Here is a 72,089-nt window from a genome sequence, read left to right on the forward strand (position 1 = left end):
GTGCTCTGCAGGAGGTGTTGTGTGTCCCTCTGCAATTTGAAGGGGAGATGCATGTTGACATTATGTTGACATGAATGTTGGTGCATTGTTCTTGTTTACATGTAGACTGTATGACAATGTACATTGTGACTGTTTTGGAGGTGCAGGATTTAGATGCGGGAAAGTGTACATTTGGACTGCATAACGGATGTGAGGTTGTGCACATACATTTCCATTTCACAGTTTCCAGCTCTGTGAGATGTAGCAGGCCTGTATATGTGCATTTGCGGAGCTAGTTGTGTCCTCTGTTCTGCAGTGTCGGGTTGAGCATTGTACCACATTGTCGTCACTGTGGGTGTGCTGTTCTTGCTATGTGTGTGTGCTGGAGTGTGCCACGGGGATCAGGGACATGATCCAGGGTCATTGTGGGTGTGCAGTGTGCTACACTTCATAGTGCATGTGTGCCATTGTCCCCATCTACCCTGTCCCCCCAGTCCCTGGTTGTTACCAGTTGATGTTGGGTCAAGTCCTCCCGAGCTGTGTCCACACTCCTGACTCCTTGCACCGTCTCCACACTGTTGACTGTGGCCTCCATTTCTTCCAGTTCCTCCTGTGGCGCAGGACTCCGACCTCATGCCAGCACCTCTTGGCCTCCTCCATTGGCCTCCTCGACACTCCGACCGCACTCCCGGTGTTCTAATTGTGGGTCAGTTGATGGTAGTGTTCTGACACCTCTGTGACGCTGATCTGGAATTGCTGAGGACTGCACCCCGTCTTCCTCTTATTCTTCTCTTTGGCCTTCCCCACCCCTGTTGTACCTTGCTGGTGGTATGTGGGGGTTGTGGGGTTTGTGTTGGCCTCTGCGCTTGGCCAGGGTGTATCCATGTTGCTACGCACTTTGGATTGTTTCTGGTGCGTTGTTTTTGTAGCTTTTATAGTGCATTTTCCCGCCAGACGCGTGGGATTTGCAGGCCTGTCGCTGGTTTTCGCTGCTTTTTGTACCGCATTGGCCTTGTCGCAAGATTTTTTGCTTTTGTGTTTTGCATTTTTGCAGCATGGCATTGATTTTAACACGGTCATTTGACGCGTTATCTGGAGACTATCAAATGGCTTTTGCCGTGTTGAGAATGCTTAGCTAACACGGTGTTATTTTCCAGTAATAGACTGCGATGTTGGAAGTTGGGGTAAGTTACTTTTGCGATGATTATCACACGTTCTTGAGAATATGTCCCTATCCTATATCTCACAATAGGGAAGGGGTCTATGGGTGTGGGTGCTGCCAGGAATGGGAATAAACATCTCTGAAAAGTTACGAAGTTTCAAAATCAGAATTGCTGGTTTTGAGCCTCAAAAGGGGTCTAAAATGGAAAAGGAGGAACATCAGGCATCGGGAAGCAGAGTAGAACAACATAGAGTTTTAATTCTGGGTTGAGGGTGGAATTTACAGGGCAACAGGCGCAAAGCCAGTATTTTACAGTACCTACTTAGTGCCAGTGACTAAGCAGGTGTTTGCAAATATTTCTGGTTATTTCTGCACTTCGTTTTTGTACATTTTGATCACACAGCAAAGTGTTCCAACATTTTGTTGATTTTCTTCTTCTTGGTTCCCAGTCCCTTCATCTCTTCTTTCTACTACAACCCTTGACATTCCTTCTGGCTCGCATGCATTCGTGTTTCCTCCCACTTCTCTTTCCTATTACTCTCCTTACCTTTCACTTGAGTCTCTCCTCTTTGGTGTCTCCATGGGCCTGTTACTGCCTACTCCTCTCCGCAGCCTGTCTGACTCCTCTGTTTATTCTGCTATGTAGCTGTACCCTTTTAGAACCAAGTCTAGTTACAGTTCAACCTTGCCAAGTGAGAGGAAAGCTACTTTTTTGCTTTATTCATACATCTACACTTCGTGAGTTTGTTTGTCAGAAGAGGTTGTAAATGTTTGTCTTCTATTGCTTTGTGCGCAAGAATACAAGTTGTGGTTCTGTAAAGATCTGAGTCCACTGATGGCGCAAGTCTGAACAGGTTTTTCCAGTGCATCACCCTTTCCCAATTTTTCCTTGGTTCCTTATTGAAATATTAACATCCATTATCTTGATTGCAACAGGTGGAAGATTGGAACTATCAGTAATATCCTTTGGGGAAATTCTTCCCTTCAAAGCAATCCTGACAAGTTACAAACTTCACACTGAATATTGCAAAGATTTGTAAACTTAATAAAATATGCTTTGCAGATGACAATTCTTTTGAAGGATATTTCTGTGAGAATTACAGAATGAAAAGTGTAATTTTTCTGACATTTTATTTTTCAAAATAGTTTTCTTGCGATTTAGATATTGCAGCTAATTTGGAAGTCTCCTAAGCTTGATAAGATGTAAAGAAAATTTAATTTTGGAATTTTGCCTATCCCTAACACTGGTTTTTTGGTCTTTTATGTTATTATGTTATGTCTATATCTGGGTGTGGCCAAGATGGCGGTGAGAGTGGTCGCACTGCTCTGAGTTCACCTCTGAGAGCCCGCCAGCGGAATCCTGACTTCACCTCATCTGGCTGATTTCCTCTTGCTGGAATGGCAGGGGAAAGCTCTCCGCACTGTTTCCCGAGCAAACCGGCGCAATTGGATATCCTGAAGGGCCGCTGTGAGGCCCGAATCCTTCGTGCACGGTGCGCTGCCTGGGAGGCCCGGCAGCCCCACATGGAGACACGGCGACTTGGCACAGGCCGCTGCCCAATCGGCCTGTGTGTGAGCTGCAGCCCTTGCTGGGGATAGGGGAGTCTGACTGCTTCTGACTTCACGGCAACACCACTGGGGACCCAGACCGTGTTGCACTTGACCCGAACTAAGGAGCACACTAGAGATAATGCTCTGAGGTGCAGGTACGCTTGACCACTTTACCTGCACCCATAATAGACTGCCTTGAGGCAGGGGGGCCCTTGAAGCAGCGCGAACCCGTCGGTCTATAGAGACCCCCACCTTGGGACAGCGGGGTGCAATTCAGACCTCAGCCTTCTCCTTCGTTGCACGGGCGATCCGCCTGGTCTACACATCCCCCAACACAGTGTTTGCCGCCCACACTACTTTGAGAACTGCAGGGGTGTTGGAGTGGTGGCACCCTAGAACAATCTCATGTCCCAAGAGAGGTGGGAGAGGGGAGCAGGTGAGAAAAGGCCCATAATCTTGCAAGGCCTCGGGCCTCTTAGCCTGCTACTGGTAGCAACTATGAGTGGGACCCCCTGAAGAACGTCTGCCACCGCAGACACCGGGGACGCGTAGGGCACCCCTTAAACAGTTAACTGTGTACTCCCGCCTGGGCTGACGGCGACACATCACACTCATGTATCTGCACCCCCATGTGAGCCAGCCTGGACATGCTCCTCACACGTGGGCTGGTACTAATGCCTGGTTACTCTCAACATATATTATTGGGGGCACACGGATTTGCTGCGCGGCTTCTCGTCTGGGAACTGGCCCTCTATAATTGGCCCCCTGGGGACGACGCGATGGGTAAGCCCAGAGCAGAGAAATCCCAGATGCAACCCCCGGAAGTGGAATCGGCGCCCTCAGGCACAAATAATGCAGATCACAGCCCTTGGAGACCATAATGATCATTCACACAGATTTGATCAGATGCTGGCAGCGATTCTGGACATTAAAACTACCCTAGGCACGAATATTGACTCCCTGAGCATAAACATGGTATACCTCTGGGAGGTACATGAATCAATAGGAGGGAGTAGGGAAAAATGTGATCCAACCAATTTCCTTGGTATGTCATCTCATAAATCAATTAAGGAGGGGGGATCAATGATTAGGATTCACACACTATCAATTTTCATGATCTAAAAGATCGACATGTTTCAGCCCTCTGTTGCCTTTGTAGGTCGGTGGGGCTTTCTTCAGGACCATGTGAGATATGTGTGGTAAAGTGACGTACTAGTCCTCTACTTCATGGAGGTAAATTGTGCCTCAGCACGCTGCTTGGTGCGCTCCCACGGGTACCAGGGAGTCTGGGGGAGGGGGCGCCTTCTGTAGCTCGTTGCCTCCCACACTACTTGTGCTGACTCTGCCGTTCCTGTTCCCTTTTAGATCACGAAAATTGATAGCGTGTGAATCCTAATCATTCTCCTCACGCATATCTGCTATTTTCACCCCTAACTCGAATCCAGGACAATAAATTGTACCATCTGGCTATCCGAGTTATTTTAAATCTCACAATCACCACTTATCACTGGTCACTCCTGCTTTTAACCAAGGGAAAGTACCTCCTGGTGGAGGTTTCATACCAACTAACCCTATGATTATGCAGTCACATGATTAAAATGAGCGGAGAACCAAGATATACTGCTATTACGATCAATATATCACGTGCATGAGGGTTTTTAACCAAGGGACATATAACCCACCTGTGTACCAAGGTTAGCAGGACAAGCGATCCCCCCTCTTTAATTGATTTATGAGATACCTCTGGGAGGACCATAAGAAGTTAAAGGGCCGGGTGGAAGAGTCCTAATCCACACTGGCATCATTGTGCCCCACGGTGACCGCAACGGCCTCCCAGCTGCAATCCCTCCAACAACAGGTGGACTATCTAAAAGCATGCATGAAGGACTAGGAAGGGCGCTCATGCCAGAACAACGTGCCCATTGTGGGCCTCCCTGAATGAGCAGAGGGCCCAAATATGGAATTCTACCTGAAGCAGTGGCTTTCTCTAGACATCCTGCAGGGTAAGATTTCAAACTTCTTTTCAATAGAATGAAGCACAGGATACTGCCCCCGCCCCTGCCTGGGAGCCTTAGTCCAGACCGGTGGTGGGAAGGCTGTTCAACTACAGTGATAGGGACCACATACTGCAGGTCACCCGCACCCGAGGCCCTTGGCAGGTCGACAACTCCACAGTCCATATTTGCCCGGACTACACGCTCTCAGTGCAGCACCGTCACTCCTCCTACCGGGAGGTCAAAAAATGCCTCAGGGACCATTACATCAAATACTCTCTGCAATACCAGTATTTTGCAGCACACCCGAGGAGACGTGGCCCTGGATTGACCAGCAAGGCCTTGCACATGGGCCTCGCACACGATTGACGGACAATCCTCAGACCTGGAACTAGTGGATCCCCGTAGGGGCTGTGGTAAAGGTCGGGTACATCATCCAACTAAGGCACAGCTGGCCCAGGAACGTGCACAGGGCATTTAAACGGCGGAACACATAGGTAGCCATGCATCATCTCCAAGACTGGATTCGGATTTGGACACAACTATGGACCAGACGTTACTCGTCATGGTCTCACAGCTTGAGGCACTATCAGGAAGCGCCCCGGCCCTCACCCCGCAGACACATTGGGTTGAACATTACAGAACCCTACGAAGGCTTTCACTGCACAGACTGGACGATCTGAACGTGCACGTTCGGTACCAGGCTTTGCACCCAGGCACTGTCTACTAGTTCCGCTGTGCCCTCCTCAGTGAGTGATAAGTAGCTGACATAGCACTATATTAGTTCCTATTTGTTATATTTTATATTTTGTTGTATATTTGACCTGCATTTCACTGCGAATGGCCCATTGCCCATTGGCAAGCAGACCTGGTGTAGGATGTTGGAGAATCTTTCATAACGTATTGATCTCTTTATTTACCTGTGTGATGCGGGAAGTGTGGGTTGTTTGTATATTTGTAACTCTATGCATGGGGGGTGGGATGCAGGCTGGGGGGACTGGATGCTTGGGCCGGCTCTGTATTGGATTACCCTTTCACAACTAGGTAAATGGTGGCTGGAGATTATGTTTTGTTGACCTGGAATGTGAGGGGCTTGGCGGGCTGTGCTAAACGTCACAAAGTGTATCAAAATTTGCGCAGTCACGTTTGTGCTATTACAAGAGACACATCTAACTGCTGACACTTGCATCACTCAGTAAGTGCTGGAAGGGTACGATCCTGGGCACTACGTACTCAGGGTATGCCAGGGGCACGCTCATTTGGGTAGCACCGGGGACAGATCACACACTCTAGAATAGATGCGCAGGGTCGTTTTGTCCCTGTGGAAGGCCTACTGAACGGGTCCCAAGTGGCATTGGTGTCTCTGTATGCCCCGAACTCAGGCTGATCCTTCTTCTTGCAAACACTCACGCCATCCTTACTCACGGATCCCACGGTTCCCATATACTGGGGCGGTGATTTTAATAGGGTACAAGACCTTGACCTGGACCGCTCCTGTCCCCATTCCCGGGAGCACAAACCATCAAGCTGGCACCACATATGACGGGGTGGGTGTCAAACATGCAGGTGATGATGTATGGTGCAGCAAACATCCCCTGATGAGCACTTACTCGCACAACTCGGCATTACATGACTTATATACCCATATAGACATCCTATTCTTCTTGGATAATGCCCTACACAGTATACTGCACTCAGACTATTTGACACATGAGCTCTCAGATCATAACCCGCTACAACCGAGCTTGTCTTGGGGTAGGAGGTGACCTGAGATCTTGAAGTGGCAACTGCCATGTGCTGCGCTTGCTGACCCATACTACTGTCCTACGCTTTCAGACTCCATTGATTCGTATTTCTTGATTAATGCTGGCACTGCTGTGTCAGCAGGGGTGGAATGGGACCCCTTTATGGCTGTCCTTCGTGGACACACCATCAAAACCACGTATGGCACCCAAAAGTTGCTGACCACTGCGCTCCACACCCATGACTCAGAGATACAGAGATGCGAGCCACACATCCCCACTGACCCTCGGTCTGTCCCTCTCGAACCCAGGCCCGGTAGAGAGACAAAATATCGAAATTAAAATATCGATATACAATAATATCGATGTTTTAATTTCAATGGTATAGAATATCGATGTGCAATAATATCGATAGACAGAATATCGATATTAAGGTAAGTAATATCGAAGTTAGTAATATCGATATCAAATATATCGATGTTACTAATATCGAAATTTTGTTTAGTGTTGTGTATTTTTATATGTATTTTATATGTTTGTTAAACATGTTTTTTAATGTATGTTTAGACATTAGTAATTTTGTTTACATTTTGCGTTTTAGTATCAGAGCGGGTTGTGGGTTTATAGGGGAATAGGGTGGGAAGTAATTTAATGATAATTAATTAATTAATATTTTTTTATATGTTTGATTCATAAATAATTATTCATAAATAATTAATTGGTAACTAATTAATATTAATTAGTTAATTAAATTAATTTGAGTTAATGTAGTAATATTTATTAATTTTTGTTATTGTTAATTAATAAATAATTGGTAATTAAAAATTATAAAGTGATTAAATGACAATAAAAAAATGTATGTGATTTTATGTGTAGTGGGTTGTGTGTTTATAGGGGAATAGGGTGTGACATAATTAAATTAAATTAATTAAATAGATTGAATTTATTTATTGGTATCTTTTAATTAATTGGTAATTAATTAATTGGTAATTTTTTTTATTTCATGATATTAATTCTAAATAATGTATTATTAAATATTGTTTATTCTTGTAAGTATCTTGTTAATTAATTATTAATTGGTAATTAATTAATAATTAGTAATTAATATGTGTTAATTAGTTAATTTATAATTACATCAATGTAATAATATTAATTGTTATTAATTGAGTAATTGATATTTATATTAATTGTGTTTTTTGAATGTGTAGTGGGTTGTGTGCTAAAGGGGGACTAGTGTGGGAAGTAATTTTTACCCTCATGCTATCCAACGCTTTCCCTACTGTTGCACCCTCTGGAGTGGGAATATCAATTTGTACCCCTACGCTATCCAACGCTTTCCCTACTGTTGCACCCTCTGGAGTGGGAATAGTAATTTTTACCCCTACACTATCCAATGCTTTCCCTACTGTTGCACCCTTTGGAGCGGGAATAGTAATTTTTACCCCTACGCTATCCAACGCTTTCCCTACTGTTGCACTCTCTGGAGTGGGAATAGTAAATGTTACCTCTACGATATCCAACTCTTTATCTACTGTTGCACCCTCTGGAGTGGGAATAGTAATTTTTACCCCTACGCTATCCAACGCTTTTCCTACTGTTGCAATATGTGGAGTAAGTATATATTAGTTTATATGTAGAGTTTTTAATGTATTTTAAATGTGTATGTATTAGGTATTATTTTTTAAATATGTTTTAATGTTTATATTTAGAATTTGTTAAATTATTTGTAGTTTTAAATAATTTTTATATTATTATTAATACATTTAAAAAAACGATATTTTTAACTTCGATATTTTTGTACTACGATATTTTTTTTCAATATTTTTGTACTTACCTTAATGTAGATAGTAGTCCGATATTTTTGATGTCGATATTTTTGTGTCGATATTTTTGTATGTCTATATTCTGTCTGTCAATATTATGTTATAGATCCCCAGGGCCCCCTTGCATGCAAGAGCGCAATGGACGATCTCTGCACACTGGACTACAAGACATATTTAGCGTGCAGATACAAGGATGGAGACAAGGCAGGCAAGCTGCTCGCCTGGCTACTAAAGTCCGATACTTCCATACCTCTCATTACTGCCATATGGACATCTACTTGGACTCTTGTGAACACGCAGGAAGCCATTAATCAGTCCTTTTATGAATATAACACAGAGCTGTACGCCGCCCAGCCATGCACGACCCTACTTCCATTCAGGTCTTCATTACAGAGCTTCAACTCCCTCAGATCACACCACCACACTACGAGTCCCTAGAAGACTCCATCGCGGTAGGTGAGATTACCGATTCAATTGGACAGATGGCGACTGGTAAGACACCAGGGACAGACGGCTGGCCGTCAGAGTTTTACTCTACCTGCTCCGCACAACTAACACCTCGGCTAGCCAGTATGTACCCCGAAGCCTTTGAGAAGGGTGCATTGCTGCCCACTCTGGGGGAGGCGACACTGGTGATCCTGCCGAAACCAGGCCGTGACCCGTCTTTTTTTATAGCGCGGGGCACATGCCAAGGCTGCCCCCTGTTACCGATACTCTTTGTCTTGGCCATGGAGCCATTGGCATGTAGACTGCGACAACGGGTCACGAGCTGGGGCCTGCATCTTGATCACCGGTTGCGCATAGTGTCGCTGTACGCGGATGACACCTTAATCTATCTGCGCAGCCGGATTGAGGTACTACAATTAATAATGGACCTCTTAAATGAACATGCACAAGTCTCCGGACTCCAAGTCAACTGGTTTAAATCGGTGGTGTTTCAATGACGTCTATGTCGCCAACACAGAGACGAATGATATAAACGGTAAAATATGGTTGTTTGTATAATTATGTCTCCTACTTAATTGCATACAGTACCGATGTTTATAACAACTAGAATATGTGGGATTCAGTACATAATGTGGGACCGAGCATATAAGAATTGAAATGTTGTACAATCAGCCAACACCGATTGTTAATTTGACTAATGCCCCGTGTTTACATAGTGAAGACACCCGCCCCTTTACACAGAGTGGATTCAGTACATAATGTGGGACCGAGCATATAAGAATTGAAATGCTGTACAATCAGCCAACATCGATCGTTAATATGACCAATGCCCCGTGTTTACATAGTGAAGACATCCGCCCCCCTACACAGAGTGCGCGCGCACTGCACGCATCGTGTTAAATACGCGATGACGCACAATACCCGGAACCAATTTGTTATCAAACAGACGACCGGGGATACGCGACCGTGCTAACCTTGTTCTGCGAGCAGGTAGGCTCTTAGATACTTTCCTACACAGAAACCCTCACAATGACTTAGCGCATCTTTAATCGTAAGTCCCTCTGTTATCAGGCATCTTCCTGTTTTCTGCTGCGACTGTATTGAAAGTCAACTCTTTAACCAAGATTACCACGCTACCTATTCACAGTGGTAAGTGGCGTTTTCCATTACCAATGCCTAAGTTGGAGCTAGTACGTGTATCAACAACAATTGATTGTTCTATCTTGTTTCTCGACAGTGCCCGGCTGGGTATACTGTAAGTCATTTTCAATTACTTCATCACGCATGGGTTGCGTTAATTAGAGACACCACGAAGTAACATCCGTCCCCTTTTGTCCACATACAATTAATAATTATTGCGACTACACATATTAATATTACTTTCACCTTTCCCCCAGATGTCCCGCACTGTTTAGTCCTGACGAGACCTCCATCAAGCAGGTCGAAACGCCGTCGACGCCATAGGGAAAGAACCCTTTAAGCACAGTGGTCTATGATTGTAGATAGTCACTGATAGTAATTGCTTTATTATTGTGCTTGGTCATTCCCCTTGTAAATATCCATAACAAAAAACTTTACAGATCACTTATTGTTGTATGTTCTGTTTTTGCTCACAAAATCACTGGGGACACACTGCACTTTTTTGTATATATATTCTTTTGTATATATGTCGCTGTCATAAATATAAAATTCATTTTCTTAAGTTGAAATATAAGAAGTAATTTCTTATAAATTGGTATATGTGTGCTTCTTTCCTTGCCAGACCCTTCTCTGCTACAAATTAATAGTGCTAATTTAAGCTGTCATATATTATATATTGTGTAAATAATTATGCCACAGGAACCATTGTTCTTTGGATAAAGCCAACACAGAGACAGGCAGCACCAAGCACACCATTGACATGGGCATTTGATACTTTTAAATACTTGGGGGGGTCACTATTGATGGCAACCTAGGTCAGGCCACTACCAGGGCCCGCTCAGCACTCCGTTCTGGTTAGACCTCCCCTTGTCTTCCATGGGAAGGGTGGCTATTTCCAAGATGCCCGGAAATTTTTCAAGGAGCTGGAATCCTTTTTAGTTTCCCTGATATGGGGGAACTCTAGGGCCAGGGTGGCTCTCCGCAAACTACGCCTGCCACTATCGGATGGTGACTTAGGAGCCCCCAAACTATAAGAGATACTGTGCCACAGCACAACTGCAATGGCCAATGAGATGGCTGGCTAAGAGTAACCTCACCGAGTTGGCCACAGTGGCCCTGCCCAGGGACCCCCCGGTGCTGCTGGAGTGGTTGCCAGGCAAAACTACTTTGACCCAAGGTAACATTCTAATGTCAGCGGTTAGGCAGAGATGGTCCAGATACCTGCTGCCTAAGGACCGGACCGCGCCATATGCCACTGGCCTGTCCCTTGGGGTACTCACGGGTATGTTCACCTGTCATGGATGCCTGGAACTGTGCTCCTGGAGGGAGAGGGGAGTTAGACACATAGGGAGACATGTATGTAGACTCACAGCTACAAACATTCTAGGAGCTAGTTGATGCCTACGGGATACCGCAGGGCTCCTTCCTGCTTACTAACCTACTTACACACCGCTCTATACAAGCGTGGTGTAATGGCCGCTCTGAACCTTCCACACCACACCTTTTGCAAACGCTGCTCATGCATGGACGGGGTAGACATGCTGTAACGGTCATTTACACCTCTCTTATACTGGACGATCCACCCGCACTGACAACATTCCGTGAGTACTGGGAGGCCGAGCTGTCCACCACCGTCTGTGATAAGCATGCAATGTCTCAACCACTCAAAAACGATCGCGATCAACGCCAGAATGAAGTATACCTAATGTAATTACTTACATCATATGTATCTCACACCCCATAGTTTGGCACATATGTATCCACTACTGTTGATGTATGTCCCGGGTGCAGGGACCAGGGAGCCACATTCACACACATGGTATGGACCTGTACCGGCATCCGGGTATTCAGGACTAATATAGCTGCTACACTCACGGACACAGCGGACACCCAGGTGGAGGCAGAGCCTATTCCTTTCTTACTGGGCATTACGAATCACAGCGCTTCTTGTAAAGGTCTGAATACCTAGCCTTGGGCCTTGCCAAACGTAGAATAGCAATGGTATGGAAAGCCACTGGGTCCCAACATATACTCATCGATTTTTGACCTCCGCAGGGCACTGGTGTCGGAACATTCGAACCAGCTGGCAGGAACAGAGCGAGCATCATTGCCCCCGCTACTGAATCCCACTCAATGGCAAGGCTACCTGGCATTGATTGAGGCCAAATTGTCCACAACACACCCTCCCTCACGTAAAGAATGGGATCTTTGGCTTCTTTAGATTCACAGGACCCTCATTGACCCATATACATACATGCCCTTGGCTACTGGACAAGCTGGCCCTCTGCATCCTTCTCTTTCTTTGTGCTTCCTCGCCTCTGCTTCCGCCCCCCTCCCGCTGCAGCCCCCCCTGCCCCTACTCTTGGCGCATTTACCACCAGCGGACCACCGCACCCAATCTGCTGCACAGGTGTCACCAACTGAAATACAACAAATTTATTGGAAGGTTCCACTAGGGGAACCAACTGAAATACTACACCGACAGGCACATTTTTACCTGTATCTACACACAGAGATCGTTCTTTAGTTCTTTTTGTTCAGGTTATTTTATTTTGTTATTCATATACGATTTGGTGAAGGAATTGCTCTGTGTAATAATGGCAGGTTTTCCTCTGGCTCCTATGACCTTTGTGACTGCTTGTAAATGTTCTATGCTACAGTAAAGTGTGGCGGCACGAAAAAAAAAGTGAACTTTCCTACTTACTGAATGCGCTTCCTTCAGCTTCCGGCCTCCACCCTACAAATTGTTGTCATTTCGCAATGTCATAGTTGGATTATTTTGTCATGCAGATGCAATTGATGCTATTATGTCAAAATCAATAAAAATCATTTACAAAGAAAAAAGTTATGTCTGTATGTGTCACAATTGTTCAATCAAGATGAGATTGTTTGACTTGTAAATAATTGATACACTAAGGAATAGTCCAGCGCTTAATGCCCCGGTTACTTACTGGTAATCTTCATTACTCTGAGTCCTAGTCTTCCTTGCCACAGTAATTACTAATGAGCATCCTGCTCCCACAGAAACTCCAAGCAAAAGTTAACATACTAGTCTCCCTATCCCTCCAACATGGCCCCCAGTGGCAACCACCAATCACATAAAAGGATACAAGATCCACATCACGACTTCTAAACCAAAGATGTATACATGAAGCCACAACAAAGGGCCAGGAGGGAAGGGAAACCATACTGTGGCGAGGAAGACTAGGACTCGGAGTAATGAAGATTACTGGTAAGTAACCGGGGCATTACCTCCTGGTCCGTCTTCCACGCACCAGTAATTACTAATGAGCAGATACGAAAGCAATATCAGCTTCATGAGTAGGAATACAGCCCACACACGGAAGGCAGCACAACAAAAAACGTCAGTGACAACAAAGGAGAGATACACCTCAAGAAACCACTGAGTACAGAACCAAAGAGGCAATGGCAACAGAAGCACCAACCTCAAGCCGGTAATGAGAAAGAAGGCATGAGGGGAAGACCAAGTGGTCGACCCGCAAAACACCCATGGAATCAACCGGAAAGGCAGACCAAGAAACCGCAAAAAAAACAGAAGAACGCCCCCTAATCAAATGAGAGGGAACCACCGACTGAAACAGACACCAAAAGGAGAGCCACCCAAATCCACCGGTTGAGAGCGGAAGAGATGGCAACAGAGCCCTACGGATCAACCAAAATGACAAACAAGAGACCACCACAGAAAAAGCAGCCGTGTGAGACCAAGAATACATCAAGGCACGCTACACAATCAAAAATGTGCAAAGGAGTCAACTGGAAGCATCACCCCTGCCAACAGACCAATAAGAGCACAAGCAGGCACACAAGAAGGGAGAGCATGCAAGAGCGCTGAAACCTTCCAAACGTCAAAAACAGCAAGTCCCCGTACTCCAACTGATCAAGGGAACCCCGTGTAATGCACCAACACCAACGGAAGGTCTCACAGGGAGGAGATAACCCAGGACAAGGGGGTAGAAGGGCCAGAGACGCGAAAGACGAGCCACCAAAAGGCCCCACAGTCACAAAAGTGAGACCAAGAAAAAGCTCCAAAGGTAGCCCACCCAAACATGGAGGGTAGAAAGGGCCAAACTCAACGAACACGACCCCCCCCAAAAAAAATAGCCAGGACCCCATCAGGAGCCAAACCATAGTGCAGACCCCAATAGCAAAGGAGACTCAATGCGTAGCAAAAGACAACAAATCAGAGGGGCGCCCCCACAGTGGAACAAGACCCGCAACTCCAAATGAGCAATCATTCAGAAACAGGGAACACTGCACAAGAGCCAACCCAGAAGGAACACGGACCGAAACACCGGAAGATGAACCAGAGGGTCCAACAAATGGATATGAAAGGAACGGCAACGTCCAACATGGACACAACGCCGCCACCAACAACAGAGGAAACCACAGGGGCGAAGCCAACCCGGAACCACCAGAGGCACCAAAGCCCCAACACACCCAAACCCCAGCACAAGTGCCGGAATCAGGGGAACCAGAGGAAGGCAGACAACAGGCCCCTCGGCCACCGGAAGGACACCGCATCCGTCTCCAAGCCCACGGACAGGCATAAAAGAGGAGAAACAACAGAACGTGCCAAGGACCGAAGAAGCAAACAAGTCCACCATCCGACATTCAAAACACCACAACAATGGCAGGAATATCATCTGGAAGAGACAAAAAGACCCACGGAGGGAAGATCCCACACAGACAGCCCACCAACACATTCCCTCGGACCAGGAGAGAAACCGCAGACAGTGAGGCCAGCCATGACCCCAGGCTGGAAAAATGGAGTTGACAGAGGAAACTGAGGGAACGAACAACGTAACCCTCCCTACAGAGAGAATCAGAACATGACAAAATGAGAGTCCGCCCAGACACCAACATGGCTAACCGCCAGCAATGCTGGTAAACGTCAAGCGACCCAACAGAACAGCCTTCAGCCGCCTGCAACGGAGAACAAGAAAGCAGAGCCGCCGACCACAAGGCTGCATCAAAGAGTCATCCAGAAAAGCCCCCCCAGGCCACAGACAGACACTCGCAGTGACCGTCCGAGAGGGAACAAACAAAACGGACGACATTGGAACAGATGACCGACATCCAGCCACCAACACAGAACCACCCTCACCAGGGCAGGCACAGGAAGTCCCAGGTCGAAATCCAGACCATTGAGGCGTCAATGAGAAAAACACGAGAACTCATCATAAGAGACAAAGCGAGAGTAGTCCAAGGCACCACCAGCAAGTAGGCGGACAGAATACCTGGACCCCCCAACCAAAGTCAAACTGGAGGGCAAGTCCCCGACACCAGGGACCGAAAAACAGACTTCGGAGGCAAAGTCAGTGTATGATGCCTGAACACAAAACCCAACAGCATCCCAAGTGAGCCCCAATGTACATCCGATCTAGAGAAGGAATCAGGAAGCAAGAGAATCAGTGACCCATGAGGACCAGGCAACTCTCACGGACATGGAGTATTGCCTCAGAGAAAAAAGAAGCAGATTCAGCCAAACAACCAGGTAAGGAAGAACACAATCCCCCTCCCAAGAAGAAGCCCAACCAGAGGTGCCAGAACCGCAGCAAAGACACAAGGGGAGGAACACAGGCCAAAGGGCAAACTAATACGAGGGGTCAAAAGGACAAGGGCATGGAGAGAAGCATCCTGCAAACCGAAGGAATCCAGAAGCCCAATGAATGAGCAGAGGTAGGAACACCTCTAAGGACACCAACTGGAATTTGACAGAACAAAAACATCAATCCAACCAAGGCAGATCCATCACTGGACATAGATCTCTGTGAGACATCCCACCAGAAAGAGAACAAAGAAAACCCCCTGCCCCCGCTGACCCACAGGCAATGGAACAATAGCGCCCTATCCTACAAGGCAGTGCACACACCGAACAGTGTCTACAATCACAGAGCGACCGAGGGTAAGGGGTGACCCGAAACATTCTGGGGGAGACAGCAGGAAAACTAGGAGAAAATCCGTCAACACCACCAGGAGAGCCCAGTGTACCAACACAGTCCGCATCCAGTTGACCACAAAGAGAGATAGCCGACCTCCCACAGGACCCACACCTGGAGCAACCCGCGGTAGTAGAAGAAGAGGAAGAGGTGGCAGGGAACCAGGAAAAGTCAGAGGAAGAAGTACCCCGGCCCTGCCCAAGACCACGAAACTTCAGAGGAGCCAGGCTACGACGAGCAGGAGCAAGTGCAGAACCACTCATCAGACCACCAAGGGAGCACCAAAAGGTGAACACCAGAAAGAGAAATGCACAGAATCAAAACTCATAGCGCAGAATCGACCCTCCCAGAACGGAACCACAACAGGCGACAGCCCTCAGCACCTGGCACCACCAGGTGTCCGCTCAACCACGCACAACCCCTAACTCCTGAGAGCAAACGAGATCAGGAGCAGCATAGGCAGAAAGGGCTTAGGCACAAGGAGTCAGAGGAAACGAAAGAAAGAAACCACCCCCAACAGCTCATCAGGGCGAGAGTGGGAAAACGTCCACACCCAGGCCAACATCCACCTCAACAGAGGCAGGAAACCGAACCGTAAAGTCCAGCAAAGGATTCGACTCAGAAATCAGGGGAAATAATACCAATAATATGTTTCCATCCAGCCTCTTACAAACTCAACCAAGAGGAGTATAGAGGAAACGATACAGGCTCCGTATGTCAAATTGTGCAAAGAAATGAAAGACCTCCACACCAGAAACCAGGGGAAATCCACCATGGACTCGGGAAACAACAGGAAGGAACGGATGCGTCGAAGAATAACCCCAAGATCCGACCCCAGCATAAAATGACCATTCAGATCCACAACTTCCTCCCTCTCCGTGCCACGGGAGGGACCTGGAACACAGCAGGCCCTCATGGGAGGGGCAAGTGAGTCCCGAACATGCAAGGCAGCCGCCACCGCAGGAACCATCATCTGCTGAATCAAAGCAAGGAAGGGACTGAGTCCAGAGAACCAGAAGAACCCTCCATGGCCAGGAAGAAGAATGACCAGCTACATCACTACAGCAAGTAGGAGCACCCAAAAGTGTACCATCACCATGGACGCCAGAGAAAAGAGCCCCAGTCCGGGAGCAGCACGCTGCAGGCATGTCACAGTATGATCCCAAGAAGCACAGCAATTAAAGGAGGATGATAATGAAGAGCGTCAAAATGATTCGACATCAAACAGCTCTGTGATATACAAAGCAGAAGTCCAAACTGTGATGAAACCCGGGATAGAACCAGGGACCAACAAACCCACAGTCAAAACCCCTCCCATGCGAGCAAAACAGGGAGGCCTGAAAGCAAGGAACATCAAGTCCGCTAAATCAGGACACAGTAACATATAAAAATGAGAGGGGCAGGTAGGAGAAGAGAACACGTACGTGACCCACCAGCGTGACCTGGAGGGAAGCTAACAACATACTAAGTATGCAGAAGCACAAGTGGAGGGAAACACCAAACCCTAGAAGCACCCGCGAGGCAAGCGCTACATAAACACATGCAGTATCAGATGCGGAAACAAACCGCGATTGAATGCAGCCACCCCACTTGCACACCTTAAAAAATGACCAACAGCAGGAAACCAAATGCCGTGGCCACAAACAGGAAGGCGTGCAGAGAAACGCACAGTGGACTTACCAAAATGTACCACCTGGGGAAACCTTTACAGATTAGGCAGGATTCAAACCCTGGTCTGTGAGGGCATGCACCCCGGAAAACACGCCGGGACTGCTAGAGCAGGACTCGGCAACACGAGTAAACAATTTCAAGACGCTGAGTCAGGAAAGGCAAGACTCGGTGTCAGAAGCAGAAACAGAACCGGCACGTAAAGCAAGACCCCGCTAGTGCGCTAAAGCAGGACGGTGGAAAATGCATAAATTGCCCAACAAGGAGGGATAAAAACAGAACAAAATGACACTGCATCCCCCCAAAACGGAGCTCAAGAGTCCGCTAAAGCAGGACCGCTGCCCCCAACTCACCTGTAGAACAGGAACATGAACAGCACTCGGAGTAGTGCAGAAACAATAAAACAGGTTGTGATGTGGATCTTGTATCCTTTTATGTAATTGATAGTTGCCACTGGGGGCCATGTTGGAGGGATAGGGAGACTAGTATGTTAACTTTTGCTTGGAGTATCTGTATGAGCAGGATGCTCATTAGTAATTACTGTGGCGAGGAGGTAATGAGTAGCTTGAATAGACTGCTGTTGACAACCTTGTCAAAATGCTCAAGAGCCCAAATTGATATTCCTCTTAAGTGGCTTGCCATGTAAAGCTCTACAAATGCCCTCCAGAAACCTTCACTCTATAGTTTCTCAGTTTGTTCGTCTTTAAGGATTGCTTTGCTAAATTGTGAGAAATTAAGAAGGTCTGTCAGCAGAACTGGTTTGGGTGTCACCTGGAAACTATCCATACTTTCTGTCCTCCCAGATGAGAAAGATTAGGAAACTTGATCTTGCTGATTTCCATGAAGCGAGAGTATTAATATCTCGCCATGACTTCCCAATTATTGTATATTACAAATTTGCATCACCAAACCTATGCAAATGAAAGCTTAGTAGGAATCTGAATGTTAAGTAGATGTAATGCATGTCGTATTTCACAGACTTTCACCTTTTGGTTAATGACCTAGACTTCACAGATATTTCAATATGTCAGGCCTGGCATGTTTTACAGAGTAGGAAGTGAGAAAGTAAAAAATAGTTTTGATTTAAGGTCTTTCAAAACACTAGCTTTATAATAAGTGCATAGATATACCAGAAGTGAAACTGATGCCTTCTTTTGGTATAAGGAGCAGTTGGAATTGGTGGGATGGATATACCTCAGACTCTTACGAGCTAAACAGACAAGGTATTAAGGAGGCATATGAAATGTCAGCTATTTGTCCTATATGGGTTGTAATACAATCTTACCAAGATGAAGAGTATTAATAGATAGAGAGCACAGCTGACCCCGGTAAGGTAACATCAAAGAATATGATGACCATGTATTCTTCATGTTTCTCTATTTAAGGTGGTTCTGGATGAAGGTGGTAAGCTGGTAACATTTACTGATGACATTTTGCCTTTGAATCTGGAAATAGCCCTCTCTTTTCATTGTTGGGATCCTAGATAGAAAGGAGCCACTAGTACAGGATGTGGGGCATTTACTGGTCTATCTGAATAATCTGGCCAGGGTAATGTCTTCCAGAGGGGCATTTAAGGATTTCAGTAGGCCTTGGGCCAAACATATTTTGGGTACCCCCTGATCGTTGCAGATTTTTACTTATGATCCAGTTTCAGCTCTTTCATGTCCTCTTTGGCCAAATATGGAACATTGCAATTCGATGTATTACATTGCGTGCTTCTACAACGCGGTCGTTATAACGACCGCGTGGTTGGTATGCAATACATTTACATCGCAAGTCATTAGATCTAAAAGAACTTTTTTAATGAATGCTGCATGAAGCAAGCACAACATTTCTCTGAAAAGGTCTTTAATAGACCCGCACACAACACACACGTTAAACATAAATTAAAGAAAAACGGTATTTAAAACAATTAAAGAATTATTGAAGGTCATCCCATCAAGACCCTCTGCAGAACATAGCTGACTATAAGGGGGCCCCCTGAATATCTGGGGCCCTGGGCCAGGACCCAGTTTGCCCATGCCTTAAAACCAGTGGCATAATAAACCGTGAGTGGGCCCCCATGAAATATATGCTGAAGGGCACCCTCGCACTTACATCAGTGGGTGCTGAGGGGGCCCCCTCTAGCAGGGCAGTAAGTCTGTCTTCACTTCCAGAGGCTGGAAATATGCAACTCATATCCATCAGGTAGTGATAGCAAGGATTACCACCAGTTCACTATCCTGTTAGGTGAATAGAGAAATAGGGTGCAGTATGAAATTAGATTATTATTTGGGGTGGTTGACTGCCCACCTCAAGGAATATTCACAACCCTTGTGAGGGTGAACCTTGAAAGCCACTAAATTAACCTAAGCTCAACCCCCTGGTAGCTATGGAAGAACGGCTTATTTTAAAGCACTGTGTAGAGTATTTTTGTAGTACCAAAACAGTAATAAAGACAAACTGCAAAACAATAAAAATCTCAAACTGAATCAGAAAAATAAAATAATTAATATGCAAAATGATAACAACATGTCAAAACTGCAATGAGAAGAACCAGAGAAATGATTTTTTTAGGTTTTAAGTAGAAATAGCGACATAAAGCACAAAGCGCCAATGACAGTCAATGGTCCTGGTAGAAACTGCAATGGAGTGAGGATTCACCAAACATGTTTATCCTGGTCAAAGACGTTACATTCTGACTAAGGGCCTGATTTTGACTTTGGCAGTAAGGGTTTACTCTGTTTCCCTGACGGAGTCCCTGTGGTACTGTAATTCTGGACCCCTCCGTTTCACCAGCCTCGGGGTCCAACACTCGTGTTATAAAATACCGTCGTATCATGACGAATTTGGTATCTACGAACCGGTAATGATTAGGACATCATCCCCATGCATTTGCGTCATGATTAAGCAATGCTAACACCCTCAAATCTTGATTTGCGTCTCGAACCCGCAGACTCCATTTTGTAAACGGCATCCATCTTATGGCTTGCCCTCATATAAGTCAATTGATTAAAGCCGAGCTTGATCTAAAAAAACACGTCATTTGTAGCTGACTCCCCCATGACCTGGCCGAGCTGACTCCACTGCCTCCAGCCAAGCCTGCTTGGGCAGCTCCTCGCCAAGTGGCCGAGCCCGATATCATCAAAGCACAATATGTCAACATGTCATAAACCCTTCACTGCATACAAACCCTGTTTTCCATACACACACACACCTGTCCATGATTCTTGTTTATGACCCGTTTTATGATGGGAGGGGGCTCGACCTTATTGGCATTTCATCGATATCTGATGGGAGTTCTGGATCTGGCGGGGTAATCCATCACAAACTGGACATCTAAAATATGTGCTGACCAGCATGACTTCGCTCTTTGTATTATTGTGGAAATATTTGTATTGCCATATCGTAAACTTAAGAATTCTTGCCTGCAGCTGTTATTTATGTATATAAGGAGAAGCCTGGTTCTGTAAAAACGAACAGTCTCCTGAGAACTTACGGCCCATGTTGTCGTACTTCTAGGACGCATGTTACTTGGTTGCAGCCAATAAACTCGATCTTTGACTTCATCTAGAAGACTCCGAGTTTCTGTAAGTCCAGAACAGGGAGAACCTAGAGGTCTTCGGGTGTGGTCCCCTGGCACCACCGGGTCTCTAAAAACCCGGCACCTCAGTTGGCGCCCAACTCGAGGCGATATCAAGCGGTGACGGTCCAAGCCAGATGTTCGTGAGGAGCTTCGTGTGAAAATTCCGGAGGACGGCCAGCCACTTCAGCGACCCCTGCATGTCGACGTGGTTCCGAAGGTCTTTGCTGCGAGGTTCCCCGCGTCCCGACGGCTACGAAGGACTGCTGCCCTGACTATCGCCCTGTTTTGGACCCAGTGATCCTTGGTAGAGCGAAACGATAGACGAGTCTTCTAGTGACGTCACCGATCTTCAATATTCAGTTAAGTATAAGTGAAGCGTCTCCCAGTTCTTAGTTTGGTTCTTAGTTTTGGTATCCCAGAGATACGGTTTGTATTATTGGTACTTGCAAGCACCAAAACCGAGGGGTTCGTGTATTCACGATAATATCATAATTAGATAATCCCTTGAAGTTTGAAGCTAGACTAGTGAGCAAAGATGCCTGGTCTCAGCAGACTTGGAAACTTGTTTTGTCTTGGTTGTAGTAAGGACTCCCGATTAGAGGATTCGTGTCCGGTTCCTCCGATTGGAACTCCAACATATAAGTTATATATAAAGCATGGAGTAGGTCCTATTATGTATAAGAGGTATGGATAAAATACACCCGCAAGGATGGTGTTTTAAAATGGCCCCAATATGATAGTTTTGACTCAGAAATATTAGACAACCTCGAGGTCAAATTGTTCAAGAAGAAAGCCCGGCCGGCGATGTTTGACTCTTTTCGCTTATGGCGCAAAGAAGCCAAACAGAAAGAAATAAAACTAGCAAAGAAAAATAAAAGAGGTATGTCGATGGTGCAAGCTGCCATCGCATACAGAGATAATGAGGAATTGAACAAATGCTCAGAAGCAAGAAACTAGCGATAGATAAATGCTACCCGATGTTACCACATGGGGGACAAGACTCAAAGGGAACATCCGAGAAAGATCCATTAATGTCCCATTTATTGAACTCACCACCCCCATATACATCGAGTATTGTTGGCCCCCAAGGCGTATTGTTAAACCACGCCCTAGCGCACGAAAAGCAGCTCTCGCACAAGCACCAGCTCCTCTTCAGCTGGTTCCTACTTCTCCGGCGCAGCCTTCTCAAGGGCCGCCGCCTTTGCTACATACTCTTTCTACTTCTACAACCTTGCCTACTGCTCCAACTATTCATTACGATACTACGTCTGCTTACTGCCTCAACTTCCTCTGCTGTCGCTTCGACTTCCTCTTTACATCAGCCTGTCTTCTCTGGCGCATCTGTTTCACCGCAAGCTTCTCCTTCTGTCAGGCAGAGAGTGGCAAGAACTGTCACTGGTCTATTCTCGCCCTTCTTTGGGTCGCCTAAAACGACCCCTAAACCAGAACGTAGACAGTTGCGCAGTCAACTACCCGACTACGAGGAAAGAGAAGTACTGAATGAGTTAGCACGCAAATGGGTTACTGACACTGTAAGATATGATCTTCAGTCTGTTATGGAAGTTTTCCGTCAGTGGGACCCATCCACTCAAAGATACGTATTTGAGGAGATGTGTGTGTACCTCTGGGAAGATGTACGAGACAATGACCCAAAACGCAGAATGCAGGAACTAGCCCGCATGCGATTCAAATTTTACGAAGGCATGATTATAGGCACAGATGTTGAGAAAGCAATGGATTTGTTGTTATCTTATAGGAGCACAGGAAATAGCTCTAGATCGTTTGATGAGGACGATGTGCATGGTAGGAAAAAGGCGCGACAGTACCCCATGAGAGAGGTTCCTCCGGTATGGAGGGAAGGCGATGCGAACGCGCAACCGCCTGTTCCACCGCATTTCCAGCGTGTATGGGTACATGTCCCCTGGAAAAGATCCGAAGTTTTAGCACTCAAACAGACACTACCTGATCCACGTAAAAATCCCGCAGGGTATTACAAGGAATTATCACAGACTGCCAGCTCATGTATAATGAATTTAGCAGATATAGACATGTTGTTTGGGAACGTGGTTCCGCATCCCTTATGGAGTAAAATTCGTCATGTAGATCACGATCAGGAACTAGGTGACTCATTGGCTAATATCACTGCTACTGATGCTAGACAAGTTGGTGGTTCTAAACCCGAGCCTTTAATAGCAGATCTTCCAGGTAGGATTATTGCGTGCATGAAAACGTTGATGCCTGAATTACGCGTAAATTGGGACAAGCTATCTGCGTGCAAACAAAAGAAAGATGAGAACGTGTCATACTTTTTCACGAGGTTTGAGGAGACTTTCACCGATCACAGTGGTCAGGATATGGCTACCGAGGGTGGCCAAAGATTGTTTGTAGACAAATTTGTACATAATTTGCTTCCTGAATTATGCAATAAATTGAAAGATTCAGAGAGTGCTTGGGCTGTTTCCACGTCAGCACAGATTTTAGCCACAGCCCAGTACTATGAAAATAGGCGCAAAGACGAGCTAGATAAGACAGAGAAGAAGACTGAGGAACTAAAGACTAAAGTTCTTCCCCAGCAAGCATACCCGCCTCGCACCCCTAGTCAGCCAAATTATCAGCAACCACAGCAGTATTCGAGAAACGCACAAGGAAACGAGTTTTCCCACCAGCGTTCTCCATATGGCCCGAATCAATGTGCATATTGCAAAGAAGAGGGTCATTACAAAAGTAATTGCCAAGCTCTTGCACGACGTTTAAGTGGTGTCTCTGGCGCAAGAGGTAGAGGTGTTCAACAGGTTCCTAGAGGTAGGGGCCGTGGAAATTTCTCCCAGAACACCACTTCTTTTCCGCCTCAGAATTCTATGAATAGCTTTGACCAACAGAACAATACATCTTCTAGGTCAGCTCAGTACTATGCAGATGACTATTACGCAGAGACTGAGAATGAGGGTAATAATTGCTAGGACAGCCATGGACAAAGAGAGGGAGTTGTTTCAGTTCCAGTAGATCAGAATGGACCTTATGTAGAGGTAATTACATCCGGAGTGTCGGAGCCATTTCTGCTGGATACTGGTGCTACAAAAAGTTCGATTATGCACTCAAAACTTCCTGGCGCACCTTTGTCTGGCGAAATGAATGTTTCAGTAGGTTTTTCTGGCGCCCCTGTTAGAAACCCAATCTCCAGTCCCATGCCCCTTTCTGTTGGCCCATGCGAATTAGAAGCACCCCTCATTCTTACCACAGGTTGTGGCGAAAATTTGTTAGGTTTGGATTTACTGAAGAGACTATATGCGACCTTGTACTGTTCTCCTTCAGGAGTACAGCTTACGCTTGGTAAAAGAGTGATTTCCCCGATGTATGTGTCAAAAGAAAGAATTCCGACTGAGTTATCATCTCTTCCAGATGTACTTTGGGCGAATGGTTCTAATGATGTGGGTCATTTGGAGATAGCACCGTATGTCATAACATTGAAAACTGACGTCAGGTTGCCACGTATTCCCCAGTATAAAATGTCAAAAGAATGTGAAAAGGCTTTGCTAGAAATAATATACGATCTGATTGAGAAAGACGTCATTGAAGAAACCACAGGCAACATTTGCAACAGTCCTGTCTTGCCTGTCTTAAAGCGTACCGATCCTTCACAGCCCCCTGTGTACCGATTCGTGATCGACCTAAGGGAAGTGAATAAGATCATTGTACCGCAGTTTCCAGTCGTCCCCGACATTACTGCCTTATTGACAATGGTTCCAGCCTCAGCCAATTGGTTTTCGGTGATTGACCTGAAGAATGCTTTCTTCAGCATCCCGATTGCCGAGGAGAGCAGAGATATCTTCGGCTTCAATCTAGGAGGACGAAGTTTCCGCTTCAGACGCGCTCCTCAGGGCTACTGCGAGAGTCCATCAATATTCAGTCAGGCTCTGAAAACGCAACTCGATACGATTGTTCTACCTGGTGGCGCGACTCTGATACAGTATGTAGACGACTTACTGATCGCTGCAGATACTGAAGAGATTTGCAAACAAGCCACGTTGTCATTGTTGCGTCATTTATGTGACATGAAGCACAAAGCCTCGCTTTCCAAACTACAATTTTGCCGACAAGAAGTAACCTACTTAGGTCACATCTTATCGAAGGAGGGAAGGAGACTGACCCCAGAAAGAATACAGGCGATTGCAGAACTGAGTGTCCCAAGGACACAAAGAGAAGTGCGTGCCTTCTTGGGCATTACATCATACTGTAGACAATGGATACCGAATTTCTCACTGCTGGCTAAACCCTTGCTGGCATTAATGCGTAAAGACACACCCAATCCTTTGCCTTGGTCTGAAGATTGTCAGGCGAGTTTCCATGAGTTGCGTGAAGCATTATGTTCGGCTCCTGTGTTAGGCAATCCCGACTACAGCAAGCCATTTACATTATACGTCCATGAGAAGGAAGGTTGTGCATTATCAGTCCTGACAAAGCACTTTGGGGACAAACAACGCCCATGTGCATACTTCTCCGCGACTCTAGATCCCGTAGCTAAGGCATTACCGAGTTGTTTGAGGGCCACTGCTGCAGCGGCTGTCTGTATTCGACAGTCGGCTGGGTTAGTCATGAATAATACTCTGACCGTTATGGTCCCACATGCAGTAGATATCCTACTGAACAGGACGAAAACACAGCACCTAACTAGTGCTCGACTGTCCAGCTATGAATTGACCCTGTTGGCAAGCCACATTCAAATAAAGAGGTGTGATACTCTCAACCCAGCTACGTTACTACCCATTCCACCAGCAGAGACAGATAAAATCGACAAACATGACTGCTGCTTTAGGACAGAGGAAGAGACAAAAGGGAGAGTAGACTTGCAGGATACTCCTTTCCCTGAATGTAATGATAATTTATGGGTTGATGGTTCATTTTTCAAGTTGCCGAATGGTGACACGACTGCAGCATATGCCGTGACAACATTACATACGATTGTAGAGACAGCTCGCATCCCCCAGAATTCTGCACAAGCGGCAGAACTAATCGCACTCACAAGAGCATGCGTGTTGGCGAAAGGAAAATGAGTGAATGTGTACACTGATAGTCAGTACGACTTTGGCGTCGCCCACAGTTTCGGAAGATTGTGGCGTGAACGAGGGTTCTTGACGTCACATGGTGCAAAAATACAACATGGCCAGCTAGTACACGACCTTCTCGAGTCACTGACCTTGCCCCTACAGGTTGCGATTGTTAAGTGTAGCGCGCATAGGAAGATCCGTGATGATGTTGGTCGAGGGAATGCATTTGCCGATGAGGTCGCGAAAGAGACTGCAAGGAACACAATGAGTCGGATGTATGTTGTAGGTCCTGCTAGATGGACCCTTGATGTGGGTATGTGTGAGGACACCATCGAAAGCGTGAAATCTATACAATCTGACGCGACTGAGAAAGAGGTGAATGAATGGAGAGAAAGCAAGGGTAGGTTAGACGCGAATGGTTGTTGGGTCGAACTGTCAGAACATCAGCGATGGTTGTTACCTAACGCCTATGTGCTCGCAGTGGTGACGATGGCCCATGGAATGGCACACATCAGTGTGAAAGGAATATGTAAGCTGTTGGCCCCAGTATGGCAGAATAGTGGTATCCCAAGATGTGCAGAGAATCTGGTCAGAAACTGTATGGTGTGTTTGAAGCACACTCCCGGTAGGGGAACCCCAACCCCAGCTGGTCATTTTGCACCTCCAACGTATCCGTTCGAGGTCTTGCAACTCGACTTCATTCACATGGAGAGGTGCTGTGGTAAATAAATATTTACCGTCGGAATTTCTATGCGGTAAAGTTCAATAAATAACTCACTCGGAAATGAGAGGCAGAGTCCGTGGTATCTGAGTTATAAGGGTTTTATTCCATAAAATGGAATGGTTCGAACCATGGTATCATGTTCCTTTCACCGCTAAGGTTCAGGAAGGGATAGACAATACTTTATTAACAGAGTACAATATATATAGTCAATGCATATAGTGGTGATGGATACAGAAGGCGTAACAGCTGAGAGAAACGAGATAAGAACACATGTGCGTAACAGAAGGCGTGCAGGAGGGTGTACACAGAGGTGTGTGCTAGAAACGTCACATGAAAGTGTCACAAGTGGGTGGATACTTAGAGGAATCTTGCAATGTCAGCAGAAATCTGTAGCAAGGATGCGCGCGCAGCGGCATGACGTGTGACTGACGTGAGGCTGGAGGGTGCAGGGGACTTGACATTTAGCACTAGAGGAAGAGACAGAAGTCTGGCATGTCAGATCGACTCGTTCCTAAATCATATCTGATATCTTGTGTTTGGGGAACTATATTATCTAGGAGGAAAGGTCTCTTGGGCAGAGGCTACTCTATACTGACTATTAATGCGTGCACATGTGGCTACGTGTCTGCGTGTAATGCGAGGGGCCATGGGCCTACCATGGCAACGGGAGCAATGAATTACTTGCATGGAGACAGAAAGGCCGGCCCCTTTGCTCTGCAGCCGGGGAATTTTTTATCTATTCTGCTAGACTGGAATGTGTTTCGAGGAGCTGAGCTCGGCTATACTGATAACTTGAAGGCAAAATACTGTCTTTGGCAGGCAAGCAGGCCGAGCTGGGCACCGTTCGCCACGCAGGGAGTAGGACAGAGGTCAGGGATGTATCCCACGTTGCAGCTTTCAGGAGGCAGAGAGCAGAAAGGGCTTGATGGCAGAAATCAGGGCCTAGCTCTGCAGGGCTAGGAAAACGTGAAAGTGCACCATGAAAAGACGGTGGCAAGGCATACTTAGGAACTGAATTATCAATCCATTCATGGTGGATCTGAAAGAGGACATGTTACCGTTGGACGCAAATGTATTTGCGTCTTCATAGCTGGTCGAGGAGGGAAGTTACATGCACTTTAAGCACGTACATGTAGACGGTGGGGTACACGTTAGGGGACATTTCTTGACCATAAAAATTCAAATTACCTCATTCCCTCCTTGTCCCCTACGGACCCTTCATGATATATCGATCTTCATTAATCCATCTATCTGTTCATATAACATCATTTGCTCATCCTTTCTCAGGCGGGATGTAGAGCGTGAACTTGAACGGGGAATGCAGGCTGTGGCACACAAGCCACATATCGCTGGCCCACATTGAATGCAGAGACAACAACTGAATACTATGGCCAATATAATCCCTAGGAAAGAAAGTAGCTTCCATCCCCAGGCTGTTATCGTACTCCAGAACCAACCGGACCAAGTCCAGGTGCCTGGATTCTGATGAATCTGATTAGCGATCTTATGAAGACGGGATATGGCTCTATATACTGACGGTGCATTTTCTGGAATGAAAACACAGCAACTCGATCCGATGACTCTACAAGCCCCGCCCCTATCGGCCAGGATGACGTCAAGGACGAGACGATTCTGAAGAACAACAAGTCTTATAGCAGACTGTTCCTCCGTTAGGTTACCTAGGGCGGAAGTAGTTTCATTCACTACTGCTTCAAGGGTTCTGGTCAATTTTCGTATCAATTTACTATTCGAGACAGGTCCTAAAAAGAAAAAGAATCCTCTATTGAAATCTGTATATTGTTCCCATGCTGTTTCAGTCGGATCGACAATTGGGAGTTCTCGCTTGTGTCTAGTATGTATAAGCTGAGGATTTCTATGGTAATCAGGAGGAGCTAGAAAAACAGGGGGCAGTAGGAATGCAATGTAACAAGTACCATCCCAATCTAGAGGTAGACGTATGTATGCGGTATGACCACAAATGAAATAGGAATGACGGGAATCTTTGAATGTGGACTTGCCCTTATCACTGAATTCGATCACAGTAGTACATTCACTATGACCTAAGTGTATTGAACCATTCTTTCTGACACATAATTCGCCTTTAACGGGTAACACTGACATAGAGGGCAAGTCTGGTTCGGTTTCAGACTGGACATTCAGAATCATGAGGTTAAGTGTATAATTACCTAATCCATATACTTCGTTTTCTAGATCGGTCCCTGTCCTTTGTGGGAGACCCTCCTTGTCTGGGAAACATGCTTGATGCATGACTGTGTTCAGATTTCCCCATACCCAATTGCCTTGGTAAACTATGGAATCAGTGTCTACAGAATTAATTAAGCTGAACCAGGCACCACAGGAACCATTATGCGTAAACGGATACGGGAAGAGGGGCAGAGCTCCTTTGTATTTCTGATAGGGAGGGAGTCGGCCACATATCCAACAATTTGTAGCATTGCTGGTCTGATGGGAATGGTGTAACATACTGATGAATGTATTGTTGCGCAGCGCAAGTCTATAAGACAATTCGTGTGGAGGCAGTTCACTGAACGTGTGCTGTGCAGTGTTATTAAGAGTAGAGTGTGCAATAGGAAAAAACATATGCAATAATACACTTATGCCAATAACCATAAGACTCAGAAAAAACATAATCAATAACGTAATGATGAAATAGCTCCGGAGAGATTTACAATGTTTCTGTTTCTTGATCTGTTTCTGTCTATCTCTCTCTCTATTGGGGTCTAACTTGTACATGTCAGGAACCTGTCTAACCGCTTCACCTAGGGGAGGACTTAAACAATTAAACTGTCTGACTTACTAGACCTCAATTTTGTTTTGTACTCCTGAGACGGAGTTTTCTCTAACAGGGGGAGTTTAGAGTCACTGGAATCTGGGCAGTCCTTAGAGGGGGAGGAAGAGTCTGGCAACAGTCCGTGAAACTTTTTTATATGGCTTGTGTGGAGCCAGCCCTTCCTCCCTTCCAACTTCACTGCGGTTCTTGTAGTTAGTAGCACCAACTTTGGCTGCTTCCATCTGGGCTCCAGCGGGCTTTTCCTGTCGAAATTTCGGACGATGACATTGTCCCCTGGACGGACGTCGTGTTGTTTTATTTGGGTGTTGTCCGGAAAAGCTGCGGCAACCTGTGAACGACAAGATTGTAGTGCAGACATCAAGGAGGCAAGGTAATCTGTCAACATGTTACTATCAACATCGGTTATTTTCCTCGGCAAAGGCGTCCCCCACATATTCGGTGGCCTACCAAAGACCACCTCATACGGGGATAGCCCTGTTCTAGAGTGTGCGACCATTCTCATATAAAACAATGCAACTGGCAAGGCGACTATCCAGTCTACCCCTTTCTCGGCACAAATCTTAGCAAGACGTGTTTTCAGTGTCTGATTGTGTCTCTCTACGAGACCTGCTGCCTCGGGATGTCGGACGCAGTGGAACTTCCACTGATATCCTAGCAGGAGTGATACCTGCTTCATTAGCTCGGACGAGAATGGCTGACCGTTATCTGAGTACACGACACGAGGCAAACCGTACCGTGGGAAGAATTCACGAACCAACTGTTTGGCAGTGGTCGGAGCAGTGTAATCTGGGACTGGATATGCTTCTGTCCAACGGGAAAGTGCACATACAACTACGAGGACATATTTGAATCCTCGACATCGTTCCATCTGGATATAATCCATCTGGAGGACTTCAAAAGGGTGATCGGGAGGATGAAATCCACCTTGCTCTACAGGAATGCTTTTGCCTGGGTTGAACTGACAACAGATCATGCAAGTACGCACTTTCTGTTTTGCTGCTGCTCGTAAATGTTTATTGTACCAGAGATTCTGTAAACTGTCTAACATGGCTTTTTCTCCTAAGTGTGCTAGACTGTGTGCGGTGTTAATCATAACTTGAACCATAGAGTCGGGGAGAAACCATGTGGCTTTTCCCTTCGTCATCCATCCCTGGTCTGTCTGGATCCCTCCTAGTTCAGTCCATTTCTTTATTTCGTCTGGAGTAGCATGTGTCTGTATGTCAATTACATCTAGTGCGGGATCCTTAACTGTCATGCAATGTGTCGGTGTCGGAACTATTGTCTTTGTCATATCAGCTGCATGTGTGTGAGTCAGAGCTGTGTGTTTCGCGGTTCGATCGGCCAGGTCGTTACCCTGGGAAATAATATCTGTAACTTTAGTATGTGCTTTGCACTTCATGATAGCTATGGCTGATGGCAAATGTATTGCTTCTAACAATGCTTGAATGAGGGGACCATGCTGGATCTTGGCTCCGTGAGAGGTCAAGAAACTTCTTTCTTGCCAGAGTACACCGAAGTCGTGTACGACTCCAAATGCATAACGTGAATCTGTGTATATGTTAACGTTCCTGTTCTTGGCTACTATACAGGCTCGAGTCAGAGCAATGAGCTCTGCAGCTTGAGCAGACAGTGTATCAATACAGTGTGTTTCTTTGACTTTAGTTTCAGTGGTCACTGCATATGCGGCCACTAATTCTCCTGTGCTTGTTCTCATGCATGAACCATCCACGTAAAGTGTCAGGTCTGGGTTAGTCAGTGCAACATCTGTCAAGTCTCGTCGGGGCTTTGTTACTGCATTAATGATCTCTATACAGTCATGTGGAGCTGGATCTGTTGTGTTCGAGGGTAACAATGTGGCAGGATTGAGTATATTGCAGCGTCTGATTTCTATGTGGGGCTGGAACAATGTCAATTCATAACCTGTCAGTCGTGCTATAGTCAAGTGTTGAGTCTGTGTTCTGTTTAAAAGAACTTCCACAGAGTGTGGAACTTGTACTGTCAATTGGTGTCCTAACACTATGGAATCACTTTGTCGGATTGCTAGGGCTGTCGCTGCAACTGATTTTAAGCACGCAGGCAAAGCCTGGGCTACTGGGTCTAATGTACTCGAAAAATAAGCACACGGCTTATGTGAACCTGCTTGGTCTTGTGTGAGGACAGATAATGCTGTGCCATCACGTTCTGTAACGAAAAGTGTAAAAGGTTTGCTGTAACATGGTGTTGCTAAAACTGGTGCTTGACATAATGCTTTCTTTAATTCATCAAAAGCCTGTGTGTGTTCCTGAGTCTAAGGGAGGACAGTCGAAGTCGCTGCCTCCTGTGTTGTCAACTGTATAAGTGGCTTGGCTAGAAATGCGTACTGGGGAATCCATTGTCTGCAGTAAGAGGTGAGGCCAATGAAGGCCCGCACTTCCTTTTGTGTCTTGGGTTGCGGTAAGTGTGCAATTAACTGAATGCGGTCAGGTGTTAGCTGTCTCCCCCTCTTGGACAGCAAGTGCCCAAGGTACACCACTTGCTGAACACAGAATTGTAGCTTTGAAGGGGACACCTTGTGTCCCTTGTCAGCCAGAAAATACAAAACTGTCAGTGATGCTTGCACACATTCTGGTTCACTCCGGGCGGTGATCAACAGATCATCGACGTACTGGAGTAGGGCAGTGTTAACTGGCATGTGAATACTGTCAAGTTGTCTTTTCAAAGCTTGGCTGTAGATGCTGGGGCTTTCTGTGAATCCTTGAGGTGCGCGTGCAAATTTGAAGCTACGGCCATTTAAACAGAATCCGAAAAGATATTGGCTTTCAGGATCAATGGGGACACTAAAGAAGGCGTTCTTGAGATCAATTACAGTAAAGAACGTCGCCTCTGAATCAATAGCAGTCAATAATGATGAGATGTCTGGGATCACAGGATACTGTGGTACGATGCATTTATTTAATTCTCGTAAATCAATCACCAACCGATAAACTGGAGGTGCATTCGGGTCAGTACGTTTAAGAATCGGGATGATAGGGGAATTACAGACATTTGAGTCGGTTTCTACAACCACTCCTTGTGCAATGAGCTCTTCAATGATTTCCAGTAAAGCCACTACAGCATCGGGTGGTAACTTGTATTGTCGGATTCGGGGTAATACAACTCCTGGCTTGAGTGTAACTCGGTATGGCGTAATGTGCATACAACCTACATCAGTTGGGCCTTGCACCCACAAATGTTCTGGTACATTTTTCAATCTGACATCAAAATCTCGTAATACATAGTGACCCTTAAAGTCACGCAAAACAGTCTAACTCCTTCCGGAGAACAACATATCACTGCTCCTAGAGCTTTTAGTGTCTTGATACCCAGCAAGTTTTCTGGACATGATTTCGTGAGCAATAAGTCTGTAGTACGTGACAATGGACCAACTGCTAGGGGAACAGGTTTCGATACTTCATTAACAATAGGCTGTCCTGAAAATCCAAGGGAAACATTCTGTGAGCCTGAGAGGGGTGCCCCTGGAACCTCGTCGTGACTTATTGTTGTTCGACTTGCCCCTGTGTCAATCAAAAACTTTCTATCTTTTCCTAATACTTGACTATGTACATAAGGACCCTCTTGATCTACAGGAACTTCAATGAGAGGCAAGCCAACCTCCCTCTCTAGGCTGTTTCATGAGTATCGCTGATAATCGGGGTAATCAGACTGTGCATACTGGTACATCTGCTGTGAAACTTGCTGTGTCGCGGCAATGGGCTGTGGATGTGGTACCGCTACTGTCTGTACTGTCTGTTGTGGAGCAGGCATAGGCTGTACGTTCTGTGGAATATGTTGCTGGACCTGATGTTGGACCTGATCCTGTCTAGGCTGACGTGGTCTCTCTTTAGTTTTTCCTGTTGCTATATTGTGTTTCAGAACTGTACATTCATTCACATAGTGACCTGGCTGTTTACAATAGTTGCATGTCCCTTTAACGGGAGCCGCCGTATTATTAGACTGTGTCATACCCCTTTTCTGACCGTCAGCTGGAACTGACTGAGCAACCAACATTTTCATTTTCGTATCTTTCATACGTCTCTGTTCGTGATCTTGTTCTTCCCTAATTCTATTCTGGTGATACTGTAACATTTGTAACATTTGGGAAGGCGTATTTGCTTGCCATGTGCTTTCGACTTTCAAAACACGGTTCTTAACTTGAGGCAGGGAATTCTCGACTAATTTTGATACAAAGAGGTGTGGGTATGACTCGCTACTTGTTTTCAGGCCACTGTTAATAATAAAACATTTCTCGAATCTAGAATAAAAATCACTAGTATCTTCATCGTGTTTCTGCTTACAGGCTGAGATTGCGTCCCAGTCTTCCTTTTTAGTCGCTAACAGTCTAGGCAAAACCTGTACTAATAAACCTGGTAATGCTTTAGCTTTATCCCCAAGGCCTAACCCTGGGGTACGACCATTTTCTTCGACTTCTAATGCAGCCCAATCAATCTTTTTGTCTCCCACCTCCCATTCCTTCTCCTTTAGTTTCTCGTAAATTCCTGCAGGCAACAGTACTTTTAACATTTTCATAATATCCGAATACGTGTAATCGCCCATGAGTAACATATCTTTAATTTCTCGGTGAAAACCTGCAGGGTCTTTATCATGACTGGGCACTATTTTCTTCATTTCCAATAATTCCATTTTAGTTATGGGTGTGTATACGAATACACGTTCTAGTGTGTTATCGTCTTTTCTGACCGGATGTACTTCCCGTAAGGGATTCTGTCTGTCGAAGTAAAACATTTTTCTTTCTGGGGGTGGTGGCGCTGAAATAAACTGTGGTTTCAGGAAGGCACTATATTTGTGTCGATGTTCTAGAATTTCTTTAATTAAATCAGTACCTAGGCCTCTCCATCTATTCGAGAGCAGTTCTATTAATATATCCGGTAAGGGACCTGGATCAGAATGTTGGCTTTTGAACAACGTAATGAGATGCTGAATCATGTATATACCAGCTAATTTCTGTTCATCAGGGGAGAGGTTCAAAAATGTCTGTGCTACTGCATCATCATTATATGTACTAGAATTGTCAGCCCATTGTACTGCGGACCGGGCTAGTTCTTGTTCATCCATGGAATTGAGTACATGGTACCCCATTCGATCTTGAAGTATTTTATCGGTAGCCTGAAACATATGTTCAGGAGAACTCGGATTTGATATAGCAGAGAGAAAAAGTCTTTTGCTTTCTGGACGTATTGTTTTCTTAAGGGATCTTCCCTTACCTACATATGCTATCATGTCTCTAGTTGCTAATTGCGACGTTTCTGCTGTGGTCTCTGGTTGTTCTTCCTCCTCTGAGGTTTTCCCGTCATCTGACTCTAGTTGCTCTTCAGATACTCGGCGGGCATGTATTTCTATTATTTCTTTACGGATCTTTCTAACCATAGTATGTACACTGTTCTCCTTATCATGTTTACCATCCGCAATATTCTGGCTCCATCTATTCAGTCTATTCATCTCACTTTGTGGAAAACCTGCCTGATCTTGTTCTCTTATTAAACAATTAACCAAAAATCGCATTATTAAACCTTTGTTCTCAACTTTCTGACGTGACATGGCTTCAGCAACACACTCCGGTCCTTCTCCTGTTCTAATAAAATAATACAATTTGTCTAGATGTTCTTGCATTTCTGGTAGTAACATCAAATAATCTGTAACGCGTCTCAAACGTAGGGACGCTAACAACATGGGTCCTGTCGTACCAGGCACTGTGTCATATCTGCAGTCTGTAAGTTCTCTTCTAAGTTGTTCGGCCGGTGCACCTTTAGGTGTCCGAGCCTTTGCTAACTCTCTCATTGTCACTCGGCGTAACGGTGGGGGTGTTTGATAACCTCCTGTAGCACCTCCTGAAGCGGAGGCTTGAGCATAACCTGGCTGTAGGGTCGGTACCTGCTGTAGCTGGGTTGGATCCTGGACCACGCCAGTCCCAAAAGGATTAGATGGATGCAGTTGTTGAATACCAGGGGGAACAACGGGAGCGGGTGCGGGTAGCGAACCTGGAGGGATCTGCTGTTGCGGACCTGGGGGCTGATGATCAGGGGGCGGGTTACCGTCAGCAGGTGGTACACGGGCAGGTACATTGGCATATGCGGGAGCTACATCATCCAAGTAGGACGAAATAAAAATGTCTGCTGCGGTCTTGTGACGTAATTTAGTCGGAACCAATGGAGCGGGCAGATCTTTTGGTATTTCCGGAGTGGCCTTAGGTAAACCCTCGGCCAAAAGAGGATACATACCATTCACAAGAGTGTTTCGTTGTCGGTCTACTTGTTCTGCTTTAACTCGTATTCCTTCTTCAACTAGTTCGTTTTCTCGAGCTTTATCTGAATCTTCTCTACGTTTTTCTGCTTTTCTGAATTCTTTCTCTGTACGTCTATGCGATTCTTTACGCCACAATTCTATGGCGTCTTTCTGAGATTGTCTGGCTTTCTTTTTCCATAGCGCTTCTTCTACTCTCATGATGCAATCTGCATCCCATGTCCCTGTAACGGGCCATCTATATTTCTCGTCTAGGTTCTTAGTATAATCGACCCATAAATCTATATATAATATGGCATCTAAGCCGTGTTTGTGATACATAAAATTTCCAGGAGTGTCCCTAGGTGGGACAGGAATCGCTTCCTCTAGTATCCCTTTCCTAGTTCCTAACTGTCTTAACTTTGAGAACAATGGCATCTTGATACTTTGGCACTTGACACTTGCTCGAACTTGAACACAATTTTTACACAGAAACACAGTAATGTAGATCAAACAGTCACTCATACCACGACATTAATCACATAGAAACATTTTGAACACATATTGACTATACATGAATTCTATAACGAAAACAAAATCGAACCGTTGAAGACACAAATTATACTGCTAAACAGTACAGATACACTGCTAAAACAGTGCAGACCGGGTCTGTGTACCCAAACCCGTCTTGACCGGATACATAGTAATGCACCCGTCTAGATGCGTCCCCAGCAACGGTACTCACCGGGAAGCACGGAACGGAAGGCCTCGGAAACTCGTCTGGACTGGACCGGACTGGACTCGACTCGACTCGTGACGTCACAGGTACGTCGGAACTGGTGGGCCTCTAGACACCTCGGACCTTGCTCTCTCGGCTGGGCTCTGGTCGGGATCCTCCGCACTCCTCACCGCCTCGTCTGGATGCTGATCGCAGTCTCCGTCACCTCCGTAGGCCTGAGGGAGATACAGGAAATCCTGCGGGTACGCGTAATTGTCCGTCACGGCTGTGGCAGGGGGCAAAGCCTGCGACGCACCTACCGGCGCGTGGGGTGGGGGAGGGGTACCTGTTCGGGCGCCAAATTAATGTGGTAAATAAATATTTACCGTCGGAATTTCTATGCGGTAAAGTTCAATAAATAACTCACTCGGAAATGAGAGGCAGAGTCCGTGGTATCTGAGTTATAAGGGTTTTATTCCATAAAATGGAATGGTTCGAACCATGGTATCATGTTCCTTTCACCGCTAAGGTTCAGGAAGGGATAGACAATACTTTATTAACAGAGTACAATATATATAGTCAATGCATATAGTGGTGATGGATACAGAAGGCGTAACAGCTGAGAGAAACGAGATAAGAACACATGTGCGTAACAGAAGGCGTGCACGAGGGCGTACACAGAGGTGTGTGCTAGAAACGTCACATGAAAGTGTCACAAGTGGGTGGATACTTAGAGGAATCTTGCAATGTCAGCAGAAATCTGTAGCAAGGATGCGCGCGCAGCGGCATGACGTGTGACTGACGTGAGGCTGGAGGGTACAGGGGACTTGACATTTAGCACTAGAGGAAGAGACAGAAGTCTGGCATGTCAGATCGACTCGTTCCTAAATCATATCTGATATCTTGTGTTTGGGGAACTATATTATCTAGGAGGAAAGGTCTCTTGGGCAGAGGCTACTCTATACTGACTATTAATGTGTGCACATGTGGCTACGTGTCTGCGTGTAATGCGAGGGGCCATGGGCCTACCATGGTAACGGGAGCAATGAATTACTTGCATGGAGACAGAAAGGCCGGGCCCTTTGCTCTGCAGCCGGGGAATTGTTTATCTATTCTGCTAGACTGGAATGTGTTTCGAGGAGCTGAGCTCGGCTATACTGATAACTTGAAGGCAAAATACTGTCTTTGGCAGGCAAGCAGGCCGAGCTGGGCACCGTTCGCCACGCAGGGAGTAGGACAGAGGTCAGGGATGTATCTCACGTTGCAGCTTTCAGGAGGCAGAGAGCAGAAAGGGCTTGATGGCAGAAATCAGGGCCTAGCTCTGCAGGGCTAGGAAAACGTGAAAGTGCACCATGAAAAGACGGTGGCAAGGCATACTTAGGAACTGAATTATCAATCCATTCATGGTGGATCTGAAAGAGGACATGTTACCGTTGGACGCAAATGTATTTGCGTCTTCATAGCTGGTCGAGGAGGGAAGTTACATGCACTTTAAGCACGTACATGGAGACGGCGGGGTACACGTTAGGGGACATTTCTTGACCATAAAAATTCAAATTACCTCAGTGCAATAACCTGAAATACGTCCTTGTTGTCGTTTGCGCCTTCTCCAGGTGGATAGAAGCATACCCCCTTAAGGACAACACTGCATTGTCAACTGCCAAAGCCCTTGTCAATGAATTTTTCCCTAGATTCGGCATGCCTAGGATTGTCTGGAGTGATAACGGAAGTGAATTTGTGGGATGAGTGATGAAGAGAGTGTGTGAGTGTCTAGGCATCCGCCAGAAGTTCCACGCTGCAAACTACCCCCAATCGTCAGGATTAGTAGAGTGCTATAATGGCACGTTAAAATTGAAACTGGCCAAGATCCAAGCCAGCACAGGCCTCAAGTGGCCCGACGCCCTGCCTATAGCACTCCTGTCTACCAGGATGATCGTCCATTCTAGATTAGGACTTAGCCCTTACGAAATAGTGTTTGGCCGCCCAGCTAACATCTGGGGTGTGCCAAGGCCTAAAAGGATAAGTGAGATCGAGCACCCTGTACTGTTTGACTATTTGCACAAATTGACAACTAAACTGCATGCTTTACATCAACAGGTCCACAGCTCCTCTCCACCTGCGTCTGACGATCCAGGCCACACTATCGAACCCGGCTCCTGGATCCTGATTCGGAATTTCAGACGTACCAAGAACGAGGAGCCTCGCTGGACCGGACCTTTCCAGGTTTTACTATCGACCCGCTCTGCAGTACGTGTCCACGGAAAGAAACATTGGGTGCACGGCGCCCATTGCAAAAGGGTCCCGTTGCCCCTTCCATACGACCGATGGGTCCAGCAAGGAGTCGCTGACTCTGAGACCGAGTCTGTACCACGTTTTGTCCCCTTCAGCGATGCACGATTAAAAGGAACTAATACCGACAAAGAGAGTGATTGTATTCTGCAAGGAACTGCACCGTCGCTGCAGTTGGACACTACAAAACCTGAAACACTGTTTGAAGATCACACCGTGCCTGAAAAGGAACAATATAATCTAAGGTCAAGACCAAAGAACTGACATACTCGAACTAGTGCGATCTTCCCTTTTTCCATGAACTATTTTTGATTCCACAGCTCTCTCTCCCAGGGAACTAGCTAATTTTTGATTTTCGAACCGCCATCCGGTTCTGCTGCTAAGGCCGCGGTTGAAGTCTGAGGAGTGCAGCCGGTGACGCCTAGGTCAACGGTTCTGGTCAGTCTGAGGGAATCACCCCGGACTGGACGGAGCGCACATCTTGGCAGAAGCAACCACCCACCGTGGGCAGCAACCAGAGGATGGAGTTTCCAGGGGTTGAGAGACCTGCTAGACACATGACTTTTGAAAAGAAAATATGTACTATAATGGCAAAGAGACGTTTTCTAGTGTTAAGCATCCTAATGTTGTGTAGTATAATAATGTTTTTGACTAGCTTTGCTCTGTCCATTTTTCGAGTTCCATTCATACACAACAAACAACTCGCACCTTCTCCCACTGATCCGACACACTCCTTCCATCCCCTACCTGAACACGAGTCTGCCAGAAGACTCGAATTTGTAAATAATTCCTTTGTCTTACTCCTACACCAGCACCAATCTGTTATGAACAACACGAACTGTTGGATATGTGGACTCATGCCGCACACAACCGATAAGGGTATCCCTTACTTCGTCCTGCCCTTCAGTTATTACGGTTCTTTGTGGGCTTTCCAGACCATATTCCTGTTTTCCCTTGAACCATACGTTCGGGGAGAGAACTCAATCAACAAGGCATTAATAGCAGGAATCAAGAACATGAGTCGAGATATTGACACGATCAGAGCCACTCCCAAAGATGAATTTACCCCATACAGTAGGTGGAACATCACCAAATATGGAATTTCATTAAGTGAGAGCCAGAAATCAAAGAAATCATCCTCAGTCTGGGTAGTACCCCACCGTGGTCACTTATGTCTGCAAGGCATTGGCAGGGATCCCGAAGCACAATTGGGGAAGAGCATATGCACGGAAACATACGTGTTTGCCTCCCGAACTTCCCCTCCATTCTTGGCGGCTAAGGGTACATACTTCATCTGCCACGACAAGGCATACACTTGGTTGCCTGCCGACTTCTCGGGCACATGCTTCATCTCGTTTCTGCTGCCACCCACCTACACAGCCGGGGCAGATTACCATCGGACAAGGGCAGTTAGGGGTGTCGTGAGTCAAGACGACACTGCGGGTCAAGAATTTGGAGACTTCGCAAAGGGTTTTCTGCCATTTTGGGGGCCTATGGTGAACAGCAGGAACATTCGACAATTGACGAGGATAGTTGAGTCCGCCGTGACTGAAACGGCCGGTGCCCTTAGCAACCTGACAGCTGAGCTTCAGTCGGATCGACTTATGACCCTTCAAAACCGGGTTGCCCTAGATGTCATACTTGCAGACCGTGGTGGTGTATGTAGAGTGATCCAATGTAGTTGCTGCATTTTCATCCCCGATAATGCTCCGACAGTGTACCAGGCCATCTCCAAATTACACAAAATCTCCGATTCCCTTCACACAGAGAAAGGGGATTGGTCTCTGCTAGGGTGGTTCTGGGAACTGATCTCTGCCTGGGGATGGAAAACTCTGATCTTCATTGGGATGATCTTAGCCGTTCTGTTTATGTTCTGCCTGTTTGTACAGTGCGCTCCTGCAATATGTGGCCTCTGCGCCACTTCATGTGTAAGGAAGTCTGTGTCAAGGGACGAACTGAGCAACAGAATGATGCTACAGCAGCATCTCCGTGAATTCATCAATACCGATTTGGACTCTGACTAGCGTGAGTTATTGCCTTATATAAGGGCAAAAGGAGGGTCTGTGGTACTGTAATTCTGGACCCCTCCATTTCACCAGCCTCGGGGTCCAACACTCGTGTTATAAAATACCGTATTATCATGACGAATTTGGTATCTACGAACCGGTAATGATTAGGACATCATCCCCATGCATTTGCATCATGATTAAGCAATGCTAACACCCTCAAATCTTGATTTGTGTCTCGAACCCGCAGACTCCATTTTGTAAACGGCATCCATCTTATGGCTTGCCCTCATATAAGTCAATTGATTAAAGCCGAGCTTGATCTAAAAGGGCACGTCCTTTGTAGCTGACTCCCCCATGACCTGGCCGAGCTGACTCCACTGCCTCCAGCCAAGCCTTCTTGGGCAGCTCCTCGCCCAGTGGCCGAGCCCGATATCATCAAAGCACAACATGTCAACATGTCATAAACCCTTCACTGCATACAAACCCTGTTTTCCATACACACACACACCTGTCCATGATTCTTGTTTATGACCCGTTTTATGATGGGAGGGGGCTCGACCTTATTGGCATTTCATCGATATCTGATGGGAGTTCTGGATCTGGCGGGGTAATCCATCACAAACTGGACATCTAAAATATGTGCTGACCAGCATGACTTCGCTCTTTGTAATATTGTGGAAATATTTGTATTGCCATATAGTAAACTTAAGAATTCTTGCCTGCAGCTGTTATTTATGTATATAAGGAGAAGCCTGGTTCTGTAAAAACGAACAGTCTCCTGAGAACTTACGGCCCGTGTTGTCGTACTTCTAGGACGCATGTTACTTGGTTGCAGCCAATAAACTCGATCTTTGACTTCATCTAGAAGACTCCGAGTTTCTGTAAGTCCAGAACAGGGAGAACCTAGAGGTCTTCGGGTGTGGTCCCCTGGCACCACTGGGTCTCTAAAAACCCGGCACCTCATCCCTCCCTGCCAAATTTTGAGATATTCGCTGACCTAGCGAACATCTCTAAAACTGGCAGGACATGCCCTCATGGTGGTTCCTGTCAATGAACTGCAAGTTTGATGGATGGCTCTGTCAACATGATGGAGCCGCACCACAAGCTTTCAATGTTTTTTTTATTTTCCAGAACAAGCACCCAAAGTGGGGTTTTGATTTGGAAAATAAAAAAAACAACACACATCCCCACCATGGGAGTTTTCTACCATGGTGAGGGGCCCATTTGGCAGTTTTCACTGACCCTTATTGCCCGGCTTAACTTGACGGTGACAGACAGTGAAAGCTAGCCATGTGTTTGCCACTCTAAATCAGGTGAATGGACACATATCTGAACCTCTGAAGGCCCTAACTCTGTTGGGCCATCAGAGGTGTATGTCAGCAGTGCAGTCTCCGCTGTTGACATAATGAAGGTCCACCCAACTCTAAAAGAGGCGGGCGGAACTTCAGTTTGGCAGAGAGATTACTCTGTTACCATACTCTCTAAATTGGACCCTTACTCTTAATATTAAGATTTACAGGGTGTCAGGCAGAAGCCAACAGCAGGGTCCAGTCCAGCTCCAGTTGCCACTAGTTTTGCTTGTTATCCTTGTTTTTTTTTGTTATGCTATGCTATGTTTTGCTATCCTATGCTTTGATTTGTTATGCTATGCTGTGTTCTGTTATGCTATGCTATGTTTTGCTATGCTATGCTTTGTTATGCTATGCTATGTTTTGTTATGCTATGCTATGCTATGTTTTGTTGTGTTTTACTATGGTTTAATTTGCTATGCTATGTTTTGTTATGATATGTTATGTTATGTTTTGCTGTGCTTGGTATGCTATGTTTTGGTATGCTATTATATATTTTGTTTTGCTATGCTATGTTTTGTTGTGTTTTGCTATGTTTTGTTATGCTATGTGTTGCTGTGTTTTGTTATGCTGTTTTGTTATGTTATGCTATGTTTTGTTATGCTATGCTATGTTTTGTTTTGCTATCCTATGCTTTGTTTTGTTATGCTATGCTATGTTTAGTTTTGCTATCCTGTGCGTTGTTTTGTTATGCTATGCTATGTTTTGTTGTGTTTTGTTTTGCTATGCTATGTTCTGTTGTGTTTTGCTATGCTATGCTTTGTTATGCTATGCTATGTTTTGTTATGATATGTTATGTTTTGTTGTGTTTTATTATGCTATGCTTTGTTTTGCTATGCTATGTTTTGTTATGCTATGCTATGTTTTTTTATGCTATGCTTTGCTTTGTTATGCTATGTTTTGTTATGCTATGCTATGCTAAGCTTTGTTTTGTTATGCTATGCTATGTTGTGTTTTGTTATGCTATGCTATGTTTTCTTGTGTTTTGTTATGGTATGCTATGTTTTGCTATGCTTTGCTATGTTTTGTTATGTATGCTATGTTTTGTTGTTTTTTGTTCTGCTGTGCTATGTTTTGTTGTGTTTTGTTATGCTATGCTATGTTTTGTTTTGTTTTGCTATGTTTTGTTATGCTATGTTTTGTTATGCTATGCTTTGTTTTGTTATGTTGTGCTATGTTTTGTTATGTTATGCTATGTTTTGTTTTACTATCCTATGCTTTGTTTTGTTATGCTATGCCATGTTTTGCTATCCTATGCTTTTTTTTGTTATGCTATGCTGTGTTTTTTTATGCTATGCAATGATTTGTTATGCTATACTGATGAGGGTGTGTGAGGGTGAGTGAGGGTGAAGGGGTTGTGAGGATGAGGGTGTGTGAGGGTGAGGGTGTGTGAGGGTGAGAGGGTTGAGAGGGCGAGGGTGTGTGAGGGCGATGGTGTGAGGGTGAGTGAGGGTATGTGAGGGTGAGGGGGTGTGAGGTTGAGGGTGTGAGGGTGAGGGGATGTAAGGGGGTGTGAGGGTGAGGGGGTGAGGGGGTGTGAGGGTGAGGGGGTGTGAGGGGGTGTGAGGGTGAGAGGGTGTGTGAGGGTGTGTGAGGGTGATGGGGTTGAGGGGGTGTGAGGATGAGGGTGTGTGAGGGTGCGGGATGGTGATGGGGTGTGAGGATGAGGGGGTGTGAGGGTGAGGGGGTGTGAGGGTGAGTGAGGGTGTTTGAGGGTGAGAGGGTTGTGAGGGTGAGAGGATTAGGGGGTGAGGGTGTGGGGGTGAGTGAGGGGGTGTGAGGGTGAGGGGGTGTAAGGGGGTATGAGGGTGAGGGGGTGTGAGGGTGAGGGTAAGTGAGGGTGTGTGAGGGTGTGAGGGTGAGGGGGTGTGAGGGTGAGGGGATGTTAGGGGGAGGGGGAGTGAGGTTGAGGGGGTGTGAGGGTGAGCGTGTGCGAGGGGGAGGGTGTGGGGTTGTGAGGGTGAGGGTGTGGGGTTGTGAGGCTGTGGGGGTGTGAGGGTGTGGGGGTGTGAGGGTGAGGGGGTGTGAGGGTGATGGGGTGTGAGGGTGAGGGAGGGTGAGGGTGACAGGGGTGAGGGTGACGTGGGTGAAGGTGATGGGGTGAGGGTGAGGGTGTGTGAGGGTGAGGGTGTGAGGGTGAGGGAGAGTCTGGGTGAGGGTTGTGAGTGGTAGAGTGAGGGCAGTAGAGTGAGGGTGGTAGAGTGGTAGAGGGAGGGCAGTAGAGTAAGGGCGGTAGAGTGGTAGAGTGAGGGCGGTGGAGTGGTAGAGTGAGGGCGGTACAGTGAGGGCAGGAGAGTGGTAGAGTGAGGGTGGTAGAGTGAGGGCAGTAGAGTGGTAGAGTGATGGCGGTAGAGTGAGGGCGGTAGAGTGGTAGAGTGAGGGCGGTAGATTGGTAGAGTGAGGGCGGCAGAGTGGTAGAGTGAGGGCGATAGAGTGAGGGCAGTAGAGAGGTAGAGTGAGGGCGGTAGAGTGAGAGCAGTAGAGTGGTAGAGTGGTAGAGTGAGGGCGTGAGGATGGTAGAGTGGTAGAGTGAGGGCAGTAGAGAGGGCAGTGGAGTGGTAGAGTGAGGGCGGTAGAGTGAGGGCCTGAGGGTGGTAGAGTGGTAGAGTGAGGGCGGGAGAGTGAGGGTGGTAGTGTGGTAGAGTGATGGTGGTAGAGGGGTAGAGTGAGGGCGGTAGAGTGGTAGAGTGAGGGCAGTAGAGTGAGGGCGTGATGGCGGTAGAGTGGTAGAGTGAGGGCATGAGAGTGGTAGAGTGAAGGCAGTAGAGTGAGGGCGTTAGGGCAGTAGAGTGGTAGAGTGAGGGTGGTAGAGTGAGGGCAGTAGAGTGGTAGAGTGAGGGCAGTAGAGTGGTAGAGTGAGGGCGGTAGAGTGGTAGAGTGAAGGTGGTAGAGTGAGGGTGTGAGGGCGGTAGAGTGGTAGAATGAGGGTGCTAGAGTGAGGGCGATAGAGTGGTAGATTGAGGACGGTAGAGGGAGGGCGGTAGAGTGAGAGCAGTAGAGTGAGGGCAGTAGAGTGAGGGCGGTAGAGTGGTAGAGTGGTAGAGTGAGGGCGGTAAAGTGAGGATGTGAGGGCAGTAGAGTGGTAGAGTGAGGGCGGTAGAGTGAGGGCAGTAGAGTGGTAAAGTGAGGACAGTAGAGTGAGGGCGTGAGGGCATGAGAGTGGTGGAGTGAGGGCGATAGAGTGAGGGCATGAGGGCAGTAGAGTGAGGGCGTGAGGGTGGTAGAGTGGGAGAGTGAGGGCGGTAGAGTGAGGGCGGTAGAGTGGTAGAGTGAGGGCGGTAGAGTGAGGGCGGTAGAGTGGTAGAGTCAGGGCGGTAGGGTGGTAGAGTGGTAGAGTGAGGGTGGTAGAGTGAGGGCGCTAGAGTGGTAGAGTGAGGACGGTAGAGTGAGGGCGTGAGGGCGGTAGAGTGGTAGAGTGAGGGCGTGATGGTGGTAGAGTGGTAGAATGAGGGCATGAGAGTGGTAGAGTGAGGGCGGTAAAGTGAGGGCGTGATGGCAGTAGAGTGAGGGTGGTAGAGTGGTAGAGTGAGGGTGGTAGAGTGAGGACAGTAGAGTGGTAGAGTGAGGGTGGTAGAGTGAGGGCGGTAGAATGGTAGAGTGAGGGCGGTAGAGTGCGGGCAGTAGAGTGGTAGAGCGGTAGAGTGTGGGCGGTAGAGTGGTAGAGTGAGGGCGGTAAAGTAAGGGCGGTAGAGTGCGGGCGGTAGAGTGGTAGAGTGAGGGCAGTAGAGCGGTACAGTGAGGGCAGTAGAGTGAGGGTGATAGAGTGAGGGCGGTAGAGTGGTAGAGTGAGGGCGGTAGAATGAGGGCAGTAGAGTGGTAGAGTGAGGGCAGTAGAGTGATAGAGTGAGGGCGGTAGAGTGGTGAAGTGAGGGCGGTAGAGTGGTAGAGTTAGGGTGGTAGAGTGGTAGAGTGAGGGCGTTAGAGTGGTAGAGTGATGACAGTAGGGTGGTGGAGTGAGGGCGGTAGAGTGGTGGAGTGAGGGCAGTAGAGCGGCAGAGTGAGGGCGGTAGACTGAGGGTAGTAGAGTGAGGGCGGTAGAGTGGTTGAGTGAGGGCAGTAGAGTGGTAGAGTGAGGGGGTAAAGCGGTAGAGTGAGGGCAGTAGAGCGGTAGAGTGAGGGTGGTAGAGCGAGGGCAGTAGAGCGGTAGAGTGAGGGCAGTAGAGTGGTAGAGTGAGGGCGGTAGAGTGGTAGAGTGAGGGCGGTAGATTGAGGTTTTTTAAATAGTAAAAAGTTATTTGGGCTAATAATACCTATAGACCGGTAACTCATGACATTATCACCTCGGGTAAATATTGCACTCTGAATTCTGAATATACTCGCCTATTGTCACTTGTCCTATTGGGGCACAGCGCGTGCAGTTCTTGGTGGTAGGGAGGGTGCTGCCTGATGCAGTACTGGGCATGTAAAACATTCACAGAAACACCATATCCGAACTCAAACATCTGCCAGGGGTGATGTCATGAGAACAAGGGGCGAGAATAGATTGCATCCCTGCAGGCTGGGCTCGTTACCTCCCAGAGTAGTGCGCGAGGATGACATATGCTTCCTGCCCCCCGCTCTGCCATTCTGGAATTCCCGCCCCACTGCTGCCACAGTTTATTTGGAAAGAGTATGTTCGTTTAGCGAGGTGATGTTGTGTGTTTGTATGTGTGTATGTGTATAACACGAGGGTGGCTCGCGGCATGTGATGTAGAAGAGGGGCGTCGACAGATGGAAGAGGGTGGAGGGCGGAGAACAACAAAGATAAAAGAAAGAGGCTGTGGGGGCAGATACGACGCGAAAACGAAAGAAAGAGCGAAGGGGTCACAGAGGAGGTATACTGAGGGAAAGAAAGAAAGAAAGAAAACTGTGAAAACAGTGAAAGGAAAGAATAGGTAAGGCAGAACTAAGACAACCGAGAAAGGGAGCACGGGACAAAACAACAGTGAGTTACAATGGAGAACTAGGGAGAGAGCGAGAGAGGGAAAACCGGTGATGGAAACTGCTGCCACAGTTTATTTGGAAAGAGTATGTTTGTTTAGCGAGGTGATGTCATGTGTTTGTGTGTGTGCATGTGTATAACACAAAGGTGGCGCGTGGCATATGATGTAGAAGAGGGGCGTCATCAGATGGAAGAGGGTGGAGGGCGGAGAACAACAAAAAGAAAAGAAAGAGACTGTGGGGACAGATACGACGCGAAAATTAAAGAAAGAGCGAAGGGGTCACAGAGGAGGTATACTGAGGGAAAGAAAGAAAGAAAGAAAGAAAACTGTAAAAACTGAGTGAAAGGAAAGAATAGGTAAGGCAGAACTAAAACAACCGAGAAAGATAGCACGGGGCCAAAACAACACTGAATTATAATGGAGAACTAAGCAGAGAGAGAGGGAACACTGGTGATGGAAACTGAGGGAAACAAAGAAACAGGTAGAGAAAATGGAGAAGTCAGGGACAAAAGGGAATATAAGCCATTGATGGAGGGAGAAGATGCAAGAGAGAATGGACAGGCAAAGAAGGAGGGGGACATGAGCTAGGGGGGGGGGCATAACTGGGGGAGAGAAAAGATATGAAACGGAAATAAACAAAAGAGCTCAAGAAAAACAAGCTCTTGGCATTGCGTGGCACGGGAGCGGCTTCCTTTGAAGTCTGATGGGGGCGGGGAAGCGGGGGAGCGGCTTCCTTTGAAGTCTGATGCTGAGGCTCAGACAAATGGTGTGGGATGTGGCTTGCAATGGTGTGGGTGTAAATGTACATGTATTTATATAGCGCAAATCACCGACCCGGTATCTAAGCGCTTGCTTAGGGAACCCGTCCTGGTATTCCCCTGTGAGATAGCCCCGGCAGGGTATCCGCAGGGTGAAAGCCAGGCATCCCGCCGCGAGGGGCCGTTGTGGAGATTAAGCAAGCTATTGCCCAGAGTCGCAGAGTGTGAACCCGTGAATCGAGTAGGCACCGGAGCGAGAATTGTCGAGTCCATGGACATTTTAGGACTCAAGACCCCACCGAGCCGGGAATTGAACCCTGGTCCCGGGCTGACCTCTGCTTCCAGGTCTGCCACCTCTAACCAGTGAGCCACACTTCTCCACATTCTAACCAGTGAGCCACACTTCTCCACATGTGTGCGATGTGCACGCGCCTGGCTCACATGAACTGTACGCGATCCGCAGCTAGGTAGACTTTTTGGACCACTTACTATAATCTCGCCTATCCATCCCTACGGGAGAGAATAGGCGAGATCTAAAAAGGGCATCAGAGAAGGCCCTTAGAGACTTACAGGGTGTCAGGCAGAGGCCAACAGCAGGGTCCATTCCAGGTCCAGTTGCCACTAGTCAGCCAGGTAGTTCCAGGAAAAGGTCTCTTGTAGCTTGCTATATCACTGTTGCTTGAATAGGAGGCCAGTCTTATGACCTTTGGAGTCCACTTATTTGTCCTCGATACACAGGACAAAATCCATCTGGTCACAAACGTTACGGCCAGTCCTCTTCTGATCTTCCTCAAGTCCAGGAAGTGTTCTAAAGTGAGTACCTGGAGGTGCCACAATTATGCCTGACACTAACGGGTGGGTTCAAATAACTCCTAGGCAAGTACTATCCAATGAAGTAAAGGTTCCTGTGGCCAACCCTATCCACTTATGGCATTATCAGGATGGAAATAGTCTTCGACCACACTGAACTTGGGCTATGAGGCTGGGGTGTGACGGGGGAGTGTACTATAGTAATACTAGTGTCCAACCACAGCTAACACTAATCCTTAGATTCAGACAGCCACTGTACCCAAAATAAGCCCAGAGACAGAAGTCTGGTAGGGCCAAAGCTGAATCTTCAGTAACCAGAACGTGGATCCCCAAGAAATGTCTTAACATCCTGTTCTCTCCCCTTTCAAGTGTGCCATAAGGGTTCTATGTAAACTCAGCAGACCTGCTAAGCAGGATTTGACACTGTAGTGTCAAAGAGGATGCCCACAGCATCTTCCCTGCTTATTCAGGGTAGTCATCTTGGCCCACTCAGATCGACCTATTGTTTGCTCCTGGAATGCATGCATTTCACATCTTTTCACACCTATTCAAAGCTAATTACTGTCTGGAAGACTCCGGAGAACCAAATGCAAATTAGCTCTAAGGAACTTCAAGCAAGGAAAAGGTAACTATCTAAAAGTTACTTTTCCTTAACATTTTTAATAACCGGACTACACCATTGAATTGTTTTGACACGTACAATTGTACTTTTTACACTTCTATAGTCAAGCTGCAATGGTAGGCCTGAAGCCATATTGCACTACGACTATACTGAATTGCACAAATGGTGCCACAGTCTACTACTGGCATTTACCTTCCTTGTCCTGGGAACACTTTGTACCATATACTAGGGACTTACAGGTAAATTAAATATAGAAATTAGAAATCTGCCAATCGGACCATGTTAAAATGGGGAGCAAAGGCATTTTACTACTGGTTAGCAAGGGTAAAGTGTACAGAGTTCTAATGCCATCGCACTTACAGGGTTCAGCAAAAATAGAAAAATTCTGGGTGACCATGCACTAAAGGTGGATTAGCTACAGGTGTGATCAACTTACCATTGGGTAAAAAGGCTCTTTCCTCCAACGAATACAGCCATTTTGGTGGAGAAGGAGAGATCCCAAAAATGACCATAGAAATTGGAAGTGACGAGAGGATGCATAGAAATGGATATGTTACTCTCACAGTGCACCTGAAAAGAATATTCCTCACTGGATAAAATGAGGAGAAAGATCTCTTTTGCTGCCGAGTTTGATCTCTTTTCACCAACCTCATAGTTGTATCTATTGTGTAGGAATACTTATTATTAAGCAGTTTGTAGGGTAATAGAAACGCCCTTCCCAGCATTTGCCTGCAAGAAAAATCATAGTGGTCACAACTACATGTTCTCCGTTGTGTGGAAAAAGTACTATTTTATTTTGAAAATGTCTTCTTATGCGTGCTTTGGAATATCCCTATGACCAGTATAAGAGTATCTAGAGTACATTGCACTCGGAAAATTGCATCTGTTTGATGCACATCAGTAAGTATGATGGTAACCGAAAGATGATGCTAGGAGAGATGAAAGAGAGATGCATGTATCAGTTAAAGAAAGTGCATCAGAGAATAGAGGAAACGTTTATAGCAGAGAGAGGTGGGAGCAGACGAAATGGACAGAGAGCATCAAGGAGAAACGGAGTGACTTTTATCATTTGTGAAGCACCTTCAACTCCCAGCATTTTTTGTGCTGTACTGGCAGGATCCACTGAAAGGTGGGTTCAAAGAAGAACCTTTATACTTTGAAAAGGCAATTTAATGTAAAATCAGAGACGTTCATCACGCTCTCTTTTCTTACAGAAGGAGGGTGGGAGCACACTGCCTCACATTCCAGCTTAAATTCCCCCAATGCATCATGCTAAATGCAGTGCATGACAACACTTACTTCAGTAGTTGTCTTTAATATTTCACCATTGTTGGTGCAGCTTGTGCTGTGTAACTCTAGACACATCCTTCTGGATTTATTCCTTCATCAATAGAGAGCAACAAGTAATTTTGGGGGTGCTGTTGGTAATGCTGTCCCAAGCCTTCTCAGGTCTCTGTACCACTAACTGGGAGTAGGTACAGCAACACAAGCTTGTCAGATCAGTAGCTCAAGGGAGCCTTTTCAAACACAAAGAGGGCGGGAGCACACTACCTCACATCCCAGTACTCATTTTGTTTACATTAATCTCGGCAGCAGCAGAACAAAACATACAGCCTCCACAATATGTGGGATCAATTGATAAGTTCCATGAGCACAATACTAGGCTACAACAAACTCCACTGCTTCCAGTAAGAGTTCTTTGCTTGCTGCCAGGGTCGGACTGGTCTACAGGACAATCAGGCAGTGCCCGATGGGCTAGACTCACAAATCAGTGTGTGGACCAGTTTTTTACCAGTTTGCAGGCCTATTTTATCACCAGGTGGTCCGTTTTTTCAGTTGACCACAAACATTGCCTGTAGCAAACACAAATGCACGCATTCTCAAATGCCTAACGAAATACTCAAACATTGTTTTTTTGCAAGCTCAAAACAGGCCTGATTGGTAAATAAAGGCCACCATCTGGTTTGTCAATTGGGGCCACTTTTATTTTAATGCCGAGGCCTATTTTTGTTCCAGTCCGCTCCTGCTTGGTGCTACAAGTATTTTCCATTGTAATTGCTTTGAAACTTACTCCATACCTTCTGTCTGGTTTCCGGGCAGTTTCTGCATATACATTTTGTAGATAGTGTAAGATGTGGGTGAGCTATGGAAGCTCAAGCCATACGCCAGGCAGTTGGTCAACTTGAGGTCCCTTTGGAACCTCAAGCCCTAAAACAAGTCAAACTTTCACAGTGACGATGTGGCTTAGTGGCTACAACTGCCGACTATGTAACATGGGAACAAAGTTTGAATCCTGGCCTTGGCTCAGCATCCTTTGAATCCAGGTAAATCTCATTGTTCCAAAAAAAAGTGTAGCACAGTCTGTGCTTTTTGTCAACTGCTCTTATGTTCTTGGGCAAAGCATACAGTATGTATAACTGCCAGAACTAAAATGTGGGTTCTGCCTGTCATCCCATTCTAATCTCACCCTCTAAGAATTAAGGACAAAGCATTAACCTTTGATATTAGAAAGAGATATTCATCTAATGGCTACATTTCAGAGTCTAGAAAATGTGAGATTAATCCCACCTTCCCTGCTTGACCAAATTGTGTGATCTGAGGCAAATACTATTATACCAAGACTTCTTTTTGTTCTTTATCACATGACAGCACCTTCAAATCGTGAGTGTGTCCATAGTCTTGTGTGGCACAGGAGAGGGAGATTCACAAGATTAACTTTCTCGCAAGTATTAGGGTAAAGGGTCTTAGATTAAGGATAGTGAACGTGGCAGTGAACATGAGAGTATAGGGATGGTGTGTACGTGCGCTCAGCATGCTATGTAAAGCAGCATTATGAATCAGTATATAAACAGTGCTTTTCAATGTTGTGCCTATATAATCTTTTTGATGGTAGGAGTTCTACAAAGACCCCTTCCACCCCAGCCCTCCCCTCAACCATCCACCCTCTTTGTCATAGTGAGAAAAAGGTTTGTTTTCAGAACTAGATAACTCTAAGAATTGGGTAAGTGAATTCAATTTTCTTTATTTAGAAAAATCATTTGAACCTGTTTGAAGAAACAAAGATCTTCCATTACTTAGTTCTGAATTTGGTTCTCTTTTTTCTCACAATTTGTAAAGATTCTAAATCTTGTCTCAAACAGTTCTTTAATGAGATTTGGTGTTCCACTGGTGCTAACATTGTTCAACTAACAAACAAAGCCCTCAGCTTTGCAAAAGTGGATTCTTGAGTTGCCATACATCAGTATGTCAATGACACACAACTAACTACAGACTTCTTTGTTTAAACACATCCTTATAGTGACATCTTGTCTCCTGAAACTCTAACATGTATGTGTAAGAAATCAGTCAGGTTAAACCCACATAAAAAAGAGTTAATTCCCATCACCTCAAAATCTAGGAACAAATTTGATCCAGATTCTAATTTTAATTATGAAAATGTCTCCACCCTGCTTTCTCCCTTTGTGAAATATCTGGGATTTACCTTAGACAACACTGTATTGCTGTCTCTCCACAGCAACAAGATAGAACAATTGGCCAATCTCTTCCTCCCTTCACTAAAGAAAATGAAGCACATTCTGACCAATAGTCAACTGAAAATTGCTGCCCATGCCTTAAACAATTTACAAGGTGTAGGTAATACAATCTGCCTGGCGTTCCATGGCCATCTATCTTCCAAAGACTGTTCTCTATGTCACAGTATGTCCAGTATAATATAAAAGAAAATCTTACCATATATCGTCAGTCTTGAAAGAATTGCACTGGCTACCAGTAGTGGGCAGGATTATGTTCAAAATGTTCTATTTTATGAAGCCCTTAACCAAACTTCTAACCATATCAGGGGATCGACTGGGCCTGAGGAGAAAAAACACCTTAAATCATGGAAAAAACAATATTCAACCCATTATAGGTCTTAAAACAAACCAATCTTTGGAACACCCTGCCCATAGCATTACGAACCCAGCCAAAAGTCCTATCCTTCAGGGAAATATTGAAAATATATATATCATACCTCAATCTTACCTAATTCACAAAAGGATGTGATCCACTATTTTTTTATTGCAGTCCAATCTTGCCCTCTGCTGTGGCTCACAAAAGTGTGTTCTTAAGTCTATCTTTACCTTGGAGTTCGATATATTATACAATATATTTCATAATGTTTCTTCTAAAGCATACTAATGCTCTTCGAAGTATAATTGCTGTAGATTAACTTTAAATATGTAAATACCAGAGAATTAAATATTTCCTCCTTGATGCCACCTTTAGACCCAGCTACAGGATGTTTGCAATTCTGGTGAATGAGAGTAATTGATTTACACACACATCTTACCCCGGAGCTTTAACTGAAAACCAGGTAGGTGTTTCCTTCACTGTCGATAGCGAGCAATTCATTAAGCTGCTGAGGGCTTTGTCACTTTCTGTAATATTTCATTTCACCAATGCTAATGAACAAAATTCTTCAAACAGTACAGAAGAGCGAATACATTTAGCCATTTCGGTGGATTTATTTTATCTCTTCCAAACCAGGAAGGCAGCGACCTTTTCTTTTCCTGAAATACAATAGCAGAACGTACAGGAGCTAATCTGTCTTGTGTCTTAAGAGCCATTTGACCTTAATATTCATTCAGAGCGACAGAGCGCCCTTCCTCTCTGGTCATCGTGAAAAATGACAAAATGCGCATCTTCAGCATGGGCGCCTGCACCTGCTTAGGGACTGAACAGGGACTTTCAGCAGGGGTGACCTTCAGTCTGTCAGAAACCCTGGGGGTTTTAGCCTTTTAATTGATGATCTGTGAGAGCAGTGCAACCCATGAATGTAGTCACTATCTCAGTAGGCTGATATAGGCACTTCAGCCACTGCGTCATTAAGTCTGTCCTACCTGTCAGCATTGTGACCGCACATTTTCAGTGACGGCTGAAGTAATCATGATAGTCCATCTTCAGTCCTTTCATTACAGACTCCTCTCTGAAAAGGCCCTTTCACTGAATCAAATGAACAGAGGGTCTCTCGTGATACTGGATACCTGCTTCTCCCCCACCGACCGTCCAGCTGTCACTCCCTCGATGAAACAGCAATCCTGGGCTGGCTCTCTGCTAGGATCTCTCAAGCCACCGTCTACAGCTCGCGTCATGCGTTGCACGTGTAAAAAGTACCCAAGCACATGGAAGTGACATGGTTAGCACGATATGTATAAAACCGTAAAATATTCTAAGAGATAAAACGAGATAGAAGAACGTCAAGCAGCCTCCAGCCAATAGAAAATGTAATCCCAGACCCCTGTAAATGGTTTCAAATCACAAAAACAGAAGAAAATATTCATGGCGTTCTGTGCAGGTTGACATCCAGAATATATTCTCTTCAGGGTCGGACTCGGACTGTAAGTAGGCCCGGGTACCAAAATAAAAATGCCCTCCCCCCCCCCCCACCCCGCCTCCCCACATGGTGACTCAGATAGCTGAAAAAAAGTTTCCCGTGTTTGCAAATTGGAGCCGTTGTAAATGTGTACAGACACACTGTATATAAGTGTTTTGCAAGTAGTAAACGACTGGGGGGATTTAAACTTCCCTCAGGCAATGTTTGTATTAATATCAGGTAAATCAACAGTCTAAACCGGCACAGCAGATTCAAAAACCGGCCCACACTCTGACCTGTCCGACCAGCCCGTCAGGCACTGCCTGATTGTCCAGTAGGCCAGTACGATTGTTTTAGCCACTGATTGTTCAGGTGCAAAAAAAACTGTCCTGTCGGAAGCAACCACCCGATTCACAGAATCCACATCACCTTACATTTCCACTTACACATTAGATTTACTACTGGAGACAATCCCCCGCCAGTTCTGCAGAATGTCCATGGGAGAAAATCTCAAATGGTGACAGAATGGTGGACAATGTTGGATTGGGATTAAAAATCGGTCCGTAAAAAAGTGGCCCACATTTGCATACTGCCTTTCTGCAAAATACTGCTTTGGCGAAGTTTTATTAAAAAAAGTTGGGTGAGGGGGGATAGGGGTCTCTGACAGAGCCATGCTTTGTTAACTTTACTCAGATAAAAAAAATGCACGGATTAGTTCACACTGGTGAAACACACCTGAAAACAAGTGAGGCCACTTCTGCTCAGGCCCCTGCTCAAGAGGCATCATTAATAGGCCGGCCCAGCCAGAGAAAGGGAGGGACACCTCTGCCCATTGATAAAAGGGAGGTAATGGACGCCCATGTGCCACCAGAAAGGCCACTCAGGCCCCCACAGGGTGGCTGGCGGATTCCGAAGAACACAGACTCCGCCCAAATCAGCCCCCAAAGGCAGCCCACCGCTGGAACTCGGTTACCCGCCCCTCGGCCATTGCCCGAGTGCCCGCCTTAGCAATCAGACCCTGGCAATGTCAGTGCTTAATTTATAAAACAATAAGTGCCAGGCCCTCCGTAGGAGGCTGCCGCAGCTCGCAATACCCATTGCCTCTCTCTCCCCGTGCTGCTAACAACAGTACCAATACAACTACAAACCATCACACTCCTACAGATGTGACAACTCAGACTATTCAAGGCCCCAAAGGTATAAGAATAGCTTGGCTGCAAGGCATTAGTCATTTTTTACGTATTTTGAATTTATAAACAACTGTTTTTGTGCTCATCTCTTAATCAGACAAACAGCGCCACCATGTGGCAGAGTGCCATAAGTGCAAATCTTGACACTTACGTGCACCGGAAACCACCAGCACAAATTAAGCACTGGTGGGCATTTTATTCTTGTTGACCGGCAATGCTTTTGGTTATTCACCAGCCTTTTGTAGGTCATTTCACACTCTAAAGTTTATTGTGGGACTGCTGACCTTCTTTCTGCTGACTGTCCCCACAATAAGGTTAGGAAGGAATCCTTTTTAAGCAGTGATGGTTTAACCGTCATTACATGGCAGCTTGCCACCCACGTGAGTATTTTTTTCGCCAAGCAGGGGTTTTGTGGCTGAAAGATAGTTCAATAACTATTTCCCTCTGACGAAAAAGGTTGTTGTTGCTAGCACTCGCTTTTCTTTGAACTCCAGGGGCATCAAGTTAATACATCCTTACAAGCTCTGGTACACACCCTCATTAGACATATTTTTTACACTAAACCTGGTTCATGTTAATGTGTTTCTTTCTAAATTCTAATTGGTGTGTGCTTTTATTTTTTATGTAGCATGTCGCCCCAGAGGCATATAGAAGTAATACACCACAGCTGTTATTTATTATCAATGTAAAACACGCCTGAGTTACTGCACAGCTGCGGACAGGATGCCTTTGATCACGTGAAATGTTATTCTTCTCCGTTTAAACTTGTAGTTCGTTGCCTGGTGTCATTTTCCGCTCCTATTGGTCCGCACTGAGTTGCCATGGGTGACTAGCGGTTAGTTTTTGAAGTTCGAACGCTCTTTCTATGACGCATCCATTCTCGAGGGGACATCAATCGTTGGACTCCTCTAAAATTACAGAGAAAATCAGAGCACATAGTTAGGCACAGGGTCGAAAAATAGAACTTCGACTCCCATTTTTAGCATCGTTTGAAAAACGTTAAACATGCTGTGGACATATTTAGCTTTTTGTAAATTCGAGCAGCGCAAATTGAAAGGACTTACTCATTGTTTGGAAATGTAAACTGGAACATTTACACAAGCGTGGTTGCTGCAACAATGTTATTTCCGTACATTTTCTCAGTGTGTGCACAAACAGAGAAATGTGGTAAAACCACCTGTGTAATGCGGTAATAAGAGATCTTAGCAAGAAAAACCTGTGCCCCTTTGCCTTCTGAAAAAAAGCTGGCGATGATAATAGGGTAAAATACACAGGGGCATATTACCAACAACTAGCGATAATTATCGCTATGTTGGTTTAGCTTTTTATCGGCGAGCTGCGACGATTTTTATCGCTTAGGAACCTTGCTATTATCAAGGTTTATCTCCTAAGCGATAAAAATCGCTGCAATGCATGAATTTCGCTGCAAAGTCAGCGATATTCATGCATTACCAAGCTAATGCTCTTAGCCATGTTATCCACCTACCATTGGATAACATTGCTAAGAACTGCTCTGGGCAGGTGTTAGCTTTTGGAGATATTCGCGCTTAGCGCGAATATCTCCAAAAGTTGGTAATAGGAGATAGCGATGTTAGCGACTGTTTTCAGTCTCTAACATCTTGGCACGCCCACTTTGCATGTCATTAGTGATAAATATCACTGACATGCAAAGCAGGGCCCAAGATGGTTGCTAGCTCCTACTAGCTGTCGCTAACTGGCGTTAGCGACAGCTAGGTAATAGGGAGATAATTTTATCTCCGCTTTCTTGGCTTTTAAAGCCAAAAAAGCGGAGATAAACCCCTTTGATAATATGCCCCACACATTTATGGAACCCTTGGGTATATTAGCAAGCTGAAGTATCGCCGCTTTTTTGGCGAATTGTGCCGAGAACGCGGCGATACTTCCAGCGCCCTATTAACAAGGGCATGCTAACGCCTGCCTCAAGCCCACTTTGCATGTCAGCTCTGACCAGGTGTTAAGGCATTGATAACATGGGGGTGTGGATCATAATGCTGAATCCACCCCCCCCATATTATCAAGGCACACATTAGCGCATGAAAACAACGTTTGTTTTCATGCGCTATTGTTTCATATCGCCGACTATCGCTGGATTTAATTTCGCCTATGTGTTGCGCATTGATAATTACGCACTAACACGGCAAAAAAATCCGGCGATAGCCGGCGATATGGAAATGTGCGATGTGCGTTATATAACGCACATCTAGATAATATGCCCCCATGTTTGTTCAAAATATTCAACGTATTCTTCACAGATCTCTAAAACATTTGTGTTAAGTTTTAACGGGGTGGACTTATAAAACTACCCGACCTGGTTCATATTAGCAGTACGTTAGAGAAAGGGTCGATGTAGTCCCTATATCATTACATTAGCATTAACAGTTCACCACAAGACATTTCTGATTAAATTCATGAGGAACACATATTTATTTTTCAATCAAGTATTCATTAAATGCTCTTACAATTCAGAGTATTCATGTTAATACACTTTCATTATATGCGATATTTAAAGTGCTCTCATTGTAAAAAGAGAAAAAGGTTTTTAGGGGAAATGGGGGTGGTTGGATAAGTGAGGGACAGGGTAAAGGTGGTGTGACATAGACACCATTCAATTATGTACAGTGGAACCTTTACAGCCTGATATAGGTCCCTTATATTCATCACACTTAATAATAATAATCCACATTTGTTAGACACGAACAATCACCCGTAAGTGTCTCTAGGCGCTGGGGGCCGTTGGGAAGATTAAACAAGCTATTGCCCAGAGTCACTTGGTGCTGAGCTAACCTGCCGCCGGAGCCAGGGATTGAACTGTGATCCCCAGATTCCAGCATCAATCACCCGGGCTGCTGCGCCACACCTCTCCCATAGGTCCAAACAGATTGATTTCTTCAATTCCTATGGTTTGCATATAATGAAAGTGTATTGACAAATACATTTATGTTCCTGATTAATTTAATCAGAAATGTCTTGTGGTGAACTGTTAATGCTATTGTAATGATATAGGGACGACATCGACCCTTTCTCTAACGTACCTCTAAAACATTTGGGCAGGCCCAGGGATAATGAGTACCTCTGCTCGGTGTTACTTCCTGATTATGCATTGAAGTTTACATTAAGTTAATATGCTATGTTTTTGTTACTAATTTTGATTGCTCCTGATTCTTAGTTATTACTATTGACAGATCTTTATAGACATTACTAATGTTTAAACTAACTGAAAATATATGGGGATAAAACCGATATCCTAGTGCCTTTCCAACTCTCCCTGTTTTGAGGGCTCTGGCTTTAGGGGCTAAACTGACAGCTTGTAACCTGTGTTAAAAATCTGGGAGTGACATTTGACTCTCCACTGACTATGATCAATGAAATTGATGCCCATTCATGTTTTTAAAGTGTCAATTATGAAGCATTTATTTATTTTCGAATTGATTATTGGAACGCACTATAGGAAAGTTGAGTATTACATCTGTGGGGATTAGGCATCACCATGTAATACTTTCATAATATCTCAAAGATGGTCCCTGGATTCACACTAATAAATCCTTACCTCAGTCCTGGTAGTGTGGCAAAGTTCAGTCAGGCTTTACTAGAGGAACACTTAAGCATTCCAGAGTACCAACATGGACGATAAGTAATTGATACGACTCGAGAGAAATCCAACACCAATTTATAAAAAACAGAGTGTATCTATACCTTAATTTAGACGCCACAATGAATGGAATAGTATACAGATAACCTGAGTTATAGATTTTTGAAGCAATAGAAAATCTATGCAAATAATACAATGAAAATTTAACATTGTGGTTAATGGAAAAAAAACACTAGAGACAATCGGTCACTTGCAGTTCGAGCTGTGTAGAATACCCTTGTAGGGTAAAGGTGATGTGGGTCCCAGGACCAAGCCACGACAGTTAGTTAAATTCTACCTGACTCATGAAGCCCAAGTGCAGAGTTGTCCTGGCTGTCCGTGGTGCTAAATGGCAGCCGCAGGAGAGCTGTTTTTACCAATGAGACAGTGCTGCAGGGAAAAAAGATACAAAAAGACACCAATGAAGAGGTTGATGATGTCGGTCGAAGGTTGGATGGAGTTTACTCTTAATACAGCGTTGAGTAAAGGGATCAGTTGCCAGACTGGTGACCACCAAGCCTTGGCAGCGGTAAGCAGAGCAGAAAGAAACTTCAATGCCTGGTGTCCCATGGGAAGGCGTTAGTTGCCTGTAACTTTGTGGAAGGCAGGACTACAGTTCCTACAATGCCCTAGACACCATCTGCTTTTTGGCAAACCCTCCGAGGGCCAGATGGCCAGCTATTCTTCAGATCCGGAGCTTTTTTTACCTGCAGTTTGCAGAGGACTAGTGCCACTGGTCCCGGGGGAGTCTAAGGGTGCTTCCGGCTTCCACAGGGATCCCTCTGTCTGGGGGAACTGAGAACTAGTCTAGTATGAGTCTCGATCAGGCAGTTCCAAGAACGCAGCCTCAGGTACAGGGTATTCCTCTTTTGCTTTGTGCAAGTTGTTGTCCCTGGTGCAGGTCTCTTCTTCTGTCCTCTTTGATGCAGGTTGTTCAGAACTGAGGATGGAGTGTTGGGGGCTCCCTTAAATCCTACATTTAGGGGAATAGGGGTTTGTGAGCTAGTAACCCATGGGCAGCTAGTCCCTGAAGCTAATCTGTCCTGAGGTGACCACATCTAGGGGTATGGGTCACCTTTTCTACCCAGAACCCTCTATTCTGTCACTTCTAAAGATGGTGTACAGACCAAGCTGCTCACCCTGGAGGTGTGCCTAACCTTCTGGGGGTATAATCCTCTTTGAATAACTAATCTCCTGCCAGTCCAGGAGCATATGTGCTTGGGGAGAGCTGTTTCCTCCACTGGAAGTGAGCCCTCATGTATATTAGAGACTGTGCAGCCTTTGAAGCTCACCTCATTGATGTGTCTCTTCACTAGCCTGCTTTGGATGGGGGAGGTATGGCCTTCTTCCAGTCCAGCCCTTCAATCCTGACTCCTGGGAGTGATCACATTGCCTGTCAGGAGCTCAGAATCCTGTCTATGCGTGGGCAAATGCAGGAAGCATGGGCTGGCCAGCTAGAGCACAGAGAAACTGGGGCAACCAGATCAGCAACCTTTAACGTAGCCATCTGGGTGCTAGCCACATGGCACCCCTCATTAGATTCATGTCAGGGGTGAGAATGCATGTTGTTTGATACCAAATATGACATATTTTGGCAGTACCATAATGGAGCTGCCAACTTCAAGAACGCCCGGGTAGTTGCCCATGTTATTCTATCGACCGCTAACACTTATAGTAATTTCCAATCGGTAACACCACTATAGGGATAAATAGACTTGCACTTATATGTCAAAACACAAAACTACTTGAGGGTTTTGAAGTCACTGCTCTACTCTCGCAGTTCGGACTTGCTAAGGTAGAAGGTCATCAAAAGATTTTTGAGAAGTCATCTCACCCTTAACTTAAGACAAGCTTCATCATTTGTTGACCTCACACAATGGAATAGGTACAATGCCACTCCAGCGGACTCGACCGAGGATAGCTAATCTTAAACCTGATAGTTATTAGGAATCTGTTGTCAGGACAGTACCTTGGGCCCTGTTCATTTGGCAAGAAGAGGGCATTACAATTACCTAGGATATACTTGAAATCCTTACCTTATTACCAAGTACCACTGGTATGGTTAAAATCACAAAATGATGATCATAGCATGAAAAACAATGAATCACTCGACCGTAAAAGGATTCTGAAATTACCAACATGCTTCGACCCCTTGAGTAGCCTATAAATCGGGCCTCCTCCGTGACCGATCAATTCTGCATATAACCGAGCCTCACAGAAGGAAGAGCACTTCAAGTTGTAGTTGACACAGGCGAGCTCTTCCATCCTTGAATCACATGTCTTTCTGCTTCTGGGTTCACAGATGATGTGTCTGTTGAATTCCTTTGCTAAATTACCTGTGGAGAAAAAAACAACATGAACATTTAAAGTATAATTGTCTACAAATCTAGAGGAGGTCATGAGCTTTGCGCTAAAACTATGTCTAAAGTATATGTGTATACTTATTTGATTATATGCTGAATGGCTATTGGAGATTACGTTCTTTTCCTAGCAATAAACCGCTTTTCTCTAAAGAGAAAGAGGGACATTAAAGTGGTTACCATTGGTCAAATAATTTCACCTAGTTGTAATAGTTTCACAAAGCCCAACACTATTTTTTGTGTGATTTCTTCTTTTTTTGTCTAATTTGGAGTCTACAAGACAACAATATTGTGTTCTTCTGAAATTTCCTAGTATGTGAAAATCTTTGTACATTTTTTAAGGGCTATCTCGTAGCTCAGATTGAACTATGTTATTAGGTGTATGTTGGTGGAGAGTCTATATATATATCATTCTTATATGCATTAGTGGCAGAATTATCGTAAGTGTCTTTCTGTCTTCATTTCTATAGAGCACACAATACCTTAGTATGTTGCCAGTTCTCTAGATATCAGAAGAGGGGGATTACCAAGGCAGTCATGAATTAAAAGAGTAAATAGACATTCATTATTAATAGTGGTTATATCAATGACAAATGCTAGGATACATACACACATTTCCCTATTCGTCTTTATATGCAGGGTACACACAGAAATATCCTGGTCACCATATCTCTTCTTTGACTGGCTCCGTGGAACACATGTCTTTTCTTGTTTCTTAACCTCTTTCCGCACATTAGCTTGACTAGCTTTGGCATAGTTGGGTAGTCCTGCTTTGAGGAGGAAGTTGGGACTTCACTTGGTTTTTCCTGTCGCTCCTGTGGAATCCCAGGTGAGAATTGACACAATACAGGTCTTGGGCCTTCTTCATGGTAATATGAAAATCAAAGTGATATATGCTCACACCATGCAGGAAGGGTAAAGACTAAAACCCTACCAGTACCATGTACTAATAGCATGACCCCAGTCTATAATACAACAGGCTTCTTGGCAATCTGTGCGGTCGTCCCGTTTGCAGTCACATGTTCTGCAGAAAGCCTATGCATTTGTGGTACATACGCAGACTCCCTTCACTGACACATACACTTATATATCCTCACCTTTAATATATTGCACCCTGCCTCCTGGGCACAGGAGGCCTACCTTTGAGGTGCCTGACATATATTTAAAATAGTGTACTGACTGTGAACACAGGGTGAGGGCTCAGTTGAGTTCAAGCAGTTTGCAGTGGCAGGCCTGTTGTCAGTAGTTTATTTGGGTTACTCAGGGTGGCACAACAATCTGTTGTAGCCCTGGAAATCCCTTTACCATCTATAACCTGGGTACACCTGATACCATATACTAGGGACTTGTAAAGGGATAACGTCTTTGCCAATTTCAGATTGCCAAGTCAAACATAAGAGTTTTAGGAGAGAGCACAGGTACTGGTGTCTGGGCAGCAGACTCCAGTGCACTATAAGAGTAATAACTATGAGCATATGTAGTAAAAAGTAGGTGGTGACTATACATAAAGGGCAATTTCCTAGGCCCACTTTACCTGAGCATGCCTATTGATGAGGTGCAAAAGTCAGTGGTTACGAATGTTAACAACCTGCAGGAATGATCATATTTTTCAGCCCTGTCCTCGCTTCACCAGCTACCTGATCATGAACGAATTATCTTCAAACCACTATGTCTGGAACACAAGGCACTAAATTACAATAGACACCTCCTAATCTCATTGTTCCCACATGTTGCTTTACATCTGTGAGAAATTTCAGTAAAATGTTTCCAAAGTTAAAAAAGCTACAATTGGTAGAAGGATTTTAGTGACTGCCGCCTCAAAATGGAACTCGCCATCCAACGTTGTTTAGAAACAGACGTACTTCAATTTAAGAAACCCATAAAAACCTGATTTCTCCTTGATTAATAATTCTATGTGACTCTCTTTCATCTTGACAACTCACCTAATGTTGTCTAAAATGTTCTATTGTGGTATTTTTTTCATAGCACCAAGACAGCCAAAAGGCGAACGCTGAGCTTTACCACCACCTTGCTCATGCTGCATAACTCCCTGGAAGGTGGTAGCCTTCCACCACATTGAGGGTAGCGCTTTGGGCGTCCCCTCCCCATCCAACAAGACAGTGATACGTTGGACAGGACTGTCATGGTGTACATGCATGATCTGCAATAGGGATCCAGGAAACAATACAGTTGGACGCTCAAGACAGGGAGTAAAAATCTCTTACCATGTGGAGGACGTCCTTTTTCTTTGACTCTAAAAGTTCCTGCTCCAGTTGTCTAGCCCTATGCACTTTATTTTGCATTTTCCATATCCTTCTTCTCTATCAGTGAGTGTTTCGTCATTACCTTTCTAGTCCTTCTGTTTCCTAATTTCTCTTCTTTTCTATTGTGTTTTTTCTGACGTTTCTTGTAATCTCATTTTTACTCTGTCTATTTTGTGCATGATCTTCCACTTCCCATAGTTTTTGGTTCGTTCTGACTGTGTCTCTTTTACTATATTTACTCTCATTTCCTCTGCTACTGTTTTCTTCCTGCCTTCTCAGGTGCATGGCTACTACTGGATTGATGGGTGTTAACTGAATGATCTTCACCAAGGTGTTGTTACTGACCTTGTGTAAAGGGTAGTGTCCAAGTGGCAGGGCTGTTTATGAGGCCAATTTTTCCTTTCATAACTTTGACAAACGGCATATCCACCCATGCCTTTCCTGCTCTGCACTGAGTTTTCTGTATAGTGTTCATTCTTGTGTTTTTTTTGTAACTGAACCACCACAGCTGAGCTCATAGGTAGGGTTGCACTGGCATATAGGGCAAGCAGGCAGTGCCCAATGGGTGGATGTATGTCGTTACAACGCATACTTTTACAACGCATACCTTTACAACGCATTTTTTACACCGCAACATCCATTACAACGCATTCCATTACAACGCATGCCATTACAACAAATTCTTTGAAACTACCTTTACAACGCATTCCACTACAACGCATACTAAATTTACAGCGCATACCATTACAACGCATACCATTACATTGCATGTATGGTAAGTATTGGATAGTGTAGGGGTAAAAAATACTATTCTAACTCCAGGGGGGCGCAACAGTAGGGTAAGTGTTGGATAGTGTAGGGGTAAAAATTACTATTCTAACTCCAGGGGGTGCAACAGTAGGGTAAGTGTTGGATAGTGTAGGTATGCGTTGTAATGGTATGCGTTGTAATGACATGCGTTGTAGTGGTATGCGTTGTAGTGACATGTGTTGTAATGGTTGCGTTGTAATGGCATGCGTTGTAATGGATGTTGCGTTGTAAAACTTTCTTTGTATAGGTAGTGCGTTGTAAAAGTTGTGTTGTAAGTTTTGTTTCCCCCAATGGGCTGGTCTCATCGATCATTGTGTGGGCTATTTTTTAGTAGTTGTGGGCTGGTTTTATGGCCAGGTGGACTGGTTTCATTGTTGATTTCCCTGATATTACCACTTCGCTAATGGGGAGCTACTTTTATTTTGGTGCCAGGGCCTATTTTTTTTGTCTCAGTCCGACCCTGTTGTTGGGTTACTTATTTTAACAAACAAATTAAATAGGTCTAGCATCTGCAAGCTGGTGAGCTTGTTACATTTTATTTAATTGGAATTACATTCTGCAAAAAGTAAACATTTTAAAACATACCATTTTGCTGCTACATATGGTAGTCATCTATTTTCAAGGAAATTATGGATAAAAAAAATGTATCCTTGCACATAATTTTAATAAAACAGTATGGGTGCTCCCTGGCATAAGTGTGATTAGGATAGGTTTAGAACACGTTTTAGTTTTAATGTACATCACAGGCAATATGACTGTTACTGGTGCTTCATTTTAAGTAGAAGACATGGGGCCCGATGTAGGTAAATCTCATTTACCGACTCTAAAATACCGAATTTTACCGATTCGGTATTCTAGATTCGGTAAGTGAGATGTAGGAAATAATTTGGTAATTTTTACCGAATCGATATGATTCGGTAATTACCGAATCGGTATTTACTGATTCGGTAATTGCCATTGATTCCTATGGGCCTTAAGGTAAATACCGATTCGGTAACATTACTGAATTGTCAAGGGGGACAGGGTGTCACCTTGACACCCTGTTGCACCCCTGATTCTGGCTTGTGTGTGGGGAGCGGGACCTTATATCCCCCGCATGACTTTTCCATCGAGGCAAGCAGGTGTAGTGATTGCAGGGTTCGAAACATCACCTGGCGCCCCCATTGGCCAGGTGACTAGGTGCCTTACTGGCGCGATTTTTTGCCAAGCAGGAAGCGCCTCTTCTGCTTCGGGGCGCAGCCAGGCGGCTGGTACTAGATCACTACAGGGCTCCGGCATCTGTTATGGCACTGGCCCTAGAGGCCCTCATCGGGGCGGCCTCTGCAATAACACCTGCACTGTGCCCACTTCAGAATGACATGCAAATCTCCTTACAGCTGTATGTACAAAAGACAGCTTACTCTTGTGTAGTTTTTGTGGTCGTTGTTGGCCACAGTTATATTACCCTTACACGCTTACTCATTTTGCAGAACCCTGGACATAATTTTATGGACAGGGTCATAAATCATATCATGAGCCATCATAAAATTGGGTATCATAAATCACAAAGTGTTGTACATCATAAATCACGAGTCATAAATCCTTCGGGTGTCGTAAATCATTTTTGCCAGAAACAGTCATAACTTGGTGTCATAAATCATTTGCATTATCGGTCATAAACCCATAAATCACTTGTTTGTCATAACTCGTTTGCATATCATGATTCATAAATCTGCATGACAGTTCGTTTTTCTGTTGTTTTGCAGGCGTATCTAAATGAGCGACCCACTACCCATACCAGCTGGGGGCACTGTCCTGCTGAGGAAATAAACACAATGTCAGGCATCCACATACTCCTGTGGTTGTGCCCCCGTGTGTACCCTCCCTGTGTATTTACATTGCAGAGTTCGTTTACAGCAGCTGGGGTCTCACGTACGTCCTGTATGCCTTGGACCGCCACCTGCCAATGGCCTTGATCCCCTCTTCAGACATTCCATGCTTGGCTGCCGTGGTCGCCACCCCAATCCTAAATGATCCGCTGAGCCTAAATGCCCCAAAGAATGCGGTTGAAAAGGCCGGTTTGCACAGGTTCAGCTCATATATGTCATTTGCTATGTCCCCCAATACATCCAGGAGCAAGGCCAATCTATTGAAGTCTATGGGTCTCCGGATATCCGCTTTCACCCCTTCCGAGCACTTCCAACTCCTCATTGCTGCTTTGATGTAGTAGGAGGAAGTGAGATCGTACCCTGTGAATAACTTGGAGAAGTGTGTTACTGTTGACAGGTGAGCCTGGGCCCAGGACCTTCACTTATTGTTCATGAATGCCCACTGAATAAATTGCTCCACAGCCTTCCTTGTCTCGCCTGCATCGCCTAGTGTCTGGATATTTCCTATGCGCATCACTGTCCCTGCGTATGTCTTGTCGCACTTGGCCCCTAGGCGGGGTAAGGGCCTGATTCACTAGTAACGAGAAGTCCGTCCCACCAGAGACCATAAGTCGCGAGCTGCCTGGGTCTATTAGGTGCCATGGTAGCCCTGAAACTACACCCTGAATTTAATTACCTGCAGCCCACACCCAGGTCCTAAATAACAGAGGAGCAAATGACTTCAAGCATTCCGGCACTATCGTGCCAATATGCTCACCACTCATGTTGTTATTTCCGTTCCGCCCTGCCAAGACGCCGCAGCATTCGAGCGCTTTATAAATATTTATAAATATTTCAGTCAGTCAGTCAGTCCATCGCTAGGATGGCTACAGGCGGCAGCTCATCCCTCTTGGACCCTTTCTTGGCTGGAGGCTTTTTTGATCCTTTAAGTGGGGCCCTCTGCCTCTTACTGAGTGCTAACTGACCCTTGGCTTCGATGGTTGCTTGTGTCCTTTCTTGGCCTCCTCTTCCATGTGTGCCTGCAGCCAGCTGCTCCCGCGTGCCTCTGATGCTGCCCTGATCTACCGCAACAAATACCCTAAATCCTCTGGTTGATCCTGAGCCACTCCATTGTGGTTCGCCATACTGTGTGGTTCTCCTGTTGGAAACGCGGCGGGGGCAGCCGCCTTATTTATGCACCAAACAGCTGCTCCCACACGTGGATGGCTAGGGATTTGCCAATCCTTGCTGTAAGATTGTTTTTACTCTTTAAAATAGTCAGTGCCGCTTTTCTTCTTTTCTCCCTTGTTTTTTTATATTAGCATTCCATCAATGGTGCACTTGTAAATGCGGCATAAAATTGTGTTGAATGGCCTGCACAGATGACCGAGGCCCTGACCATGCCTCGAGCTGAGCGATGTGGCCTTGGCTCGCAAGCTCCTCAGAGACAAGCGCGGCTGTTGATTTAATATGCTACTGTGAGCTTGTGAGTTATGCAAATTTTTTAATGGAGAATGTGGGCCTCGATCGCGCTACTTCTCACATGCTAAGCGAGCGTTCTACCATTTTAGTTTATTCCTCTCTGTAACGTTAACTTTATGTGATTTATTTAAGAAGTTTTCTATAGCGCTCTCCAGACCCAGGGGTATCGGAGCGCTTTACAGTAGGTGCATAGCATATAATCATCAGATACAAGACAGAGGAGCGACATAACAACAAAAGTAAAGAACAACATATTGTAGTGCAGGACATTTTTGGCTTTGAGATTCTTCGGAGTTTTAGGTTTGGAACAGAGGTCGGTGATTGCTGTCTGTTCCAACCAATCCACTTCCTAGGGAGCGGTTGAGGAACGGTTCTAATGTGCGGGGGAATGGAATTCCAAATTTTGTGAAAGATCCGTCCACTGTTCTTTTCCTTCTGGTTTTAGGTGGGATGAGTAATAGGGAGTTTGAGCTTCTCAGATTCCTGGATTGGCCGGCTTTTGTGAGTTTTTCGCCAGGTACTCGGGTTTGCCGGTGTGAAGGGCTTTATGTGTTAGGCAGGCTGTTCTGGGGCTACTTCGCATTTCTACTGGAAGCCATTTGAGTTCCTTAAGTGCACGGGAGATTTGATCAAATTTCTTGATGCTGGTGATCATTCTGGCGGCCGCATGTAGCATTGTTTTGATGGGGGCCAAGTGCGATTTAGGGATTCTTGTTAGGACTGCGTTCCCATAGTCCAGTTTTGACAGTACCAGAGATTGGGTGGCCTGTTTGAGATCATTGGTTGGAATGTAGGGTTTTATTTTGTTCAGTAGTCTGAGGTTAAGGAACGCACTTTTGGCCGAGTTCCTAATGTGTCTCATCATGTTCAGTTTAGGGTCAAGGGTGATGCCTAGAGATTTGACAGAATCTGCTAGAGTGAGATTCCAGCTGAGCGCATCGATAGCCTTTAACCATTCGGTGAGTTGGGGGTTATCATCCTTGTTCGAGATGAGGAGTGTCTCAGTCTTGTCGGGATTTAGTTTCAAGTGGTTACTCGTCAGCCAGTGTTGGACATCTTTCAGGACATCATTTAGTCTTTGAATGTCTTTGAGAGAGGTAGTTTCCAGATAGATCTACGTATCATCAGCATAGAGGTGGAAGCAGATGTTGGCTTTTCTGAGTAGTTTGGAGAGAGGTTCCATGTAGATGTTAAAGAGTTGTGGTGAGAGCACCAAGCCTTGAGGGACGCCCTTGTTGACTTGCTGAATTTCGGACGTGAAGTTTTAGATTTATTTTTTTTGTGTGCGATTGTGGATAAAGGAGGAGAACTATTTGAGGACTACCTCACCAAGACCAGCTCTATCTTGGAGAGCCCTTATGAGGAGTTTGTGCTCAACAGTATCAAATGCTGCCGAGAGGTCAAGGAGAATGAGGAGGCAGCATTGGTCAGAGTCTAATGATCCATGAATATCGTCCATGATGTTGAGAATCGAGGTTTCTGTGCTACAGCCTTTTCTGAAGCCAGACTGGTGGGGGTCCAAGAGGTTGATGTTGTCCAGGTGCTGTGTTAGTTGAAGTAGTACGCATCTTTCTAATGTTTTTGAGAGCAAGGGAAGGTTGACACAGGTCTAAAATTGTTCAAATCTGTCGGATCTAGTCAGGGTTTTTTCAACAGGGGGGTGACTTGCCCCATTTTAAGGCAGTCAGGAACCACTCAATTTTTTAGGGAGCTATTTATGATTGTGGTCCAAAGCGGTGCAAAGGCGTGCTTCATTTCTTTGATCATTAGGGGAGGAATGGTGTCTAGGACATGAGCTGAGGGTTTGAAAGTGGAGATCATCATGATTATCTCACTTTCTTGAACAGGACGGAAGCTGAGCCAGGGATTGAGAGAGGGGCCAGGGGAGAGATCATGTGGCACATCCGTGATGCTCTTCGTATGGTGCGAGTTGTTGATGTCCAATGATAGCTCGATTTTTGAGTTCTTGTTGTTGAAGAAATGAGCAAAGTTGTCACAGAGTTCTTTGGACGCTTGTACAGATGAGGACACTGGCTTGGAGGTTTGTTGTCTAATGATGCTATAGAGCTCCTTAGGTTTGTTTTTGGCACTGTCCAGTGCCGCGTGGAAGAAGCTGGATTTCTTGTTTTTGATGTGGTTGATGTACTTCCTACTGGCTGATTTGAGTGGATCGCGGAGGATGGAAGTAGGGTTGTTTCTCCACTTTCTTTCTTTGGCTCTTAAATTCTTCCTTTCGGAGTAGAGGTCAGAGTTGAATCATGATCTGGATGGGATCGCTCTGCTCTTTTTGAGCTTTAAAGGAGCTATTTTGTCAAGCAAGCACACTAGCTTAGCATTGTAACAATCAGTGAGGTCGTTAGTGGAGAGGTGGTCATTGGTGTCAGGGAGAAGTGAGCTTATCTGATCTTCAAGGATTCCTAAGGGAACTTGAGAGAAGTTTCTCAGCCATTTGGGGGAATCTTGTGGAGGTGATTGGGAGAGAGTGGAGTGAGAATGGAGTGGTTGATATGGAATAGGATCATGTGGTGGTCTGACCAGTCAACGGGGAGTATGTGGTTGATAGTGATTGTGTTCTTTGTGCAACAATGGCATCCAATGTGGTACCTTTGTAGTGTGTCTCCTCTGTGCAGTACTGGATTAAATTGTTATCACAGAGTAGACTGGATAGCGATTGGATTAGAGGGTTGTTGGTCTCGTTCCACCATAGGTTCAAGTCACCAAGAATTAGATTATTGGTATCACCGAGTGTACCCTGAGCTATCAGGTTGGATAGTTGATATCCGAATGCGGCATTTTTACCTGGGGGGTGATAGAGCAGGTGACAAAGTAAAGAACCACTATCTTTGGTCTTGATGTTGGATGAAAGACATTCAAATCTATTGACATCGAAAGAGTTAGTTTCCATGATGACCTTGTTGTCCTTATGGATAATAGCAACCCCTCCTCCTCGCTGGTCTTTCCTGTCTTTGTTGATGAGGGAGAAGCCTGGGGGTACAAGCATGTCTAAGCATGGTGAGGCCAGGTCTCTGTGAGGAACACAATGTCAATGTCATGCCAGAGGATAGCCTCTGCTAGTACAGTTGCATGTAGTGAGGCCGACCGGCAGTTGATCAGTAAGCAGTTGGCGAAAAGCTCTTTGTTGCTGGCGGTCCTTTCTTTGGGCACCCTAGGTATGGCGGTAACGACGGGCGATCTCGGGGGGTTTGTGCAGGGAAGGCCTTTCCGGAGGCCTGTGATCACTTGGATTTTGGATTTGAGAGGTCAGAGGGGGTTGTGTCGTACGAAGAGGCTAGAATGGCTGCTTCATTGTTGGACATGACTGCTTCTGTTCTAGTGGGTCTTGAGGTCAGGTGATTTATATCGGAACTTGTGCGGTTCTGAGCCCTAGGGGGAGGGACTGCGGTTATTGAGGCTTTTTGTGGCCAAGGTTCCATGACCCTGTTTGGGGGTCTCTGAGTTTGGGTTCCAAGGGTTTTTGAGGGCCAGGGGGGGCTTTTGGTGTTGACAGTGGGGGAGCCCAAGGAGGGGATTGGTGGGATCTGCGTGCTTTACCTAGGTTGGAGAGGATTTTGGTTAAGCCCCGGGAGATCGCGTCTATCTGGTTTTCAAGTGATGCGAATCGCTTCACCAAAGAGTCATGGGAGGAGTTGCGGGCATCTAAGGTTACGTCTTGCGTGGTGAAGATCGGGTTGAGGGAGTGTTCTCTCTTATTAATTGTGTAGGACGGGTTATCCTTTTTAGTAGTCAAGGGAGTGGTCAGGGGAGGGGGGTGGGTAGGGACATGAGATGAATT

The sequence above is a fragment of the Lissotriton vulgaris genome, chromosome 5 (assembly GCF_964263255.1).
Source record: "Lissotriton vulgaris chromosome 5, aLisVul1.2, whole genome shotgun sequence".
In the NCBI taxonomy this organism is placed as follows: domain Eukaryota; kingdom Metazoa; phylum Chordata; class Amphibia; order Caudata; family Salamandridae; genus Lissotriton; species Lissotriton vulgaris.